Here is a 72,089-nt window from a genome sequence, read left to right on the forward strand (position 1 = left end):
CAGGATGAAGCATTGTTTTGCATCCCTAAGAGTGAAGGGGTATTTCATTGGTGCTACATGGGTGTCTCCATGCAACCACTCATGCTTTTTGATGCAAAGCCCTAACTACTAACAATAGTAACAGGGTTTTGCGTCAATAATTAATTCCGCTTGAAAGCAGACAATAAAAGGAGAGATATTTTCATATCTCCTTACTTTTCCGACTTTGTATGTGTGGTGCACTGTACAGAACACATACAAGGTAGGAAAAGTTTAAAAGTTGTCTAGGCATTGTATTTTGTACTGGAAAAGAACCCTTCCAGTACAGAACCTATACTAGACTCACACACACACCCTTGCACTATGGTGCAAAGGTGTGTGTGCATCACTCAGCAGCAACATTCTGCAGGAGAGGGGAGGAGTGTTCCATATCTTGGTAGATATGACGCTCTCCTGCTCCATTCCAGCCACGCAATGCATTGAAGCATTTTCAGCTGCTGTCCTGCATTGGGTGGCACTAACTAATATCTAGCCCCCACGTCTCAAAACTGCAGAAACATTTGAGCCAATACTTCTCATTTCTTTGAGTTAAATGGCCACAACTGAGCGAACAAAGTTTGCTGAAAATCTGACTTATTTTTGAAATTGTTACCTCAGCTATGCCAGGTCATATTTTCCATTCACACTGTCTTGAGTTTATGAGGTTGTGTTTTTGTTTTCGCTTTAGATGGGTCATTTCAGTTAAAATGTAATGGGTCTTCTGCAGTGCATGGTAGGGGGGAGGAAGGGGGGAGGAAGGGAGGGACGAAAAAAACACACTCAACAGAAGACCGCCAGCCACATGCCTCTCTTCCGTCCTCTTCTTTCTATCTCTGATCTGGCAGCAGGAAGCACCCGGGATCCCAGGCTCCCATAAGCCAATCACAATGCTGCAATGCAGTATTGTGATTTGTCTGAGCACATTCAGTCAGCACTTAGACAGTGAATGGGAGGCAGGGCATGTCCTCACCAGGCTGTGCATTACAGCCTGGTGAGGAAGATGCAAAGTGCACATGACTGTGTGCTCACTTAGGGGGTGCAAACCACCCCTCCTCTGCTCTAGCCAGCCACGCCCAAGAGCCACTCACTGCAATAGGAAAACTGAAATGATAATAGTGATACATTATTATCATTTTAGTTTTCTATTTGAGCACTGGGACGATGCTCCTCTGCCTGTGGAGAGGCCACCACTGATCTTCTGTTGCCTTTTACTCTCATCATGCTACGTTTAAATAAACCACAGCAAAAAAGGTTCACTAGGGCTGAATTCCAAGTATTGACTGAACAAGTTATCACTGTATTTATTGCCATTTTGGACGCTTTGTATCAAACATATGCCAACTTGTCAAGTCACTAAGGCGGCAATGAGTGGCAGACAGTGACTGTAGAGGCGTTGTTTTCTTGATCTGTTAAGTTTTTGAAAAAGTGGTGAAAAGACGTTTAATGCAAAGTGTGTAACACTGTGTCTAAACATTCTTAGTTCTACATTGCAACTAGCACTGGACCTCACCTGCTTTAATAATGCAGCCTTTGGGAGAGCTAAGGCACACTGTCATGAATGAGGCCTTTATGCCAGCGCTTGGATAAGTGTCAGATCAGTGCTGCAGCAGAAAAGCACACGGTAAGTAGAATCATTCTTTTTTGTCTTGAATGTGGATTTTGTACATGGAACTGTCATTCTGGGTCATATTACAGATGGAGGAAAGATTCTGCAGAGCTTAAATGAACGTGATAGAGCTTTTACCAGGTTCAAGGGTCAGCAAGTGAATATTGCTGTTTCCACTAGTTGTCCATCTGCAAAGGTAACGCCTGCTGTAGTTACGGTTGGGGCTATCATTGGAGCGGCAGGTGCAGTTGCACCAGAACGAAGAGCCCTTAGAGCTCTATTGAACCTTGATAATTGCTGAATATAATTAACCCAGAAATAGTCAATGGAGTCATTTTACTTGCAAGCACCAGGGTCCAGAGCATCCTCAATTACAACTGTCAATAGGGCATATCACGGAAACTATTAAGAGAGGGGCTCCTGCTAGACAAACTAGATGTAAACCTTGAAAAAGAGGTCTAACAAGGGCACAGGGATCCTTTCAAAGTAACTGCCATTAGGAAGTACCCTAGGAAAATTCAAGAATGATGATTTTACCTGTCAAGTGAGGACTGACATTGGTAAGCGGATAGTGCGGAGACAATGGGAATCAGGCACTAGGATAAACAACCCACAGAGAAAAGAAGCTAAGGTCCAGATGAAATTCCCCGCAATGCTAAAGATTATGTGTAGGAAAAAGGTGACTAACATCCATGACCCAGGGAAGGTGGATGTTCTCTTACCTCAGGTGGAGGGGACCATGGCTGCTGCACCTTCGGAATTAGGGAATATGGGGAGAAGAGAAACTGATTTCAAGTGTTATATTCTGGGCCAGTTTGATTTAAGACAGTGTAATTGGAGTTCTGCACATCCTTCCACTGGGGGGTGAGGGTTCTCAAATGGTGTAATACATTGCCGAAGGATAGATGGAAAGTCAGTAAGCTGCAGCATTTCTACTATGGTGAGAGGTCTAGCTCGTTTTTGGTGTGGAAAGCTAAGGTAGAAAGAGCCAGGAACATGATACAGGGTTTGAAAGATTTGGAGACGGGGGTATTTTTAAAGACCAATGTAGACATTTGAGCAGAAGCTTGGAGGTACATGAGCAGTCTCTATAAAGAAAATCTACAGCCCGGAAAGGAGTTAATAGAGGCAGGGTTAAGAGAAGTAGATCTTCCAAAAATAACAAGGGTGCGAGCAGATTTATTAGGGTTGGAGATCACTGAGGAGGAGATAATGGCTCAGTGTAGGAAAATGATCATCAGGAAAAGCTGCGGGCCCAGATGGTCTTCCAGCAGTTTTATATAAAATATTTATAAAGAAGCAAATTCCCTTTTTAAATGAGTTGTTTAATCCAATATATATATAAAGAGGGAAGAAGTATGTGCATCATATTCAGAGGCAACTGTAGTCCTAGATAAGGACCCTGCTAAAATAGAATCCTATAGATCAATATCCTTAGTGAATGCGGATTATAAGATCGTTTCTGGCATATTGGCCTTGAGGGTGGTTTTCTTGGTTATTATCCATACTAATCAGAGAGGATTTATCCCGGTCGGCAGTTAAACCAGTTTACGCATCTGATGATGGGGGCCATAAACATGGCAGAAGCTCAAAAATCTCCTCTACCGGTAGTAGCTGTGGATGCCGCTAAAGCCTTTGTCCACTGCGAGTATCTTTGGGAAGCCTTAAGAGCTTTGAATTTCCTCCAAATATATTAAGCTCATACACAATTTGTATAGGTACCCCACAGCAAGAGTGTTGGTAAATGGAGAGCTCTTAGATTGAGTTCAAATACCTAGAGGCACAAGACAGAGTTGGCCCCCTATCTCCCCTTCTTTTTAATATTTATATTGAGCCCCTGGCACACCAGATTAGAGCAGATACCACTATAACCCCTTTCAAGCCAGCTGGATTGGAGGTTAAATTCTTCTTATATGCGGATGATATGGTAATATGTACAACAAATCCACAGTCTGCAATACCTATTTTGATGGCGAGGACTGAGCAATTTGGCTTTAGGGTTAACATGGATAAAACTGAAGTCATGGATTGGAACCACGGAATGATCTGTCAGGGGGCGAAATCCAAAATGAGGTACTTGGAAATTTGAATAACTCAGAAACTAGAAGCTAACCTGCTGGTCAATTGCCAAAATTCGAGCAAAGACATTATGAGACTCTGAGCAAGATGGTCTAACTTTCCACTTAACATCTATGGTAGAGTCAACCTCATTAAAATGATTATGCTCCCAAAATCACATTTCTTTTCAACTCTATACCTATTACTTTCCCGAGAGAAGGCATTGTTAAGTTGCAGGGTAAAATTGGGAGCTTTATTTGGGTCGCTAAGTGCTCTAGGATCGCCTGGAAACAATTGAGGAGAAAGCTGGGGTGGGGATTTGGCTCTTTCTGACCTTCTGACATATTGCTATGCTTTCGACAGTAAGGACTTTCGTATTTTGGCCAATGAACCGGATAGATCCTCTATGGGTAGATTATATGAGGCAATGCTTAGTGCACTGGGGAAGAGTCACTTTTTGTTCAAATACGGAGACCCGAAATACTTTAAAAAAGTCAGGTTGAAAGTTTTGAAAATAGCATTAAGAACATGGGTATATTTCCAAAAGAGGTTCAGTATATCATATTGTACGTCTTCCGCACCAATCTTGGACTCCCCGGCATTGGATGCCTGAAGTGTAAGTCCCTAATGGTGGATGATATACATATGTTTATGCAATGCCTGATGATCACCCCCTTTTGGATCTCTGTTTGCAACTTTATCTACGAGGTGACAGGATACCAAATAGAGGTAAGCCCTTAACTTATATTTTTTGGGCTTAACCCTGATGCAGGTTTTTAGGAAAGCACTCTTATAACAACATTTGTTTTGTATATGGTTTTGCTTGCAAGACGAGGATTATGTAGTCTCTGGAAATCTGCTAATGTCCCACTTTTTACTGACTGTGCTAACAACATCATGCATATAAGTCAGATGGTTAAAGCTAGCAACCGCCAAAGAATGGAGAGGGTCTGGGTATGTTACGCAAACTGGCAACAAGCTAACAGGTCCAATGATTAAGCCATGTTTGCTGGACTCCTCCGCTTTCTCCTCTCTCTCTTTTTTTTTTAGGTGAGATCACTGCGGAACAGCAATATCTCTGCATGGGCAGACCACCCTCTCCTTTTAGGAGATGACAGCTGCACCAGCAAGAAAGTGATGGTGGGATGAGGACAAAAAAAAAGTATGCAAGTATTTGTAAATCTCCACTCAGAACTGGAAAATATCAAAAAAGTTGAGAGTTGCATCTAGGTGTAGGAGTAACTGTACATGTGAGTAAGTATACACATGTAAATGTACCTTTGTAAATTGGAAACAATGTTTTCTTGATTTTTATGGTACCAGACACAATTCAATGAAAAGAGATCCTTTGCAAAATTATACAAGCTGGTTCTATAAAACCAAGTGGCTCTGGCAGCACAACATTGGTGAAACTGTGATTATGCCTTGGCTTTTATGCAGCAGGACTAGGGTCAAAAGATACAGGGGCATATTACCAACAACTAGCGATAACTATCGCTATGTTGGTTTAGCGGCGATATTTTTATCGCCAAGCTGCGGGGATTTTTATCGCTTAGGAGCCTTGCTATTATCACGGTTTATCTCCTAAGCGATAAAAATCGGCCAAAATGCATGAATATCGCTGTAAAGTCAGCAGATATTCATGCACTACCGAGCTAATGCTCTTAGCCATGTTATCCACCTACCATTGGATAACATGGCTAAGAACTGCTTAGGGGCAGGTGTTAGCTTTTGGAGATATTCGCGCTTAGCGCAAATATCTCCAAAAGTTGGTAATAGGAGATAGTGATGTTAGCGACTGTTTCCAGTCGCTAACATCTTGGCACGCCCACTTTGCATGTCATTAGTGATAAATATCACTGACATGCAAAGCGGGGCCCAAGATGGTCGCTATCTCCATACTGTTTTTTCACTGACACTGTTGTCTGAAATTGATCCTAATAATGCTTTTTTTTCGATAAACGAATGCTTGTAAAAACCCTGTTTTTGATAGGCAATGAAGTTCTGTGGGAATACGTAGGTTGTGTTGGTATTATGCAGGATAATATGAATGCACCCCTATGGCAAGTTACATTTTTAAAATGGCTCCCAGAAATTTGAATAATAATATGGCCAGATGTCTTGCACTAAAAACATATTGCTTTCTGTTGGGGGCATGGCTTGACCTCCCTCAAGATGACGGCTTAAACTTGGTGCTCTGTAATCCCCTGTTCTCCTGGGGAATTTTTTGGTGGTAGCATCAAGTTTCGCAGATGTTTTTTGCAGGTATATAGCTGCTGAATACCTCTGGAGTGGTGCAGCAGACTTTATTTATATAATGTGAGCCGTTACAAGCTTTTTTTCTTTTTGTTCATTCTGCTCGCCTCTCGTTATGCTTCTGCCATTTTCTATGAGGCATGCATTAAATCTCCTCAGCTCTCCACATTCAAATCTTTCAAAAGTTTTCTATTTGGTTCCTAACTATTGAATGTATCGGCAGCATCTGAGTTCTGTTTATAACATTATGTCCCCATTAAGGTTATTCTTTCTTTAAACAGCCACCCCCTCATGCAAATATAATGGCAAGGCGATCAAGAATTGATCTGTGATATTTTCACAAGCAAGCAGGGAATAACCCTCTTCCATATTGTGCTGGTGACTTTCATGTCTTCATTTTATACTTAACTGGATTGTCGGCATATGTCAGATTACAGTGGTTTTTCATGATTCCTCATTAGTTCATTATTCTCATATCACTATGCCTTTTTTCTGCAGAACCAAACCTTTACTCCAATACAATAGACTTTCTCATAAGTTAACATGGCGGATGTTGTGTGATCAAAATCTAACAATATGTCTTGAATATCTAAATCTAGTGGTTATGAATGTTTCTGTATGCCAGCAACACCATCCCCGAACGGGTGTGCCTCTGGTGGCTTATCCATCTGGGTCAACTTATCGTAAACTGTTAAAGCTCAGGCCCTGTAAACATCCAGACAGGATTTTCAAGAAATTATTGTTAAGGAGAACACCACTTTCGGTCTTTATTTGAGAAACTTCTATAATAAAGATTTTATGAAATCCTGAACAACAAGTTACCCATTTTGTTTCAAATTATTGTTTCCATCAAAACACAACATTAGGGGGCAAGGGGTAGACTTAATTCTTGCAGGTAATGTTAATGCTAAATTGGGGCACTGTGCCATGAAGGAGGACCAAGACTGTTTCCTGGGCAACATCGAACAAAGAGGTATAGAATTATGGGGCTATGTAACTTTTATTAACTGGAGAACCACCTTGGAATATCACCTCAGTAATTGACTATATCTTTATTTCTAGCACCCTGATGAATTTTTTAGATCACAAAGCTGTAGCAGCTTCAAATGTTAGTGATCACAATCCCATAGAAGTAGTTCTAGCACTGCACCTAATGAAGATAAAGATTGTAGTGGTTGTGATTAGTAGACCTCACCCTTCCTCTAATGGTCTCAGGCTGGTTTGGAGACTTCAATCCCACTCAATTTCTCAAAATATTAATAAAAGATAATAAGGAGGTGTTTTGGTGCTGCCTGGAGGAGGGAGGATTTCAGTTGCTTGTTTATTTTGTTGACCTGTCAAATCATATTACAAAAGTTTTCTCCACTCCAACTTGGAATAATTGCGTCACACCCAGATGGTTTAATAATGACTGCTCTACTGCTAATAGGCAGTTACGTAAGGCTCTCACCACGAGCCCCAGAGATCCTGTAGACGTGGCTGCCCTACGTAGGCTGTGTAAAGCAGCTGTCACAAAACGTTGGTCTGAGTTACTGAGCACCATTATCGCTGAATGTTTTTAACAACCATGCACATCATTGTTCTGTGCCTAGTTCATGTTCTACGTCAATCATTATAGCAATATTTGAAAAAGGCCTGTTAGTTGTTACCTCCTATCTCACATATTTATACTGAAGTCAAAATTAGCATGAGAGTTATTAATACCAGGATCTATGATTTGGCCACATAAAAATCTATTTAACACAATTACCAATATGGTTTGAGGAAATTTAGTTATTGGCAAATACACTTTTCCCAAATGCTGCCCACTCCATCTTGCTTTTTGGACCTGTCTACGGCATTGAACTGTGCAAACCGCTCACAGTTATGATTCTTTGTTTTAGCTATGGGGATGCATTTTCTAGCAACCGACTATAAGTATATGGCAGTAAGAATCTGATAATGGGTAAATAGAAAATCTTCTAGTCAGGTTGACATTTCAGTGTTGTAAGGCAAGCTTGTGTTTTAGGACCTCTCCTATTAATACTTAATATATAAAGGTTGTGTCCTTTTTATGTAATATCAGGCGTGAGGGCCTTAGGGTTGAGTGGGCTCGCCCCACCCTGCTTTATGTTTAAAGGTTTCTAGAGCAATCAGGACTCTTTTTAATGTCTCTCACTTCCCAAGGGGGAATCAACTCTTAAAGCTTTTACAAATCTATAGAACTAGGGGGCATATTATCAAGGGGGTTTATCTCCGCTTTTTTGGCTTTAAAAGCCAAGAAAGCGGAGATAAAATTATCTCCCTATTACCTAGCTGTCGCTAACACCAGTTAGCGACAGCTAGTAGGAGATAGCGACCATCTTGGGCCCCACTTTGCATGTCAGTGATATTTATCACTAATGACATGCAAAGTGGGCGTGCCAAGATGTTAGCGACTGGAAACAGTCGCTAACATCGCTATCTCCTATTACCAACTTTTGGAGATATTCGCGCTAAGCGATAATATCTCCAAAAGCTAACACCTGCCCTGAGCAGTTCTTAGCCATGTTATCCAATGGGAGGTGGATAACATGGCTAAGAGCATTAGCTCGCTAATGCATGAATATCGCAGACTTTTCAGAGATATTCATGCATTGCGGCCGGTTTTTATCGCATTTGCGATAAACCTTGGTAATACCAAGGTTTATCTGCGATAAAAATCGCCGCAGCTCGGCAATAATTTTTTCACGCTAACCAAGCAATAGCGATGATTATCGCTATTGCTTGGTAATATGCCACTCAATGTGTACCTGTGGCAGCGTATGGAGATGATATCTGGTGGATTGCTAACTGCGCTATATCCAGGTAGAGGAAAACCACTTTTGTAGGAAGTTTCTGACAGTTTCTACAACTACCTCACATTTTACTTGTCATGAGGTCACGAGGAGCTGAGTTGCACAGAGGATTTTATTAAAGCTAAACCATTACTTTAGTAGATTTATGTATGACAAACCAAGGAAGTGGCATTGAATCAAGCCATCGTCAAATGTTGTTTAGCATGTGATAAGGGCCTTAGAATTCATTGGTTAGCATACATAAAGAACTATTTTATGAGTTAGAGCAGCCCCATCATTCTGAAGAGCTCAGATATACCAGGAAGAATGAGAGAATGTATGTGTTTATACTGACTGCTAAAATGTGTGCATGCACAAAGGTCCATGTTGGAATGCAACAAAAAAACTCTGTTTTAGCATTCTTGTGCCTGGGGCCCATGTACACTCCAGGTCAATATTTGATTAACACAGGAGGTCATTGGGAAAGATTCCTACTGTTCTGTTACAGGGCAAGCATAGTTATTCATGTATGTTGCTTCCCACTGGGGCCCTTAAAATATTTTACTGCCTGTCCCTGTCTGTTAGACCTGTTATCCTTAGGATGGTCTTTCCCCCAACCTTTTGCCTCTCATTTTCGCTGATTCTTCTTGTTGTCCTTAATATTCTGAACACTTTAACACTGCTAACCAGTGCTAAAGTGAATTTGCTTCCTACCTAAACATTAAGACATTGCTGTACACCTGAGTGGCATATTTGTTGTACTGGTAAGTCCCTTGTAAAGTGGTATACCATTTACCCCCATATACCCAGAGCCTGCACTTCAAATGCTACTGGTGGGCTGCTGCACTGATTATACCACCCACAGAAGTAGCCTTTCAAACCTGCCTCAGGCCTGCCACTGCAGTGCATGTGCATGCAGTTTACTGCCACTTCATTTGGCATTTAAAAGTACTTGCCAGACATTAAACTCCCCTTTTATGAAATGTAAGCCACCCCTAAGGTAGTTCTTAAGTGACCCTAAGGGCAGGGTTAAATGTGTGCAAAAGGTAGGACATGTACTTTTATGTTTTGTGTGTCCTGTTAGTGACAAACAGCCTATTGCATTTTTTACTACTGTGCTGCCAGCATAGGCCAGCATTGCAATTCCTTAATATGTTTTTAAACTGTAATTCCTGATCAGAGAGGAGTAGCCTATTCAAGTTTCCAATGTTTGAAAAGGCAATCATAAATCCTCCTTACTGCTGAAGTTGGATTTAACATTACTGTTTTAGAAATGCCACTTTTAGAAAGTCGATAGTTTTCTGTACTTACTGTTCTTTTTTCCTGACAGTCTGTCTCCAATACACGTCTGGGTTGGGTGACAGCTACACTTTGTGCATTCCCTCTAAACATTCTCTCTAAACAGCCACAAACACTGGAAGGTGAGGCTCATCTGCATTCTGAACACTCATCTACATTCATCTGCATTCAAATGGCATTCTAGGCAGTGAGCAATGGAAGTGGATGACACACTTCAAAAAGTAGTATCTTGTCCACACACAAAGCAATGATCTACCGTCCATGGTTAGCCTGTCAGACAAAACTTGGGTTGAAAGGGGTCTACCCTGCTGCCTGCTGCTCATTGACTCTGCTGGAAGGAGAGTTGAACTCTTCCTTCCCTTCAAGTGATTTCAAGGGCTTACTGGCTTGCATCCTGTTTTCTGAAGTCTCAGTGACACAAAAGACTTCCTACAGATGAGCTGCTCGATGAGGATGGATTGCATTCACTAAACAGAGTTCGACGAGGACACACAACCACCTTTGAGTATTGACGACAATGCAGTAAGCTTTCAATGTCCATGCTTGCTCAAGCCAAGGTATTTGTTCAGCTGGACATGTCTGGGTCCTGTAGCCAGCCTTCGCTCCACCGCAGATGGCATGGAAAATGGATTTGTACTGGTCAAGTACTACCTCAATTAACCCTTTCACTGCAATGTCACTTTAAATCACTATTTGTGGTTTATTCTTTAAATATTCATACCTTGACTTTTACAATTTGTGTTATTTTGGAGTCTTTTGTGGTCTAGTCATTGTGTTGCTGTGTGTTTGGTTGTTGAACAAATACTTTAAACATTGCCTCTTTAAATAAGTTTGACTGTTGTGTCAAGCTACCAAAGGGTGAGCATGGGTTATCCTTTAGTGTGCGTCTAGCTTACCCTGACTGCAATGGTGGTTTCTGTCTGGTGTAGGTGAAGCCTCAGCCAACCAGGCATCGTATTTCTAACTACGTCCAGGCAATAGTGTGTACACTTTTTCTTCTTTGTATATTCTATTTAATGTGCACCCAAACAATTTTTAATTCTGCTTATCCCCTTAGCGTGTGAAACTATTTATAGGATGCCTGTAACTCATGGCCTCCCGCATTTAGATGTCGATTCTAATACACCCTTGTTGCATTGTGATGACATAAACGGGGATGTGACTGATGCTTCTACAGGTGGGGAGGGTTCAACATTAAAGATCTTAAGCTGGAACCATCCTTGCCTGGCTTTGAAACTACAACTTGAGGGTTAGCAGATGTTCATAAGTAATTATGATGTCTTAATGCAAGAAACGTGGGCAGTAACTGAAATTATCTTTGATGGGTTTATGTTCTTCAGTCATCTTGCCACTCCTTCTCCTATGGGCTGCACCAAAGGGTGCGGGCCTACTTGGTTTAAGGTTAGTATTGGATGTAAAATTGCCCTTATTGTGACAGAGATAGTTGGGGTAGAGTCTTTTGATCTCTGCTGGGGAACCAAGATTAGGATTCTAATGTTGAAATTCTACAATAATAACTTCTCATCTAAGGGTAATTCACACTTTTAGAGATTGTTTTCCCTACTTGACTCCCTAGCAGAGAAAGAGTCTTATATAAGGAGATCTTTTAAACTCCTCCTGGTAAGTGACTTTAATGTCAAGCTAGAAATGATACCTTCTTTATCGTCCTTTCTTTTTGATCCCTCTAGTGAGGAACTACACCCTGCAATGATGGATGCAAGGGGTCACCATCTGTACTCTTGCTTGACATCTTCAGACCTAGAAAGTATGATACCGAACTGTAATTTACTAACAATTCCAACATTTATTGGAAGAGGCAATGGGACTATGATTGGTTATGCCTTTTATTATAGGCGGAGAGGTTATCACTTCAATCTATGGTCACCATAATCCCTTATTCTTACAAATTACATTCCTATGTAATGTTGGGTCTAATCAGGTGTTATTCGCTAAAGATGATGGGCGTAGATTGGTCTGGCACTCTGCTGACATGAAGTTAATTATGAATCAGGTAGTTAGCGGATATATTGATTTAGTGATGGCCTGCCTTTCGGCAGCAGGCGGTCTTAATTCTGCTTTCCATAGCTCTATTGAATTGATGACTTGTATAAAAGCTATGTTGACAAGACCTCCCAGGAGAGTACCCCTTTGTGGTTCGACAAGGACTTTAGAGCGGTGAATAATGCCTTGCGACAAGCTCTGAAGCAAACCCACAGGGACCCGGGTACAATACTGGCCTGTGGCAAGGCATATACCCTTGTCTTGAAAAAAAGAAAACTGTCCTAAAGAATGAGAAGTGGGAAGCCATTGTAGTGGCCTGTCAAAATAAAGACTCTCAGGATTTTTAGAATGCTGTGAGGGCAGGCCTAGCATGTGGGTTTCCATCAGACAAAGTCACCGTCCTTATTGCCCACGATACTTGGATTGCCCATTTCCCAGGCATTTACGACTCTAATGCTTCAATTAAAGTAGAGGTGCAGGCAGGTCTCCCTGTGAGTGAGAGTTTCCGAATTTCATTTCTGAGACAGAAGTATTTAAAGCCATCTGTAATAGTCCTTACAAAAAGGCCCTGGTCTGGATGGGATCCCATTAGATGGATTTAAAGAAGACCCTGGCTTCTGGTTCCCTGTTATTACTAGTCTTCTTGACTCTCTTTGCCGGGCGGGGGTCCCGCCATCCTGGCCCTCGTCTGGAGTGGCTCCCATTTTTAAAAAAAAAGGAAACTTCCTTCCTTGACCCAAGGGGTTATCATCCTATATTGTTACTGGACTCAACTACTAAAATTATTGGTAGAGTCACTTTGGAGCGGTTAATTTCCTGGTTGGAAGACAATAATATTCTTTCTCAGGTGCAGTATGGTTCAGGAAGGGCCTAGGCACAATCAAACAGTGCCTTACCTTACATCTACTTGTGGCTAACTAAACATATGCAAAGAACACCTCTATCCAGCTTGCATTTATGGATCTATCAAGTGCATTTGATTGTGTAAATAGATCCAAGCTCTGGGATATTCTTAAGTCCATGTGCCTTGAGAAGTGTTTGATTACCCCTTTACTACTCCTGTAGTAAAATATCTTTGGCAAAGTCAGATTTGGGGTAAATGGTGAGTGCACTCCCTCTTTCAAATACAACCATGGAGTGCACCAATCTTGCATTCTCGCCACCATTTTATTATTACTCTATAATAATGATTTAGAGAGAACCTTAGTGTCCACTGGGACAAACTTACCATGTGTCAATCAAAAAACGGTCGGGCCTTACTTTACGTGGACGATGCAGTACTTCTGACCATAGAGGCAAATGGCTTGAAGAGGCTGCTGTTAGCCAGCTTTGTAGAGTTTATGAACAGGCTTGTACTGGAGACCAACTTCTCAAAGACATTCATAATGGTATGTGGCCAATTAATATCAAAGCTCATATTGGACAGGGTGAGCTCTTTTCCAAGTAGAGGCTTGGACTTGGATGAGATTTATACTTGCTCCCTTTGTCTTAACAGCAGGTTGTCCCACTTCCTACGAGTGGTGGGAGCCCCTTTTTATCATGAAGTTTGAAATAAACAGTTGCACCGATTTTGGAAATTTATAAAAGGAAATGATTGCCGACCGTCACTAATGGTATGGGCGTCTGGGGTAGCCAAGATGTTGGGGCTATCCAGATAAAAGAAAATAGATTCTGTCCCCACTTTTTGAGGCCCTCCCCATCGACACCCCATTTTCCCTACATCTGGAATTAGGCCTAGATTACGTTAAGGGCCACATAAATGCTGCCCTACTGGAATTATGGCAAACAAACTAAGCTGAAATTAATTGGGCAATTGTTAGGGACTGACATTCTTGTCACTTTGGGCTGAATATCCCTTGGTTCAAGTATATTAGGGAAACAACCTCAGCTCTGAGTTGTGACTATGTGATTGAAAAACCTGAATCACTTACAAAAAAAGGTGAAACTTGGGTTAAGGATTGATTCATTAGGCACAGGCAGGCATGTAGGGAGGCCACCGAGGTTATGAAGCCCACTCTAGCAGAACATTGTCTGATCCCGACAACTTCTGGGATTGCATCATATTTGTTCTTTGTTCAAAATATCAACAAACAAATAACTCTGACACAGTTCAGTTTAGGATCTATCTGCTTAAAGTTGTGCTTACCACAAGGGCAATTTTCCTCTACCTATAAGTGTTCCTGCCCATGTGATGAAAATCACCTCAAACACTGTTGCACTTTGTCTTTTTTGTAAATATTATATTTCTTATACTAGGCATTATTTATTGCCATTGTTGCACAACTACAAGTTCACTGAGTGCAGGGCACCATTACTCTTTTTGCAACAGCTTAATGACCTTGACACTTGCTTTGCTGTTTCCTTTTTCTTAAACTGTATTTTAGGTCAGAGATGGGGTATGCTGTTCTAAATTAATTATTTGCCATATAGCAAAGTATTTCTGTGGCCTTGTTTTAACTGCTATTTTTTTACGGTCTGTTTTTACTTGATTTTTGAATTACTTTTAACATTTGTGTTTTACTTAGCTTTTAACCATGTCTACAAAAAATACCAATATTACACATTATACACTATAAAAAAACAACACAAACACTCAAATTTGCAACTGTATTGCATTTAGGAGATCTGGCATTCTACAGTGATGATTTTCGATCTGTTGTTGGTGTACATTTGTTCTATATTGCATTTTGTTGATATGTTCTACACTATGTTACTGTAAAAGTGTGCTATTTTGTCATTGTGCGATATTGTGGTGCTGTACGTATTGTGCATTTTCTTCTGTTGTGTTATTCTGCTGTTTAAGCATATTACTTTGTTTTATGTGTTGTGATGTTTTCTTGTTTTGTGCAGGATTGTATCCAGCCAAAAGCAACAAATTTCTTCACAAGACTTAAATAGTTGAAGATTTGGAGCAGCACTATTTTACTACCTTACAACAAATGTGTTGCTTTTGGATGGAAAATTGGATGTGTTTGTTGACATCTCTAATGTAAAACAACAAATGATAAGGCAGTACCACACACAAAGCAACATTATAACAACATTTTAAAATAACAGATCACAACACAACAAAGGAATAAAAAGTAACTCAACATAACGTCCACAGTATAAGCCAACATCATCACATTGCAATAATGCAACACAAAAAAAGAAACACATCATTATCACTGACAACCTCCAGAAACCTTCCTTCATAATGTGGTTATAGAAAGTGTTTGCAATGAGCACTGTATAATTCACCTCTAAATATATGATCCGGCCCATGCTTTTAAATTAACATTTCCAGTGCTCACTCAACATGATATAGCTCAGAATTTCAATAGTTTTTAGACAAGAGATGTCAGCATGTTTGTGACTGACACCTGACTAGGGACAAGTCAGTATAACCCAGACACTCCACCGGACACATATTTGCTGAATTATTGCCTACTCAAGTGTGGAGAGCAATAATTACCAATTGATCACTGCAACACTCCCTGGTCAAAATTATCAATGAATGACATTCTCTAGGGTAATTTCTGCTCAGCTGTTTCCTATTTCACTGTATTTTTTTTGCTTGAATCATTCAGTTGGTAGTTTGATTAGAACATATAAAAAACTAAAATATTGTACCTCTTTCAGAACTGTTTCTATAGTGCTTTCCCTAACACTTGTTTCAGGTAATATTTTGCAATAACTCTGATAATGAAATCACACTTTACTGTATTTTTCTGTCACATTTCTATGTTTCACAAGGTGTTTTATTTGTGTTATTTCAACGACTTGCTGTAATTTTGAACCACAGTAAATTTTGTAAATATTCCAAGTCACTTAATATAGAGCATTTCACAGAAATAAAATGGAACTGAAATTGCATTTCAAAAGCTTACACTCTAGCACATGGGAACCCACAAACATTTTCTCAGGAGCCAAAATATTTGGAGTGTGGTGTGACCAAGAGCTGCATTGATGCCAGCATCATTATGGTTGTGGGAGGGAGATATAGGTCGGTGTAGGGGAAGTGAAGCATCTAGTGGCTGCACTGAAATGCACAATGTGGAACCAGCAGACATCTGATGAATTCCAGCTTCTCCACTTGGCCAACGTGTGTGACCCTAGGCAATTGTTTTATTTAGGCTGTGATGAGAGCAGAAGAGATGTATTGGTTTTGCTGTATCCACTTATGGGCTGGCAGAGCACCTCCAGGCCATTTGCAAGGGTCTAGGTCTGGGGTGGCACCACTTGGCATGGTTGGACTCACAGATGTGAGAGTCCACATACTGGGTTTAAGACTGTTGAAGACTTCTGTCCCTGAGACTTTAGTTAGGAGGCCTGCCAACTAGACTTTGGAGTCATTTTGGAGTCCTGGACTCAACTAATGCAGGTCCACTCCTCACCCAGGCAAGAGGGCAGTCGGCAGCAGGTCAGCGCAGCAAGGCAGAGGTCTAGCAGGGAAGCAATCCAGCAGTGTCAGTTCTTTTAACAGAACAGCAGTCATTCTTCCTAGAAGAGTAGCCACAATCCTAAAAGTGCACTGAACAGGTGACACACCTAAGCTTTCTATTGTGTTTGGCTATCTGCGAGGATTACACAAAGCCCAACACTCAGCTACACAGTCATGTGATCAAAAAGCAGGCTGCAGACAATAAATGACTAAGGTAGGAAAATGTCAGTTTTCTAAAAGAGGTACAAAAAGGGGTGGTGATAGACGGAGCATCTGAATCAATCAAACACTCACACCCAGTCAAAAGATCTGGGTTTAATCCATCACCGTTCTTTAGCCCACTCTGCCACCCCAGTTCAGACATGGCTATATGCAAATCAGTCTGACCCTGTGCCTCATGGGAACAGTCCAGCCCGATCTGCCAAGCCATGTCTTCCATGGACAGGAAACAAGCTTGCGAGGACCAGTTTCTGGCATTCCAGCAATCTTCAGCCCGGCTTGCCTAAATCCAGTGGCAAAGTGAGCAAGGGACTCACGTCTGAGCATACCCTGCCACACTTATGGCGGCCAAAAGCGGTACAAAAGGGGGTGGTGGTGGACGGAGCATCTGAATCAATCAAACACTCACACCCAGTCAACAGATCTGAGTTTAATACATCACCGTTCTTTAGCCCACTCTGCCACCCCAGTTCAGACATGGATATATGCAAATCAGTCTGACCCTGTGCCTCAAGGGAACAGTCCAGCCCGAACTGCCAAGCCATGTCTTCCCTGGACCGAAACAAGCTTCCGAGGACCGGTTTCTGGCATTCCAGCCATCTTCAGCCCAGCTTGCCTGAATCCAGTGGCAAAGTGAGCAAGGGACTCACATCTGAGCATACCCTGCCACACTTATGGCGGCCAAAAGCGGTACAAAAGGGGGTGGTGATGGACGGAGCATCTGAATCAATCAAACACTCACACCCAGTCAAATGATCTGGGTTTAATCCATCACAGTTCTTTAGCCCACTCTGCCTCCCCAGTTCAGACATGGCTATATTCAAATCAGTCTGACCCTGTGCCTCATGGGAACAGTCCAGCCCAAATTGCCAAGCCATGACTTCCTTGGACCGGAAACAAGCTTCCGAGGACCGGTTTCTGGCTTTCCAGCCGTCTTTAGCCCTGCTTGCCTGAATCCAGTGGCAAAGTGAGCAAGGGACTCACGTCTGAGCATACCCTGCCACACTTATGGCGGCCAAAAGCGGTACAAAAGGGGGTGGTGGTGGACGGAGCATCTGAATCAATCAAACACTCACACCCAGTCAACAGATCTGAGTTTAATCCATCACCGTTCTTTAGCCCACTCTGCCACCCCAGTTCAGACATGGCTATATTAAAATCAGTCTGACCCTGTGCCTCATGGGAACAGTCCAGCCCAAACTGCCAAGCCATGACTTCCCTGGACCGGAAACAACCTTCCGAGGACCTGTTTCTGGCATTCCAGCCGTCTTCAGCCCGGCTTGCCTGAATCTAGTGGCAAAGTGGGCAAGGGACTTACGTCTGAGCATACTACCCTGCCACACTTATGGTACCCCCTTTTGTACCAGATTTCTAAAAGAGGCATTTTCAAAATTGTAATTTAAAATCCGACTTTACCATAAGAGAGGACTTTTCATTACAGTTCCAAAGACACCAAACATGAACTGATTACCTGCTCCAATGTGGAAATGATCACTTATCAAATGTAATAAGGTATCTCCAATATTAGCTTATGGGAGTGGGGAGGCCTTGCAGGAATTAAAAACAACGTTAAGACTTTTTCACTACCAGGACATGTAATACTTGAAAGTACATGGCCATGTTTTTAAATTCACAGCACCCTGCCCTCTAAGCTGTCCAGGGTCAACTCTAGGTGTGACTTCCATGCATTATAAAGGAAAGTTTGGGCATGACAAAAAGGTTTATTTTGCCAGGTTGAAATGGCAGTTTAACACTGCACACGCAGGCTGAAATTGTCATGATTCCTTCTTTTAAGCCATGACCTTTAATCTTGGTTCAAAGAAAAAACCCACCCTTTTCCCATGCACGAGCACTACCAGTGTGAAATGTGTTTAAAATGTTAAGTATGTATGCTAAAATTATGTTGTTCTACATTTCCGAAGTGTTTGTGCACTCATATTTCTTTTTTCATTGAAAACCGTGGCTTTGGTAATTATTTCCACCGTGATTGTGCAAGCGCTGCTTTGGAAAGGGCTGCCAGTCTTATGATCTCAACATTAAAGCCGCTTTGAGTGTTTTCACTCGCAGCGGCTTTAACGTGGCGTGCACACGTTATCTCCTGGGTGCGGTCTACTATTTAAACCACACCCAGGCTTCCAGAAACTGCTTTGCCTTTGTTTGCTGCAGAGGAGAGGTCGCGTCAGGGGTCGGCTCGCCGAACTTGCCTGATTGAAATCCCGACTTCGTGGAGCTTCCTCTTGATATCTTCTAAAATCGGAAGGAACCTGAGAACAAAAGACAATATTGAGATAAGTGCTTAATTAGAAAAGTAAGGCGCCCATCGCAAGAGAGTTAAAGACTATCTTTGGAACACTTTTGGAACACTCTGCTTTCTCACAAGGAAAGGGAAAGTTCGATTGGAAACTAGTAGCATTTGGAAAAGATACCTTTTCCGACATTTTAAATCTTGGCGCAAGAGTTGAATTATCAATGCAAGACAATACATTGTAATGTTAATGTTTATTTTTTGTTTATTTTCCTAACTGCCTAAGACTAAAGGTAATTTATAGGTTGTAGTGTAGGAAGTGTTTTCTTTCTCTTCATGTATTACAACAGGTTTGAGACACAGGAGAACTCACAGAATCCTCATGTTATCACCTATTTTGAAAACATTTGCAAGTAAGTCCAATTAACGAAGGGGAATACATCTGAGGTCATTAAGGATATTTTCTAAAGGATTATTTCTTCATTTTCTAGAATATAATACAGGATATCAAGACCCTAAACTCCCATCTAAGAACACCTGGCCAGATCATCTGACGACTACACCACAGCGCAAGATAAAGAAATACTGGACTTAGGCCTGAACAACTCTGATCGCAGGTAGGAGCAACTTTTGCTACTTAAAATCATCGCCTTTTCAAGGAGAGTAAGAATTGTTAAGAAAGGAGGGACGTAAGGATCAGATTTAACAAATCCTTCCCACTTGTTGTTCACAGGTCGACAGCAAGATAAACCCTACACACCAACGTCCAGTACCGGCCCTCCTCCCAAATTCCTAGTCTTATTCTTAGCTGTAATATTTGAGTCAGCAAAGTTTATTGTTAGTTAATTGGGAAGGTGGTCAATTGCGTCTCTGCGAAATCTACTACGTCATCTTCAATTTCCACTGCAGTTAAGGTAAGAGACGACGTAGTGTGAACTTGACAGAAGGCAAAGCCCACGAGTATTATTTCGCCCAGACGCAATGGACCAAGTTACCTTACAAGATATAGCTGCAGTACTGAAAGATCTAAGAGATGAAAATGCATCTATTCATAGAGACATGACAGCTTTACAAACAGCTTTCCAACAAAAAACAATTCTAAAACCTGCGACCTTTTTAGGTTCAACTTCAGAGTCTGGAGCTCAGTCTCAGATTCAAGTTGTTACGCCAATTCCTCCACCTTTAGCTCAACCATAGAGGTTTTACGGAGATGTCAACAAGTTCTACATTTTTATGCAACAGTGTCATTTACACTTCTTAGCAAAAAAATCTGCCTTTCCTGATGATTCTTCCAAGGTGGCTTTTATGTTATCTTATTTTGGAGGTGGTGCTGCTCTTTGGTCTGTTCCCTTGATGGAAAACGATGATCCTATTTTATATCATTTTAAGAATTTCGAACGAGCTTTAAAAAAATTATTTTCTAAACAAGTCTTCGTTCAATCTGCTGATAACGAGTTGCTTAACCTAAAACAAGGGTCTTCTGATTTGCTTCACTACATTTCTCAGTTTAACCGTTTGGTTTTAGAAGCAAGATGGCCTTACGATAAGAGAGTCTCAATTTTTTATAGAGGTTTAATGGACGAATTAAAAGACATGGTTACTCAAATTTTGGAACCACCCGACGACATAAAGGATTTTATAGACTTAGTGGTTAAATTGAATCACCGTTTAGGTGAAAGGAAAAGCGAGAAAGGAAAGAGTGATCACAAGTTTCTGTTTGTAAAAGAGCGAAGTTCTTCTTCCCAAGAATCAGCCCCTAAATTAGATCCTGTAGAACCTATGCAGATAGGTTTTATTAGAGGGCCTTTATCAAAGGAAGAAAAAGATAAGAGACGTAAGATGAATCAATGTCTTTATTGTGGTAAGACAGGACATTTTGTTAGAGATTGTCCTGCGCGACCCAATAAAGGAAAGTCTAAAGCTTCTGATGTGGCCTTAATCCAAGAGCATTCGGAAAACTAGAAAACTCGATGAAGGTTGAGGTCAGTTCATCGAGTGCAATTCCCAGTTTGGCCTCTACTGTTCCCCCTATGGGATGTAAACATTTCTGTATTTTAGTGGATTTAAAGAGTTTACTACCTTCTTCACAATCTAAAAAAGTTGAAGCAGTAATTGATTCAGGTGCTACAGGCAATTTTATTGACACTCATTACTTTTCACAACTAGGTTTTAAATCCATTCAAAAAGATCATCCTGAAATAGTAAGAGCAGTAGATGGTAAAGAACTGACTTCAGGACCTATCAACAGACAATCTGAGTTATTGGAGATGGACTGTTCACCAATGCATAGAGAAAAGATTCATTTTGACATTATAGATGCCCCCCAATTCAAATTAATTGTAGGTATTCCTTGGCTAATTCAACACAATCCGATAATTGATTGGGTTTCTAAGACAATTACATTTAATTCCACTCTTTGCTCCAATCAATGTTTTCTTTTAAAAAAGACTAAGGATATGATTCAGGGTTTTGACTTTTGTTCTGACTCTACCAGTGTTTTGGCTTTGGAGGGGTCCCTTCCATTTACTCAGACCTTTTTGACGTGTTTTACAAAAAAAAGGCCAATACCCTTCCACCACACAGGGATTTCGACTGTCGAATAGATTTAGTTCCCGGTGCTACTCTACCCTGTAGCAGAATATACGCCCTAACTGAAAAAGAAAACATGCATCTTAGAGATTATCTTGACGAATATCTTGCAAATGGTTTCATTAGACATTCTAGAACACCTGTGTCATCTTCTCTTTTTTTATTCCGAAAAAAGGAGGTGAATTGCGCTTGTGTATAGATTATAGAGCCTTGAATAATGTAACTATTAAAAACAGATACCCATTGGCTTTGATTCCTACTTTGTTGGATCAGGTCAAAAAAGCAACCATTTACACCAAATTGGATTTACGCGGAGCTTATCATCTTGTAAGAGTCCGAGAGGGCGATGAATGGAAGACAGCTTTTCGCACAAAATTTGGCCTTTTTGAATATCAGGTCATGCCTTTCGGACTCTGCAATGCTCCAGCTGCATTCCAATTTTTTATAAATGATGTATTACATGAATTCATCGACGTTTGCTGTGTAGTTTACATCGATGACATTTTGATTTTTTCTAACTCTGAAGAGGAACATGTACAGCAAGTTCGTGCCATTCTTAAAAACTGCTGTCAAATTCACTTTTTGTCAAATTGGAAAAAAGTCAATTTCATGTCTCTAAAGTAGAATTCCTTGGTTATGTCATCAGTCCAAAGGGAATAGAGATGGACCCAAAAAAGGTTGAGGCAGTAGATTCCTGGACCAGTCCCACAACAGTAAAACAGGTACAAAGCTTTTTAGGCTTTGCAAATTTTTATCGCCGCTTTATTCAAAGCTTTTCCCAAATAATCACTCCCATCACAAAATTACTTCGAAAGGGAGTAACATTTATTTGGTCTGATCAGGCTGAAAAAGCCTTCCAGGACTTAAAGAAAAGATTCACTTCAGCTCCAATTCTGAGTCATCCTGATCCCAATCAACCTTTCATTGTAGAAGCAGATGCTTCTCAGTTCGCCTTAGGAGGAATCTTATCCCAAAGGGATAAAAATACAGGTAAAATACATCCTATTGCCTTTTATTCCAGGAAATTGTCTGAAGCAGAATTGAACTATGAAATAGCCGACAAAGAGCTATTGGCAATAAAAGCAGTTTTCGAAGAATGGCGCCATTACTTGCTAGGGGCTCGTCATCCAGTAACAATTTATACAGATCATAGAAACCTTCAAGCGTTAAAATCTGTAAAGGCGTTATCTGCTAGACAATTGAGATGGTCTATGTTTTTCAATGACTATAATGTTGTAATCACATACCGACCCGGAAAAGAAAATGTAAAAGATGATGCTTTATCCAGAATGGGTTACAATTCTCCTGAATCTCCAGTAGGAAGTCAACCCATTTTACCTATGTCTCGATTTCAAGCCTGTTTAACCACTTGTGATATAATTGTTGAAATCCAGAAAGAATTCGAAAGGAAAGGTTTGGATCATTGGAAAAAAGAACTTCCCTTTTTGCAAGAAAGAGAAGATTTGATTTTCATGCATGATTTAATTTTTGTACCTACAGTTTCAATTAGAAAGGATATGCTTCATTTTCATCATGACACTTCTCTTTCTGCTCATCCTAGCATAATTAAAACGTATGAGTTAATTAAGAGAACCTTTTGGTGGCCATCTATGTTTAAAGATGTTCAGATTTTTGTGGAAACCTGTAGTGTTTGCATTCAAAATAAACCTTCTCATCAAGCACCAAGTGGTTTATTAACTCCACTTCCTATTCCACCTCATCCGTGGCACACAATCTCCTTAGATTTTATAGTTGAACTTCCTGAAACCAAGAAAGGCTATTCTACTATTTTAACAATAGTGGACCAGTTTTCTCGTATGGCTCATTTTATTCCCCTTAAGAAGTTACCAACAGCAATGGAATTAGCACAACTTTTAATGATAAATATAATTCGTTTACACGGAATTCCTTCAGTGGTAATCTCTGATAGAGGATCTCAATTTATTTCTCATGTATGGCAAAGTTTGAGTTCTCTGTTAAATATGGAAATACGGTTATCTTCAAGCTATCATAGTCAAACGGATGGTTTAACTGAACGTACCAATCAGGCAATAGAACAATTTATTCGCTGTATGTTAACATCTTAAGAAGGAGATTGGTCAGAATTATTGAGTCGATTGGAATTTGCTTACAACAATGTAGATCATACTTCTTTAGGAATGTCCCCATTCTTTTGTAATTTTGGTTATCATCCTAAAGGTTTCCCTAGTGAAAAAAAGAAAGTATGCTCAGTGCCGACAATTTCAGATTATGTTTCCAAATTGTCCTCTATTCAAGAACAGGCCGCTTTCAATCTGGCACAAGCTAAAGAAGATCAAAAGAAATCTGCAGACAAGCATAGGACAAAACAACCGGACTATGTTCCTGGAGACAAAGTATGGTTAAGTACAAAGAATCTACGATTTAAAGGCTGGCGTAAATTCAACCCTAAATGTATTGGTCCATTTTCTATTGAAAAGATTGTAAATCCTGTCTGCGTGAAATTAACTCTTCCCAAAAGGTACCAAATTCATCCTGTGTTTCATGTATCTTTAGTTAAACCTTTTAACCCTCAAACTCGTTTCATCAAACCACCTTCATCTGTTGTAATTAATGGGAACCCAGAATATGAGGTAAAATCAATCTTGGATTCAAAAAGAGTTTGAGGGAAATTTTTCTATCTAGTTGATTGGAAAGGTTTTGGTCCCGAAGAAAGATCGTGGGAACCTTTGGAACACTTAAAGAATGCTCCTAGACTAGTAAGATCATTTCATGTAAAACACCCGGACAAACCAAAACCTATTTCACCGGTTTTGGGGGGGATCTTGAGGAGGGAGTGCTGTCATGATTCCCTCTTTTAAGCCATGACCTTTAATCTTGGTTCTTAGAAAAAACCCACCCCTTTCCCGTGCACCAGCACTACCAGTGTGAAATGTGTTTAAAATGTTAAGTATGTATGCTGAAATTATGTTGTTCTACATTTCCGAAGTGTTTGTGCACTCATATTTATTTTTTCATTGAAAACCGTGGCTTTGGTAATTATTTCCGACGTGATTGTGCAAGCGCTGCTTTGGAAAGGGCTGGCAGTCTTATGATCTCAACATTTAAGTCGCTTTGAGTGTTTTCACTCGCAGCGGCTTTAACGTGGCGTGCGCACGTTATCTCCTGGGTGCGGTCTACTATTTAAACCGCACCCAGGCTTCCAGAAACTGCTTTGCCTTCGTTTGCTGCAGAGGAGAGGTCGTGTCTGGGGTCGGCTCGCCGAACTTGCCTGATTGAAGTCCCGACTTCGTGGAGCTTCCTCTGGATATCTTCTGAAATCGGAAGGAACCAGAGAACAAAAGACAATATTGAGATAAGTGCTTAGTTAGAAAAGTAAGGCGCCCATCGCAAGAGAGTTAAAGACTATTTTTGGAACACTTTTGGAACACTCTGCTTTCACACACGGAAAGGGAAAATTCGATTGGAAACTAGTAGCTTTTGGAAAAGAAACCTTTCAGGACATTTTAAATCTTGGCGCAAGAGTTGAATTATCATTGCAAGACAATACATTGTAATGTTAATGTTTATTTTTTGTTTATTTTCTTAACTGCTTAAGACTAGTGGTAATTTATAGGTTGTAGTGTGGGAAGTGTTTTCTTTCTCTTCATGTATTACAACAGGTTTGAGACACAGGAGAACTCACAGAATCCTCATGTTATCACCTATTTTGAAAACATTTGCATAAGTCCAATTAACGAAGGGAAATACATCTGAGGTCATTAAGGATATTTTCTAAAGGATTATTTCTTCATTTTCTAGAATATAATACAGGAAATCAAGACCCTAAACTCCCATCTAAGAACACCTGACCAGATTATCTCACGACTACACCACAGCGCAAGATAAAGAAATACTGGACTTAGGACTGAACAACTCTGATCGCAGGTAGGAGCAACTTTTGCTACTTAAAATCATCGCCTTTTCAAGGAGAGTTAGAGTTGTTAAGAAAGGAGGGACGTAAGGATCAGATTTAACAAATCCTTCCCACTTGTTGTTTGCAGGTCGACAGCAAGATAAACCCTACACACCAACATCCAGTACAGGCCCTCCTCCTAAATTCCTAGTCTTATTCTTAGCTGTTATATTTGAGTCAGCAAAGTTTATTGTTAGTTAATTGGGAAGTTGGTCAATTGCGTCTCTGCGAAATCTACTACGTCATCTTTAATTTCCACTTCAGTTAAGGTAAGAGACGACGTAGTGTGAACTTGACACAATGGCAGGTCTGAGACATGTTTAAAGGACTACTTAAGTGGGTGGCACATTCGTTGTTTGAGGCCCTCTAGTAGCATTTAATTTACAGGCCCTGTGTGCATATAGTTCTACTTTGCTAGAGCCTCACAAGTAAATTCTACTGCATCCACAGCACTAGGGAAAGCTACAACCTGACCTGAGTTCTTGTTGGAAGTCTGTGTACTGTACTCAGGGTGTTTCCAGAAGCACAATGTGACGGACTCATGCTAGAACCGCAGCAGCAGTGGCCAGATACCAGGAACAGCTAATCGAGTGGAGCAGAGGACATTAACATGGCCAACAAGAAAGCCACTGCCGTCAGACTCACTCCCAGACATGGGCGGTGACTCTGGTGTCTGGGGGCATTGGCATCAATGTCTTTACACCATTTTTGCCCCCCCACCCTTGCTTATCTTTGACTCTCCTTCATCCCGCTCCTGCTCCAGTGCCAGCTCCAGTTCTGGCCCTCGGCTCCCATGTCCCTCCCCAACTCCATCCTCAATGAGCCAGGCAATGGCAAGTAACATCAGTGCTGATATTGACACTGATCCAGGTTGGCTCCAGTGGGGGCTGGAACAACTTGGGAATGTGGAGGTGGAGGGAAGAGCTGAAAAAGATGTGTCATCCATACAAGCTTAGCAGGGATAACTGGGGACAACCATCAATCGCAATTCCCCCAAAACACCATACTCCATACGTCATATCCCATACGCAGGGAGGAGTGAACAATAAAAAATAAATTAAAAGGGGCCTTGGCAACCCAGAAAAGACTGACAAGGTTTGTGTATGTAGTGGGCGTAGCAGGATGTAGCCAGCTGCTGCATAGAGTTTGCCTTGAGGGGCTTGTGGAGGTGGCCTAGTTAGGTGCCAGGTGCAGCTTGTGGACTCTTCTCACAGTGCATCTTACGCACTGTATTGTGTACTGTGAATTCTACTCCACTGCCATCTTAAATGCGCATACATGAGTAAAAACGGGAGTTCTGACATTGGCCTATGAGTTGGAGCCAATGCAAGGAACACACAGGCGCGGCCTCTGCATCTCAAAAGCAATAGAGTAAAAACTATTCCTAGGAAAAAGCAAGCTTTTGCAGAAAGTTGGAAGATAGCCCATAAAATATTTTTACAAAGAAGAGCAATGGTAAAAGGCAGCAAGCGGATCAAGCAGATGCCACAGAGCAGAGATCAAACAAGCAGGCCCACAACCCAAGAAGATGGTCTTGTCATCGACCTTTCAATGGACTGCAAATCAGCAAAGATCTCTGAATGAACAAACAGTGAATGTGAATGTCCATCTGCATTGACCAATGGAAACATGGGAATGTTAACTGAGCAAAAGCCTCTGGACTGGGTTATTTCAAGCCACTCAAGTGATAAGAAATCACCACCATCAAAGGATAACATAGAGGCAGCGACTCCTACAACAATTATAAACACAATAAAGGCAAATAATGAGTCTACAGGAAAAAAGAAACAGGCAGGGGCTGAGACATAAGACACAAGACACTCACTGAATACTTTCCAGCTGTAGCCAAGGGGACAATCATCTCTAAGACAAGTGATTCCCCCCTAGCTCAAAACAGACAACACCCAAAGAGGACATGGGTACAAAGGAAACAAATGAGATTCAACTTACAAATGTGGCAATATAAAAGAACTTATTAGGAAGCCAGAAGACCGCAATCTCTCAAACAATTACAACCCCTTTGAGCCAACAATCCCTAGTCAAATTTCCAGTGAAGTGACTCTGACCAGGAGTGGGAGTAGCAGTGTCCAGCAGGAGCTAAAAGCCCCCAAAAAAGACAAACCAACAGCAAGAAGTAAAAAAGTCAATAATGGTTTAGGCGGAAGTACGCACACATGACATCAATGGTTGTCAGCTGGGCACTGCTAACTCTACACCCTTTAGCCAAGGCCATATTGAAAAAAGAACAATTGATGGACAGAATGCAGCACAATGTCATACATTCAAATGCTAATCAGTCCTGACCCTGTGCCGAATGTGAACATTCGCCAGGCCAGTTCCTCCCTGGACTGGAAACAAGACTGATTTGCATGTGGCCAGGTCTAAACTGAGGTGGCATGGTGAGCAAAAGAATGATGGATTTTACCCGGATCTCTTGACTGGGGGTGAATGTTGTGATTTGTTCTGCATTCCGTCCATCAAATGTGTGTCTTTTGCAGGCGAAATTGAAGACTCGCACCTGTTACAACAAGGACTGGAAACAAGGAAACACCAGCAAGACTTCTGTCCAGAATTGCTCCACAGAATACGATCGATGCTTACAATGTTCCACCTCCAAACGTCACAACGCCTCTGGTAGAAAAACACAGAGGGGTTGAGCCATTAGGCAAGGGATAGATAGAACCAGGAAGGGAAAGGGAAGGGCCAGCTGGGAAGGGATTACCTGTAACGACAAAAACAAACTACTTAGATACACGTACATAAACACATGGCTACTCTCATTATATCTCGCTAAATGAACTCAGTATACCTTGAGATTAACTGTCCACTGCTTTTGTGATCATACGTCTCCTCTATCGCCTTCTGGCACCTGACTGGACTATTGAACATAAAAGATATGTCAGGTACAGCACTCTTCCCCAAACACATAAATCATCCAACAACTACATCCATGTAAGTGTCATACCAGGACAACAGGTGAGAGACGGTATAACATGATACCGAATAAGAAGCAGTACTCTACTGTAGAAGATAAGGCAAATATGATTCTCAAGGATAAAGCAAACAATGATTCCTTTTCTGTCAGAAACGGCGGTGTGTGGGAAGCAAGAACCACAACACTCCGCTCTGCACTAGAACCCAAAAGAATTAATATTCAAAGGACCCTTTCCCGCAGGGTTAGAAAAGTTCATAACAACAGAGTCAATGGATTATTGCATCAAAGTTATTCCTCAGAGTTCCGCTGTGCATGCACCCTCTGAGTTCAATACGGTGACGCGTAGTTTCGACCACCACCGCGCCCCGCACATAGAAATACCCCACAAGTCTTCCCTCAGCTGGAAACAATTGTGTGCTAAGGTAATCTTCCTCTTTACAAGTTCTCCTCCGTAGTTAGCTTCACTCGGGGGAGGCTTTGCAACGGTAACGCGTGGCGAGATACTACCGCGCTCCGCTCTAATATTTGATAGAAGGAACGCGCGGCGGAGCAAGACGCTACCGCCCGCAAACAAGGAGTCCAAAAGGACAGATCCTACCTGGATCTGTTTCACGCTGATGCGAACACCGGCTTCCTTCTCTCCAGACTCTTCACTGAACAGCCGCGGCATGCAGCGGCTTCCGACCTCTACAGACGACAATCTGAATTACACGCAACAGGAAGATTGTGAATGCCGCATAAGTACTTCCCCTACCGGGGATTCTGGGAGTTGTAGTCCCACTATGATTATAGTGTCATTTGTTCAGTTTCTTTGCACGCTCCCTTGTTAATGTGCACAGACCATGCAGGCGCAAGGTCCTGAAACCCTGACATTATGTCCTCCCTCCTAGCGCCTCCTAGGGCCAGGTCGCTGTGGGAACCTACGATGGAAGGAACGGATGGCTTCAGGGGCGCGAAGATTCTGCACAGGCTCCCAGGAGTCATCCTCCGCCGAATATCCTTTCCAGGAAACCAGATACCACAGAACCCCCCTCCTGTATTTGGAATCTTTGATACTCCGCACCACTTATTCATGACCACCATCACAAAGCACAGGTGGAGGCCTTCTGGCACCAAGGGCAGGTTTTAACAGATTACAATGGAACACAGGATGTATCCTCAAGGTTCCTGGCAGCTTCAGCTTGTAGGCCACAGGATTGATTTGTTTCAAGATAACGTAGGGACCAATGTATCTGGGGTGAAAGATGCTGCGTAATTTGAACCGGATGTTCCTAGTGGACAGCCACACCTTATCTCCAACCTCGTAGGAAGGACCTGCCCTCCGATGCTTGTCCTCGTTCTTTTTATACTCGATCTTAGCCTTCTGTAATTCTGCCCTGATCTTTTTGTGTACAGCCTGTATGTTCCGTATCTGTCCCAACACTGCGGGCTGATCAGCTACCCCCTCTGGAATGCTGATAGGAAGTATTCGGGCGTCAAAACCATACGTGGCGCAGAATGGTGATACCCCCAGTGAACTGTGCCAGGCGTTGTTGTTCGCCACCTCGGCCATCCACAACAGGGAGACCCACGAGTCCTGGGCTTCGGCAGCATAACATCTCAGGTATTTCTTCAGGGTTTGATTGAGCCTTTCCGTCTGCCCATCTGTCTGGGGGTGGAAACTAGTGGAAAGAGAAGACTGGATCTGCATGGCCTGGCACCAGGCCTTCCAGAATCTGGCGATGAATTGCGGGCCCCTATCTGAGATTATGACTTTGGGCACCCCATGCAAACGGATGATGTTGCTCAACAACAGTTGTGCTGTCTGACTAGCGGTGGGGAGGTTCGTGCACGGAATGAAGTGTCCCATTTTAGTGAGATAGTCTATCACCACCAGGATTGCTGTTTTACCTTGATCCGGAGGAAGACCTGTGATGAAATCAAGGCTGATAGTTTGCCAAGGCCTTTTTGGTGTGGGCAGAGGCATCAGCAGCCCTTTCTTTTTCCTGTCTCGTTCTTTGCACGGGCGCACTCCTCACATGCCCCAACCCATGTGCTTACATCACCCTTGACGGACTCCCACCAGAAATGTCGTTGTAGCAACTGTGTTGTTTTGTTCACGCCCGAGTGTCCTGCCAGCAAAGTGTTATGACACCACTCAAAAGCCTTTTTCCTCAGGTCAGTATTGGGTAGGTACAATTTGCCATTCTGCATAGGTAGTCCTTGTTTTAAAATGCGGCCGCTTCCTAGTGTAGCCCACATCACCCATGCATCCGGAGTCTTTGCTTGGCGGACCAAATCCAAAAAGGTGTTGGCATGAACAACACAAATCACCTTCCCTGGATCTATAATCGACTCCAGGTCCTTTACACCCGGTAGGATGCCAGCTTGATTCTGCCTAGAGAGGGTATCAGCTTTTCTGTTCTCTACCCCTGGTCTGTAGGTAATGATGAAATCGTATTCCGAAAAGAATAACATCCACCTCATCTGTCTTTGTGTGAGGTTCCGGGCAGTTTTCATATATTGAAGGTTCCTATGATCAGAGAACACAGTGATCGGGAATGCAGCCCCCCAGAGATGTTGACGCCATTCCTGAAAAGCTTTCTTTATTGCTAGCAGCTCTTTCTCGGCTATAGTATAGTTCGTTTCTGCCATACTCAATTTCTTGGACATGTAGGCTACTGGATGCAGTTGCCCTGAGGTTTGGTTCCTCTGAGATAGGATGGCCCCTATTGCAACGTCTGACGCATCCGCCTCCACTATGAATGGATGTACAGGTTTAGGATGGGCCAAGATCAGGGCAGTGGTAAAAGCCCGCTTCAGGTACACAAAGGCTCTGTCGGCTTCGTTAGACCAAAGAAAAGACACACCTTTTCTGAGTAGTTTAGACAGGGGAGATGCTACCTGGGAGAACTGAGCAATGAACCTGCGATAATAGTTCGCAAATCCCAGAAAGCTCTGAACGTCTTTGACGCTGGATGGAACTGGCCAATCCTGGACTGCCTGAACCTTTCTCTCTGACATCTGCAGTCCAGAGGGGCTCAATATAACTCCCAGGAATTCGACCTAATCACACTGAATTCGCATTTGCTCAGCTTACAAAACAGTTTGTTCTCACCCAACCTCTGTAGTACCTGGGACACATGGTGCCTGTGTATCTCTGCCCTGTCTGAGTAAATGAGTATGTCGTCTATGTAGACGACCGCACATACATCCACAAACTCCTTCAAGACATCGTTAAGGAAGTACCGGAACGCCGCTGGGGCGTTACACAACCCAACCGGCATGACGGTATATTCATATAATCCATAACGAGTCTTGAAGGCAGTCTTCCACTCGTCTCCCTCTCTAACACGCACCAAATGGTACGCGCCCCTCAGGTCCAGACGGGTATAGATTTGGGCATCCCTTACTTGATCCAGTAGGACCGAAATGAGGGGTAACGGGTATTTATTCCGTACCGTGTTTTTGTTTAGCACTCTGTAGTCTACACAGGCTCTCAAGTCTCCATTGGCTTTTTTAATGAAAAACAGAGGAGAGGCTGCGGGAGATCTGGAGGGTCTGGTAAACCCGATAGCAACATAATGATCCAGGTATTCTTTTAAATGCGCTGTCTCAGGTACAGAAAGTGCATACACACGACAGGAAGGTAATGAGGCCCCCTCCACCAGATCTATGCGACAATCATAGATCCGATGTGGGGGCAGTTGTTCTGCTTGCGTTTCACTAAAAACATCCAGGAAACGCCAATACTCAGAGGGAAGAATCACATTTTTTTCCGCTGCAGTAGCCACCACTACTGGGAGAAGTAAGGCGGCGGCCTGTGATGACCTATCAGTGTTCAGATGCCCTTTGCATTCCTCTGACAAGAACCGTACCTCTTTAGTTTTCCAATTGATCATCGGGTTGTGGTAGCTTAGCCAAGGCATACCCAGAATGACCTGGTATTGCGGTGACTCTATTATATTGAGTGTTAGTTCCTCACTATGCAATCCCTCTTTTCCCTTGAAAGACAACACTACCACATCTGTCTGTTCCGTTATGAGTCCGGATATCAAAGGTTTCCCGTCTACAGCAAGGACCTCCTCTGGGGTTTCTCTCGTTACTCTGTCTAAAGCCAGTGTGGATACTAAACTGCTATCAATGAAGTTTCCTGTGGCCCCTGAATCAATCATGACTTTGACTCGATGTATCTGTAGTTGACTCTCTAGAATCATGGGGAGAACGATATGTGTCTCCGAATCCTGCAGTGCCAGAACAGTCAGAGAAGGTATCTTTAATGGCTGAGATGCCTTGGATGGTTCCAAAGATTTCTCAGCCTCTGTTTCGGATGTACTCACAACCGAAACGGCTATTCTTTTACTCCTGTTCCATGCTCCCGAGGTTTTGGGCTTGGTAGGGCACTCTTTTACCTAATGCCCCTTTTTCCCGCAGTATAAGCACAACCCCAATGCTCTACGGTTCTCCTTTTCTTCTTTAGATAAAGGTGCTCGTACTGCTCCTATTTCCATGGGTTCTGCGCTACCTTCAGAAGAAGACAACGCCTTTCGAGGATTAGCCTCAGACCCAAAAGACACCCTGTCCCACCTTCTTCTTTCTCCACCTCTCTCGCTTAACCTACCATCCAACCTCAGGGTTAGATTAATCATATCAGTGCATGCAACAGGTTGAGGGTCTATCTGAGCAATGACATCTTTTAACCCATCTCTCAATCCTTGGTAAAGGAGCGACATCCTCTTCTCCTCTGGCCAAGACGTCTCTGCCACTAACCTGTTAAAATCTGTCAAATATGACAACAGATCCCTCCTACCCTGTCTAAGAGTGAGCAGTTCTCTGTCCGCACTGAACGTAGTAGCGCGCCTGTCGAACACTCTTTCGAACTCCGCACGGAACGCAGACCAATCAGACAATATAGCATCATTATTCCGTACCAGGGGCACCGCCCAATTGGCTGCGTCCCCGATCAAGTAAGATATGGCAAAAGCAACCCTGGAGTGATGGTTTGGAAACGAGGCCGGTTTGCAAGAGAAATGCAACATTATCTGAGTCAAAAAGACCAGAGTTTTATTTGGATCTCCTGAGTACCTCTCAGGACTAGCCAAAGGAATGGGTGGTGGGACAGTAACCTGCACCTGTGAAGTGGACGCATCGAAGGGATTTCTACTTAACCTATTCACCTTTTCTCTCAAATTAGCGGCCTCAGTTTTAGAGGCAGCCAATTCCTGCTGGACCAACAACAGGGCCTGTAAAACATCATCAAGCGAAGCCATTGTAAACACGATCGGATCGGGTGAAGCAGTATTTCGTGGGCGTGTAATTCTGTCCAGAATTGCTCCACAGAATACGATTGATGCTTACAATGTTCCACCTCCAAACGTCACAACGCCTCTGGTAGAAAAACACAGAGGGGTTGAGCCATTAGGCGAGGGATAAATAGATTCAGGAAGGGAAAGGGAAGGTCCAGCTGGGAAGGGATTACCTGTAACGACAAAAACAAACTACTTAGATACACGTACATAAACACATGGCTACTCTCATTATATCTCGCTAAATGAACTCAGTATACCTTGAGATTAACTGTCCACTGCTTTTGTGATCATACGTCTCCTCTATCGCCTTCTGGCACCTGACTGGCCTATTGAACATAAAAGATACGTCAGGTACAGCACTCTTCCCCAAACACATAAATCATCCAACAACTACATCCATGTAAGTGTCATACCAGGACAACAGGCGAGAGTCGGTATAACAGGATACCGAATAAGAAGCAGCACTCTACTGTAGAAGATAAGGCAAATATGATTCTCAAGGATAAAGCAAACAATGATTCCTTTTCTGTCAGAAACGGCGGTGTGTGGGAAGCAAGAACCACAACACTCCGCTCTGCACTAGAACCCAAAAGAATTAATATTCAAAGGACCCTTTCCCGCAGGGTTAGAAAAGTTCATAACAACAGAGTCAATGGATTATTGCATCAAAGTTATTCCTCAGAGTTCCGCTGTGCATGCACCCTCTGAGTTCAATACGGTGACGCGTAGTTTCGACCACCACCGTGCCCCGCACATAGAAATACCCCACAAGTCTTCCCTCAGCTGGAAACAATTGTGTGCTAAGGTAATCTTCCTCTTTACAAGTTCTCCTCCGTAGTTAGCTTCACTCGGGGGAGGCTTTGGAACGGTAACGCGTGGCGAGATACCACCGCGCTCCGCTCTATTATTTGACAGAAGGAACGCGCGGCGGAGCAAGACGCTACCGCCCGCAAACAAGGAGTCCAAAAGGACAGATCCTACCTGGATCTGTTTCACGCTGATGCGAACACCGGCTTCCTTCTCTCCAGACTCTTCACTGAACAGCCGCGGCATGCAGCGGCTTCCGACCTCTACAGACGACAATCTGAATTACACGCAACAGGAAGCGTGTGAATGCCGCATAAGTACTTCCCCTACCGGGGATTTTGGGAGTTGTAGTCCCACTATGATTATAGTGTCATTTGTTCAGTTTCTATGCACGCTCCCTTGTTAATGTGCACAGACCATGCAGGCGCAAGGTCCTGAGACCCTGACAACTTCAGCTCAAGTCCAAATTCCTTGATCTTCAGGCCCGACAAAACATATGGCAATCCCCTACAAGACTGTTCAATTCTCAGTTTGGAGCTCACCAAAGAGCAAGACAAATTGCTTTCCTCCAAACAATGACTCTTACAGCAACAATCAATGTCCTCACCTGGCAATTGCATAAACTGGAAATCCAAATGGACACAATCCAAGCAATAGCCTTAGCGATTGTAAAAACCACAGCCAAACTCGACAGCATAGAAAGAGGGCTTAAAGTCAGGGAGTGCCAATAATTGTATATTCTAGACAAACTAACAACACTACCTGAAATCCTGTTATCACTGATAAAGTAACCTTAACTCTCCAGGTCAGTGAAACGAGACTACAAGATCAGTCACAAAAGGTCTAGTCTCATTAGAAGGCCAAGTAGGACACTCAAAAAGCCAGTGGGCAAAGAAGAGAATGAGATGGCTGGAGATACCTCTGACTCCAGTCAACGTCACCAAAACACACCCACTATCAAAATAGTATGTGACACTACTAGATCAAGTTACAAAAAAGTCCCAGGGGCCACAAAGGTGGCGGACTTGTCAATCCCTGAGTTACCAAATTCAATAAGAGGTGTCAAATTGCAACCAAACGTTCAACGAGGAAGGGAAGAAGAAAAACCAATAAACTCTGCCTCAGAATTCAAATCAGTAAAAAAGTCCAGAGGCCCCAAAGGCGGCCGACTTGCAACCATTGAGTTGTCTATGACCCAGGAAATTTTAAGTTTCTGCATTCAAGGAAACTATTGCAAGTAAACTGTCAAGACGTGCGAAAAAAATATTTAAAAAACAGCAGAACTGCCAAAAGATTACACAAATTAGAAAGAGCAGAGTCTATAACCAAGCCAACTACGAAGCAGGATGTGTTAGGAAATATGAAGTCATATCCAATCTTCAGAAAGACAAACCATTTGTAGAAGGGAACATAAAGGGAATTACCATATCCTTACCAGCCACAACCGCAGTGGTAAATCCAACGGTGCCTGATCTGTTCTGGAACCAAAAAGGCTCTTCACATGAGCAGGAAGATGGACACATAGATGTACATGTACATCAAACCCACCATGAAGAGCTTGCAAAGGGAGAATTGCAAATATCAACAGAAACAGAAATGTTCCCCTCATGACCCACTTAATGAGAAGTTTTACAAAAAAAGGACATACTGGCAGGCTGCTTGGGAAATTACATCAAATTCAGCTCATAAAAGCAACATACAGAAGATCATATTTCAGCGATTGTATAAATCAAAGTGTATGCATGATACGGGCAAATCTACTGAGGCTCTTCCAACCTTCCAACATATATCTTAATTGAGAGGAATAACAAGTGAAGACATGGTCAGTATACAATTTGTACCCAAAGAGAGAAATAACAGCCAAGACGACACCATAGTGACATGGAAGAATCATTTCACTTCAGAAGCAGTCCTACAGGAAAAAGAAAGCTTTGAAAATTGGGGCATAGAAATAGATGAGCTAAAGCAAAAAAAATATCTTCACATGCTATTTTAACCCTTTCTGTTCTCCGGTCGGACAGCGGCCGATGGGAGCACTCCCTCCCTGGTGCTGTGAACAACGGTTGGTGGACGCAGCTCCGCCCACCCTTTAGAACGCCCGCATCACGGCAGAATTGCAGCCGTGGTTAAGGCGTTAACCAACAAACACTCTTAAAAGTTCAGAGAATTGCAAAGACAATTTGCACATTGTATTGAGAGGAGCAACAAAGACACGATCATTTCAGAACTACAACTTGAGTATATCGGTAAGACCCCAGGAAGGAATGACTGAAAACAGAACAGTAACACACAAAACATTTCAAAAACTCTATTGAGGGAGCAACATGACTGATTAAGTCGTGAGACAGTTGGGCTTATATTAATGATCGTTATGTTGTGAACAGCTCCAGTGGGTCTGCGATCAGTACATTTCTAGCCTGTAAGCAATAACCTATATTTGAAGAATTCTTAGAATGTAGATTTTCATCTTCAACCAGGAATTTGTATATAAGATTTCATTATGGAATCTTACAATTGAGGTCCTTTATAAAATTAGTGCTCTAATCAAGATCTCAAAAACTGTCCTGCATGTGGCTTGAAGATGAGAAACATTTTTTTTTGTAAAAAGTATGATTCCACACACCGCAAATGGATAGTTCCAATCGGCCACAATATGGCCACTCATAGTTACCTGGCAGCCGTTGGGATTTTTAAAAGTGACACGTCGCTAAACGTAGTATTTGCTGTTAGCCAATTTTTACAAGCAGTGTGGTTTATTAATTTGATAAGCACTTTTTTTAAAATATTGTTGCACACTTTGTTCTTTTGCACTATGCACTGTCACTTTATGCATTTGTTGTACAGCCTTTAACGCAATATACCTGTGGACATTATTAGCAAAATGTATTGGAAGTTTATTCAAGATACGTTATTAATGAAACATAAGGCAAAGAAATACAATTAGCCTATAACTATTTGTTTTTATTGCTTGTATTTGAAAATAACATATATTTCACAATATTGTTTCTTAGTATTTGCTGTACGTTTCACATTTGTTTAAGAATTTTATTAAATTTTTACTTCTTGGAGGAATGTTTCCCATTTAAAAAAATGATTTAGTGAGTTTTTTATGAGGTACCGAATAGTCGTATTTTTAACAAGGTCATTATGATGATGTTACATTTTGGTGTACTTAAATTTTTATAAGGACTCTCATGTATCATCTTTTTTCCTGACACCAGGGAGGCAGCAACAAAACTGTGCAACAGCCAACAAATAAGGGGCTTGGACATTGGAATCCAAAGAACCAACAAAGTCAACCAATCGGGTATTACACTTATATCCTCAAACATTGCCTGTATCCAGAGAGCACTCAAGCACAAATCGGCAAGGAAAATATTGCAAGAAGGGGATATCGTATGCAAGAAACCATATAAGAAACATGGACAAAAAGGCCATACATTTGGCGGGTTTTGCAGGCGTTCATAAACCAGCAACCAGACACCAATGATATGGTAGACCATCTGTCGGAATGTCGATTTACATAAAACAAAAGAACTCACAACAATAACAATAAATATAGACTTGGAAATGCTGCAGTCACTCACAGTGGGAGAAAAAGAGGACAAGCAAGGAAGATCTTCACTGCTAATAATAAACATCTATCTCAATGTCCAGGGTCAGGCAAAATAAGAACAACAAGATCACCACAATAGATAACATTCTATGAATATATCCATCATTTGGCAAGGTGATCATGTGTGACTTCAATCTTCACTACTTAGGTGCAGAGAAAAGTCGAACAACGCATTTAACAAGCTCACAAAAACTTCCTATAAAATTATTACTTCACGTCTGCTATGGCATTAAATAAAAGCCAATACTCAAATTTACCAGAAATGCTTACATACAAAAACTGCACAACAATTGATTACATATTCCTGCGCAACTATCTTAGTCAAACATAACTTGCTTTGCACTGACTATGCATGAAACAAGGAATCATGTAATCCTATAAGTGGATTTAAGTATGCATAGCAAACAACGAAAACAAGTTACCACTCTGGCCCATTCCAGAAGCATTGAGGAGTACTCATTAATTAGGAGGATAGGATGGAATGAGCAAAAGAATGCCATATTAACATCATGGAAACAAGAACAGGAACGTAAAAATAATTGCTTTGGCATTGAGGACATCAATGAGAATTGGGGAACATGGATTTTGGACTTGAAAACATCCCTTTTGGGAAGAGCAAAGAACATCTCCAAAGCAAATAATCAATTTGCAATGCAAACTTGGCAAGATAACAAAACATTATGGGAACTAACCTGGATTCTAAAATGGGCAAAAAGGAACCATCAGAACACTGGCACACAAGTCACTGAGCATAAGTGTAGAGAACTCAATGTGGGATGTAAGCATATGATATGAAACTTAAAACAGAAGAACCTTGAGGAAGAATGGATTAAGAGCCATGAGTTATCAAAGAATTACAAACATTAGCAGTTCTGGCAATACATTGCTCGATTTGAAAATGGCAAAGTGGATCGACACAACTCTGTCCCCAATGAAGTATGTCTAAGTCATATAGCTATAATTTACGTAGAGAAGAAAGGGTCTCCCGGCAGGCGAATACAAAGGAATGCCCAGTCGAGGATACAAATGGCGAGGGTGGGCCTAGAACAGTGGCAGGAGGCAAAGTTCAAGACAGCCCTGTCATTCAGAAGATAAGAAAAAAGATAAGAAAAGGCATGGCCCCAGTCCCAATGGGAGGAATGTTTGGAGAAGACCTAGCATATTGGGGAGGAGGCCTATCTATCTTATTCCCTGAATGTAGACTGCAAGCGAATGTTCAGGAACCATGGCGCTGTTCCCTTTTACAACCTATATTTAAGAAAGAAGACAACACAGAACGAAAAAACAATAGATTTATTGCACGTCTGGACATCAAAGGGAAAGCTTATGCTAGCACCCTATTGGCAGAGCTGAATAGTTGGATCGAAGACAAAGAAATTCTCTCCCCATATCAAACTGGGATCAGCAAAGGAGGGTCAACAATTGACAACATAGTAGCTGTTTCTTACTTGAGCCAGCAAGCAAACATCAAAATAAAAACAACAGTCTTTGCTTGCTTTGTCGATTACTCTGCAGCATTCAATGGGGTTTCTCGACACAAGCTTTGGAATAAGCTTAGAAAATGGAAAAATTCCAGTAGGCCTCCTGAATGCAATCATCTCCCTATACATTAAAACCTGTATAAAAGTAAAATTAGTAGACAATACAATCGCAAAAAAGTGTTTCACTGACCACAGCCTAAAACAGAGCAGAGTTCTTGCCCTGAATCTCTTTTATTTATATACAGCATGTTTAGGGAAGACACTTCAAAACGAAAACCTCGCAATTCCCAAAATAGGCCCCAACAAGTTTCAAATATTGCAATATACAGGTGACCTGATAGTGATTGACCATACCAAAATTGCCAGACCAAGTGTTTCGGCCTCTTTTTGCATATACATTTTCCATGGGTTGTTTGCCCCTTCATAGATGGACTTCAGCATGTTTTCCTGCTTCCAGGGGGTGCTTTCAAAACTTGGTCATAGTATTTTGCCTGCGTTCCCAGGCATTCATGGTTTTGTTGCGCCAGGCCGACCTCCAAGTGAATCAGGCTGAAGCGGGTGTACCTTGGTAACTTAAATAAGCACTTATACACCTGACATTGTGATTTCTCTAATATGCTATCCATTTTGGCATATTCAACTTTAAATTCTGTGTTGGAGTATGGTAAAGATGTAAGATATGGCTGATCTTAAATACACCAGAGCACTGTTCACGACATTCTGTCTAAGAGCTGCTTTCTTTTCCTTCAATTTTATTATAAAGAACCAATATTGATTTTCTCTCATGGCATGAGTCTAATTCTTCACCCCAAATGATGAATATGTCATAAAATGCTTGGTATATCATTCTACAAATTATGTTGCTCATAGAGGGTTTCCGAAGGCAAACTTGAGTGCAACAAGGATAAAGGATGATTCTGGAGAGCAGTGGCAGCATTGGAAAATTAAAGGCTGAGTTGGCATTGTTCATGGAAGGTTAATGGGTAAAAGTGTTAATAAAACTGAAATCGAAAGTAAGTTGGCATTGCCTGTGTGGGAACCAGATTACTGCAGATCACAGGTCAAAGTCCTGTGTTAACTCACTGAGCTACCATGGGAGGAGGGTCGAGTTTTGTTGACAGAACCGGTAGTTTAATTTTAATTCAAAATTGATTTAGTTCAGATCTTTATAAAAATACGAATCAAATGGTAGATTGTTTTTGTTTAATTTAACAAAGCAAATTTCTTCTGGTGGTTGTGTGAAAAATGTTTAAAGAACTCCTTTGAGGTATGACTATAGTAGCAGAGAGTTGGAAGCCAGGAGGCAGCTAACTGAAGCTTTTAGCCAACATATGCAGAGCTCACAAGCAATCCTAGGCAAGATCTACTAACACTGGTAGCAAAATATTGATTGCAATTTCCGACCAGTATTTTTGAGGGTATTGTATTTTGTGAAATGCCCTCCATACGAATAGGTGTGTTCACAAGATACTACATTATAGTGGGTTAATGTGACCTACCTCATGATTAATAATGAGGGAGGTCACACATTTCAACCCACTATGCTTCCATCTCAGGGCTGGTGGCCTACTGGGGTCAGCAGTGCCCTCATGTCTGTCATTACTTTTCAATAAAGGAATATTTTTAGTTTTTTTAATGGGTGTCATTTTCCTAAAAGAAACTGGACAACATTTCATTTAAAAGAAAAGTTTTTTTTGTTTTTTTGTTTTGTTTGTAGTATCATTGACCAATGCCTTCTCCTAAACAAATTTTTTTCTACATTTAGCCCCCTTCTATTTTGTGAATGGGTTGCCACCTCCTTTGAGGGTTTGGTACAATATCAAATATTCTGTGACCGGATTTCGGTTGCAAAACATTAATACATAACATACTGATTTTATATTTGGAAGGAGAACCTAACAGGTGCCCTTCCAAATGCTGAATCTGTATACTTTCTAAATACATTTAGTGATTCAGAAACACTTTCCAGAAACACTAAATAATTTTTTGCATAAAAAAGGGTTTTCGCGTTTACAAACTCTCTGATTTACCATTTCAGAGGGTTTGCGAATTATATAACTAGTGGGGGAGAATATATTGCTGTTTATAATGCTCCTTTGCTTGTGATATACTTGGGTATGTAGAAAGCATTAAACCTGATAAAATGGGATTTTTAGTTCTGTCAACTTAAACACTTCTTTTTGTCTAGACTGTGATTCCAACCTCAGTCTAAATGTGGTCATGCCAGCGCAGATCTGTCAGACTGTACCATATGACTGAATAGTTCAGATGGAAGCACCAAGGAAACATCATGATGGTGTGCCCTCCTTTCCCATACATGCTAAAATCTGCCTTTAGGGGATATTTCAGTTGATCTCCCAGCTTGAAAAAATGATGGGGTCAGGAAGAGGCCTGATGTGCCATTGATACCACTTTGCAGTCACAGTTGTGCAACGGTTTGTGTGCTTGCCTCTCACAATCAGTATTGCTGCTGCAGAAGCAGTGATTTCAAGTGCAAAAAGTGCAACTGTCTGACCTCAAGGCGACTAGGCAGGCAAGCCCCTTAATAAAGTTCTGGTGCTCTAAAACAAGTACAGTTCCTGAATCCTGACAGATGTCTGTTCATATAAAGTATAATACCTTCTGTGTATTTTCCCTAATAAAACTCTGATACTGCACCTGAATGCAACAGAGGAACATTTTTCTTTCTCCCATAGTAATCGAACTGGTGCCCCTTTAGGACTTCAAAAAAGACATTTAAGGGAACTCTGTGAGGACAAATCCTGATATGTATTTAAAAATAAAGCAGATGAGGCATTTCAGCAACACCTCTCTCTTCTCCACTCTCTCACTCCTACTGGAAACCAGAGGTATCATCACGTAGGCCCTATTCACAAGCAGTTTGGACTACTACAACATACTCTACACTGGCATTCCAATCCATCTTCTTCACAGATTCAAACCATCCTTAACACCGCTGCCAGAATTATCCTCAACCTCCTGCACCTAACCCACCCTACACTACTACTCAGAGAGTTCCACTGGCTACCCATACAGAAGCGCTGCAAGTTCAAACTTCTCACACATGCGTTCAAGTCACTACACAACAAAGGACCTGCATATTTCAATCATTGGCTTCACTTCCACCAGCCCGCCACACAACTTAGCTCAGCATCACTCTCACTCGCACACACACCGAATCCGCAGAAGCAGAATGGGAGGTCGATCATTCTCCTACCAAGCCGCCAAATTCTGGAATCACCTCCACCAACACATCTGGGCCTCCTCTTCCTCACTTCCTGAATTCCCAAGAAGCTGAAGACTTGGTTTTAAATTAGTCCTCTTCTAAGACCATAGAGATTTCCTGTACTCCGGTCCAGCCTCACCCCATGCCTACTCTCACTTACTCGGTGCCTGGATACCCCCATGGGTGTCAAACAGAGCTCTACATATCCACCTTACAATTACAATACTGTCACGCTATACACATGAATCACTTTCTAATCTATTGTAAACATATGTTCATTGTTGAGCAATGATTTACTTGCACTCATCTTTGCTGCAACCTTCCTTATCTCCTACTTACCCTCACATTATGTCCTATTTCCCAATTGTATACAGCCTTGGGGCCTACATTGCACATACTTTGAAGCAGTGCTTTATTTGTAAAATAAGGGGCAGTGCCCAATGGGTTTCACAGATACTTACTACTGGTGCTCATGAATGTCTGGATTATCCAGTATCCTGCTTTCTTTCTTTGATCCTTTTTTTTGTGTTTCTCTTCCTCCATCTTTTCCTGTTTTGTGTTTTTCTCTCTCTTGCTTTGGGTTTGATTAGGAAAAGTAAGTGCACTTTTTTTTAGATTTTTGCAAATTCTAGGGACGTGAACAGAAAACATTACCTAGAAGAACACACTGAGCATAGACAGGTGGCCGGGTTTCACTGCTAATTGTATTACATTATAGCTATATTGTGCATTATATTTTATTTATCTACTTGCATTTCAGTTGCAATGTGTACTATAAATGCATTTACATATTGTTAGGTTGTTTTAAAGTTATTACACTACTGCTATGACCTGAAGCTGACATATTTCTAGCAGTTTTTACAAATGTGTTGTACTGTAACTGGAAAAGTGCAACTCCACCTGACCTGAGAAGGGCCATTGGAGCTCATTTTCTTTTACCTGAAGTAAACTCTACATGGATTATTAAAGCCAACTTTCTGTCACAGACTGTGAGCACAGTGTCCTGCTTAGTAAGGACCCCTACCACTCTGAAATCTATGATAAATGCTGGATCATGCAACTGCGTGAACCAAAGAAAAAGCTGTTGACATGGCTATCACATGTACGAAAGTCAGCCAAAGACGTTGAAAGATTGACTGGACAGTCACCATGAAGAGATGCTAGTTCATTCGTTTAGCCTTTCGTGAACTGATATGTTTAAATGAATTCTTAAGTGGTTTCTTATAGTTGAGATTGGATACAAACTATTTTCTTGCCAATAATTTATCTAGGAAACTTTCAGACGTATGTTAGACCAAAGGTCATGTTTAACCCCTTTCCTGCTGATGACGGAACCGCTCCGTCATCAGCTGCGGTGGCGCTGTGCTGATGACGGAGCGGTTCCGTCATGGCCCTCTCGGAGCGCCTGCGTGGCGCGAATTCCGCGCCTGCGCTGAGCGTTCCGTTGAGCGGGGCGGGCCATGACGGAACCGCTCCGTCATAAGCACAGCGCCACCGACGCTGGTGACGGAGCGGTTCCGTCACCAGCATGCGGCCGCCCCCTTAGCACTGCGGCGGAATAGCCGCCGCAGTGAAGGGGTTAAAGTTTGGAGGACAGGTTACTCTGTCACAAACATGGGGGATGTTCCATCTGCTCTGCTTCAGAGCTATGGCAATTGTAATAGAGCAGATGGGATATCAGTCACGTTTTGACAGACTTCTCTGCAACCAGACTCTAAATAAGGCCCTGAGTAATTCTGGCATACATATAGTAACAAGTGTAATAAGAAATGGCAACAAAAGGCTTCCTCTGAACTTGAAAAGATAGTGTTTACCCTGAAATTCACCAACATTTAAAGACAACAGCTGAGGTGAAGGAGGGAGTGGAGTTAAAGGGCAGGTAAGATGGAGGCAAGATTACAAGTTTGAAAAGAGGCCTCAATGACGTCATCGGATGCCGCTTGCACATGAACCACCGTTTTAAACAGAAGCTGATTCAGCTCTCAGAAATAAAGCATAGCAGCTCAAGGCTTGTTTCTTCTGGCAGGTGTCACACTTCCATTTCACAACGTACCTGGGGCGGACTGGTTCGTCAAACACTAATGCTACCTAGCTGCCAGCTAAGAAACAGTGCAGGGGCCTATACCTGACACCTTATGCAGAGATCAGTCTGCGTTAGTGGGTTTTATCAATTGGTGGCATGCGTCACGTGACCACGTGCTCACCTACAATGAACTTAAAGAAGCCTGATATAGATTTGTATCGTAAATGAAAATCCTCTGATTTGTAGAAAAAAAACATGCTACATCCGGTGAAGAATCAACATAGCAGGATTTCCACTATCCTCCTTTCCCGATGACAGAATGAGTTCTCCTGCATTACCACTTCCTCTACAATTCGGTGGATTTTCCACAATTAACCAACACTTAACCAGGCCCTAAATGACTACAGCATAGCTTTTGCTTCGTGTCATGGGAGTAGAAGATCAACAATGCCCCATTATCCACTTTTAACAAGATTCTCTAATTTGCAACAAATACTTTAGTCGAAATAAATATGCGTGACATGTGCATCTAACCAACCAAACACCGTGGCAGAATTAAGCGAAAAGTTTATTGTTTTCAATCAACCTGGAAAACAAAATGTATCTGAAATGGCAACTGGTTCTCTAATCATGGAAGGTGTCTGAAGGCACCCATTTAATGAGATCTATTTTGCTGGAAATTAAAGTAAAACGACTGGGTTTTTTTTTGCTTTCCCAGCAAACAGCATTCAGTAGCAAAATATTAAATGATAAACACAGATTGCTTGAAATCAGACGGGCCATTTTCAGAAAAGCATTTTAGCTCATCATGATATGTAGCACCTTATTTAAATTAGGAGGTGTTAATTCGTAGCTTGAATAATATATTAATATAATATGTAAAGTGAATGGCATTGTTAATCACAGTCGCGCCTGGAACGACTTTGCCTCTGTGCACGGAATGTTAATTTTGCAAAACATTAATTTCAAAGATTTTGCAGCGGTGCTTTTGTAATTAAATATTAATGTCACATGTTATTGCAGTAGCATGTTTATGAAAGCCGGCAACACTTCAAGTCAACTCATTTGTTTTTATATTTATTCTTGTTCATCTGCAATACCTTCCATTTCACAATTTGAAAGTGAGGGCCATTTTGAATTGCCAATATACCCACATTTTTCATTGTAAGCGTTTTTTTTAACATCCAAGTGATTAAATATTTAATTCTGTGTTTTTAGCTGGTGTAATTCTTCTGGAAATTCCTATATCCTTAACGCTCCAAGAGGTGCATACTATATGCTATCTTCAATGTTGGCTCAAATGAAAAAAAAAAGGTTGTGACGAATGCTTAAGAAATAAACATCTTCCAGAAAGTTAGAATCCTTGATGGAGAAGAGAGGGAAAGTGTGTAAACGAAAATAGGCACTTGGCAGCTATTGATATTTGAGTGTCTTTTATCATGATTATTGTAGTTATTTTGTGTTTGTTTCTTCTTCAAGCACTTAATATGCTTTACCTCTGTTAATTGCAATTTGCATCCTTGTAGATTTTCATAAAAAATTTTTTGTTACACAAGAGATTATCGCCTTATGACATCATGCACTTTATGATATTATCCGCGGTGACAAATATAAATAAAGCCCAAACCTTTATCTTATGATATGTGATCTAAGGCAACGAAAGAGTAGATAACTGAAGGGTTCATGCTAGAAAAAGGTATTCTATTGTCAAGTGACTAGGAAGGCAGCGACATCTTAATTAATATTCACAACAACCTAATCCAAGTGTGTTCATACTGACTACATCCTACTTGTGCATGGTGTAGGTAATCACATTTTCTGGTTCTGTGATGCGGCAATCTGTGTTACCAATTGCAGAGCAAAATGGCCATCTGAAGGGAATTGGAAACTCCTACTGCATTAATATTTGTGAGGCAGGCGACTGCTTGTGTCTCCGTGAATGGCTGCGCATGCAGGGCGAGGGCCGGTGAGAAACAGCAGAATAGCATGTCTACACATGTATTCACTGGAAGGTGACATTATTTTAGAAGCATCTCCCGTCCTTCAATCAGGTACTTTTTTTTCTAAAAATGAATCTTGCCATTCAGTCAATGGCCTTAATGTCAAGGACAGACCTCTTGGGACTCACAGTCAGAGTCAACTTATCAAGTGGGAAAGATCTGCCACTCTTCTTCTGCTACCTCTACAATATTGGTGAAAAGAGCAAAAAAGAGCCCAAGGGGCAGAGAGGATACCCTGGTACCTTGGAGGAGATAAAACAGGCGATAAGAAAAAACGTCTAGGAGAATGCAATGGCCAATGGTGATAAAGAAGGGTCTGGCAAGAGGATGAAGAAAAAACTCTTAGCAAATTTCCAGGGCAAGCAATTACTCAGATTAAGGATTAGTGTGACCTCGCCAAAGACTTCCTTTCATACTGTGGGCAATGCTAACACTTGAAAGATGAGTCAATATCACAAGAGGTACTAGAAAATCATGGGAAGATACATTCAAACGAGGGAGGATAGGTGTAATATTCCCATGGTAAAGCCAACCTGGTATTATTCAAAATATATATAATGGAACAGATTTGGAGTTCTGGACTGTTTACATGGAAATCCATACGTGGCGCTGTGGTGGTCTGCAGTACTTCTATGATTTATGGAGCTCAGCTTGCTTTTTGTCCGAGGTTGGGCTGCTACAGCTTGGAGCAGAAACCGATAGCAACACGATCCACACCACACTATTTCAAACTGATTTCATAAAGACATAGCAATAATTAGTGGAAAGATTTACAAATAGCATGCATCTGCTCTAAGAAATGTTTGAAGAGAGGAACAGCTTTTGAGAGGCACTGTTGTTGGCTTTGCCTATGTTTAGTAAGTTTACAAGCATAGGCAAAACCCGTACAGGCAGCGAAAAGGCATTTGCAAAAGGAAACACATTGGCTTAGCTATCGCTTCTTTCCTCAACTTCAATATCATCTCTGCCCCATGAGCTCTGTTTTGCTCTTACCAAACACGCTAACTCGTTGGTTGTTCTTCTCACTGCTCCCTCTGGCTCCTCCAATTTCTCCCTGCACCTGTCTCCTCACTGCTGCTCATCAACAGCACTCACTTGCTCCCTCCCGTCCATCCCAGTCCTTAATTGCTCCACCATCCCTCTCTGTCGCAATATTTGGTAAGTGAAAATTGTTCTCCTCTTTAGGAGTGTCTGGTAGCTGCATGTTCCTTCAAGTCATTCATGTATGTATAAGAACCTTCACAATCCTTCTATTTATTTGTATTTACTGCTCAAATAAGGAAATGCACCATCCCAGAAGGGCACATTGAAAAGCCAAAATGGTCACCCCATAGTGAGGTATGTGCGCATGCATAGCGATTCATGTGCACATATTCATTATCAAGTTAGGGCCACATTTATAACATTGTATCCAGTTAATGCTAATCTTCTGCAACAAGCATTGATCATCAGGTTGGCTGGCAGCATTAAAAAACACTACTAATTGGGGTTGTCAATGTGTGGTAAGATTTGCACTTAAATTATTAATTTCATGCATAAACCTTTTTGTAGGCAAAAAGTCTCTCAAATTGAGGCCAAAACTGTTCATGATTTCGAGTAAATGACTGTTTCACATCGTTTTCTGAGCTAGATTTACTATCAATACATCTTTTTTGAGATACTATTTGAATACATTTCTTATCCCAAAAATATTGTGCAATTTTCAGTTTTACTAAATGTGAATTTCTCAAACATCATAAAACTTGCAAACATATCAGAATGATTTCACAATTGATGTAAAATTGTTGACCAACCATATTATAGACATCTTTGCTCCTATTGAAATATGGAAGTAAGATTGTTTTGAATAGTCAGCAAACTATTAATATATCAATTGAGTACTTGTCCCTTTTCTGTTTATAATAAGTCCGTTGTTTTATGGAGTGGTTTGTTAAATTCTTGTAATTTTGGAAAAATTACACAAAATTGCATGGAATATAATTCTGACATTCAAAGCTACATTTTAGTGCGAAATGCATATTCAGATGCAAGGACACATTTGATGCTAGAAACAAAGTTGAAACAAGCACAGCTGATATGGACAACAGCCACTCGCATTCCATAACACATTGTTCCCATCATGCTACCCAATTGTTTACCCTAACAGGCTTATCATTATACGACGTGGCATAATGGCCTAATTTAGGGAATTTAAGCATAAAAAGTGTAACATGAAATGCTGAGAATAATGTGAGATTACAGCTGCGTAATGAAATTTTTTTTCGGGCCTAATTTTACCTATGATTATTTACTGCTAATTTCAGGTTCAAACTTTTTGTGGTCGAAATGTTATAAAAAAAATCCTCCAAAAACACAGTTTACCCGGTAAAATTTAGTTAGCCAGTTGTTGCGAAGATATAATTAGGAATGCTTCTGTAACATTGAAATACTAATATACCAGCAGAAATACTAATATATCAGCATTTCTTACCTTTATATCATGCCCTTGAGTATGGTGGTGGTCAGGCTTTTAAAAATGTAGTTTGAGAGATAGGTACCTGAACATTCTATTTATTTTCTTTGTTTCCTTCCACTTCCGTACTCGACCTTGTGGTAACTTCTGGATTATCTTGAGGACTAGAGAAGATGTTTTTCCGACCACTACCTCCAGGTTTGTCAACTATTACAGTGGAAGCATTGGGATAGGCGTGGCATAGCACTGGGATAGGAGTTGCAAATCCAGAAGCAAGTTTATATGGCTAAAGTAACGAGGATTTGAGCATGTTACTAAAAAGGGTCAGTAAAACGTAATGGTGCTCACCATTAAAACATCCTGCTTTCCAAGAACATATCACAGAGACCAAAAATACCATTCTTCTCAAGCATTCATTAGATGATGGGAAACCAGGTTTGTCACCATGTTACTTTTATCCAATAGAACACAGTGATTTGTGCCACCGATCAATTGTCTGGTATGAGGGGCCACCCAGAACAGACTGTTCTGACTGGGTACTAAACACTGACCATGGTGTGTGATTCCTGTAAAGGAGGAGATATGGTTCACTCCGATAGGAAGTTAGACACAGAGGTCAGGGGGATTCAGAACAACATTCTTCAAGTCGTGGGTGATGTCAGAATCCCTTTGATTGTTAATCATCGTGAAATGATAGGAAAACATTATCTCAGACCTTACCCTCACAGGCCTCCTATTCATATTCTAGGGACGTGGAAGTAAACGAAACTGAAAGAACATATTGCATTTCTATGCTAGCTGTCATAGGCATTCAGCCTCTAGTGTACTTGAAAATATCCATTGTGTTGATGGGCAGAAATACCTCATGCCCAGGATTCCTGGCAGTTACCAACCACATGTGTGTATGTAAATGGGATCTGGTCTACACCTGCAAATTTTCAATGCCTTGGACCAACATTCCCATACAATTCAATCATATGGAAGTCCCTGAAATATGTTTCTTTGAAAACAGCCCCACAGAAACTTTGAAAAACCTTCTAACTCATGATGCTGCTCACCCAACAGAATATTTCAGAATACAGAAGTTGGTATATTTGGTGATTTCATATGTTTGCAAATGGAAAAAACACTAGATTGTCATCCCTATGTTATTGTTTGCAACTTCAATAGAACCAGCAGGTTTGTCAAAAAATAGAGGATATTAACCAGGCTAGTTGATTTATATCTGAGTCAGTAGCAGTCGGTGGTGGGAGTAGCTGCCGGGCGGTGATGTGGGGAGGGGTAGGGGTAGGGTGGGGGGTAGTAATCTATGAATTACAGAGGATTACAGGTAAGTACACCTATCGTTGCGCCCACTGCGTCGCATTTGGGAATGCAGTGAATGCAACACAATCTTTACCTTATCTTAGTTCCCTTGAACAAACATCCTCGTTACAAAATGACCGAGGGCAAAAATAACCCAGTAGTGAATCAGCACCTCCCAACAATAGAAGAAAATTTGGACGCAATACAAAATGCACCAAATTTCAGGCATACACCCTGAAACTATTAGAAAATGGTTTACAAGCAAGATGTGGCTTATTAGCTTTTGTGATTGAGGCACACACATCAAACAAAACAGAGGTATTTTATTTGTGGTTTACATTCCCAGCAGCAGATGCAAGAGCACAGACATTTCACTCTCACACAGAAGAAGATGCACCATTGGAATATGGCCCATTCAAGGACAATAGAGATTGTACTCACGTACGAGGAACACCAATACTGGTTTAATGGCACCCTACCCCACATAAGAGGAAGAGGAAGGCTTGGCTCATTAGGAAGACCAAGAGCAACATGGCCAATATAAGCAGCCTACACACCTCATCCTGACATTGAAACAATGCCACAAGAAGACTTACACATCCAACACAAAAAAGTAATGAAAATCTACAGAAACTTGACGCAATTCGTCATGAGGACTTTCACAGTCCAACCAGCAACAGTTGCAATAAATAGAACTCAATCTCAGGGTAGAGCAACTAAAATTACTCCACAAACATTAAACGCTGTAATGGGCGAAATGCCCACGAAACGGGAACAAATGCCATTCTGGGTAGCTCAGAAAATAACACAGTTAGAGGCAGTATCCCCGAATATCATCCCATTTGAAAAAAACAGAATGCTAACAAGGTGCTTGCCCATGGGGATAACACCACAATTAGAGGATTGCACCACTTGGGATACAGTCTTTTCTGCCATTTATACCAGGACTCATGGTATTCCTTCATTAGCTGTGATACCGGATGTATAAAGACAAATAGCCTGCTCTGAACCAAGGGATAAAGTTACTAAATAACTATGACCAGGTATCAGCCATATTACTAGCTAATATTAAAGGGGAAGCATTGTAAGTGGCAATTTGCCAACGCCTAAGGGACTTCAGTCTGTTAGATCAACAACAAAAACTGTCCAAATTAATTGAAACTGTGTATGTGGAATTAGGCAGAGACAGTTTGGGTAGGAAAGCTTTAAAACCTCAACGTATGGGCAGTCCTGAAAAGGACACTTCCAATCAGACACCTGCTTCTTCTAAAAAGAAGTGGGATAATAAAAAAGAACAAAACTTTAAAGAAAACAGATCTCAATCCCAGGGTTTATCTTCTCCACAGGAGCACTCAGAAAAGAGGTCTGAATAAAGGTAGGAATAGGGTTAATATTAGGAAACCTGACAGGTATCAGGATACTGATATATGTTCCTCTTGTTCCTGTCAGGGTTCATCGAAAACCTCTGAGAGAGAAGGACGGTCAGAACACAAAGAAGAGCGTACTAAGTCCGGAGACAAGCAGCATGCACAAGACTATACTTCCAAAAAAGAAGAAAAAACAAAATCAAAACCTCAATTTAAAAAGAAGATAGTTGCAGGCTCGAAGATCAGACATGCCCAAAATTCTGAGGACACAACTTCTGAATGGGGAATGGGCTCAGACAATGCTAGACAGTGCGGCAGAAGTAGCAATAGCTCGCCAGAACCTGATGAAATTTCTGGTGACAGCGGACCTGAATGATTACATCACTGTGAGCTTCCCACATAAGTTACCTGAAAGTACACACCAAATGTAGAGGGACAAGCCCAGAAAAGTTAAAGGTCCCTTTCGGGAGAACCTCTCATTTGGTTATGACATCCCATTAGCTGAACAAGATTGGCCACCGGCATTCATTATGGAGTGCTCTAGGGGGAGAAAATATAATTTTTCCATCCTTCTCCAACCTCGTTCCCATTCAGATTAAACACTCATATGCACGGGAGTGGGCAGTTGCCCTAGTTCCAGCATTATACAAAAATCATGCCAGATGGGATGAAAATTCAACCCACCAAGTGATCCCATTAAACGTTTTACCAAATGCACAGAGGCAATATACAATAAGGCAAGAAGCTAAAAAGCAGATCAGGAAGACCATAGAGCAACTTGAATATCAAGGGGTCATTGAAACATGCACCTCACCAATGAACAATCCTGTGTTTCCTATATCAAAACCGGGCAACTCAAAGTCAAACTCATATCGTCTAATTTTAGATTACAGACATATAAACTCATGCACAAAGACATCCGCTGTCCAAAAAGCACACAGTGCTACATTAATGAATACAATTGTGCGGAAAAAATACAAAACAACACTTGATATCCAAAATTGATTTTTCTACCAAAATGTAGCACCTAAAAGCAGGTATTTGACTGCATTTTCAGCGTTAGGGTCCCAGCGAAAATGTTGTCGTCTCCCACAGAGGTATAAGAACAGCCCGGGGGTATTCTCAGCAAGAGTAACTGAATTACTCCAAAATCTTGATGAGGAAGCACTGTCCTATGTGGATGATATTTATCTGAAGTACGATGACTTAGAAAGGCACTTGACCAGAGTGAACACCATAATTAGGGGATTTGCCTCTGAGGGCTACAAATTTAACTTTAAAAAATCAAAAACCACCCACCTCATTGTCCTGTTTTTAGGATATGAGCTGTCAAGTGAAGGAAAAATTCTAGTAGCTAACTTCTTCGAACAGTGTGCGCTGTGCCAACCTCCAAAATCATAAAAAAATGTACAAGCTTACTGTATGCCGATGGCGTCGTGCTAATCAGCTGAACTCCAATCGGGCTTCAACACCTGCTAAATACACTATCAATCAAGCAGCATCCAATGGTCTAACCATCAACCTAGAGAAGTCGAAGGTTATGCAATTCAACCCAAAAAAGAACACAACTGGGTTTCACTGGTATCTGGCAGGTGCACCCATGGAAATTGTGGATGCATATAAGTACCTAGGGGTGATACTTGACGAGAAATGTACTTTTAAACCACAAAAAACACCATAAAATAGAAAGGTAACTCAATAGGGGTGGCTCTAAAATCTCTTAAACTTAAAAATGTTGGCCCAAGCTTTAACCCTCTACTACAGGTTCTAAAATCAAAGTTAATTCCAGCTATCACTTACAGGAGCGAATGCCTCAAGGGAAAAGAATAGGATACTTTGGAGCAAACCGTGTTGAGAACAGCAAGAATAATCTTCAGACTTCCAAATTATGTCTCTCCTGCATAAATCAGGGTGGAGTTTAGTCTCAATCGCTAAAAATAGTTCGAAACGCCGCCTATTTTAAATACTGGTTTAGGATCAGAAGCTCCGATCAAAGCTCTCTGAATTTCCACCTATGGGAAGAGATAAACTCAAGTAAAACCTGCACAGCAAGAGACTACCAGGCAGCATCCATAAATCGTCTGTGCCTGAAGAAGCTCTGAGCAACCTCAGGAGCGCAAAAGAGCTTCAAGTCTTTGGTAAATAAGACAGTGAAAAGGCTGTCAGTAGTAGAGGACAAAAAAGCGCTCAGGGGAAGGTCTCATGGTTGGTGCGTGCTGCAGAGTAATACAAGCCCTGACCCGCAAGACTATCTGTGTGCTGGCTTCAGCAGGAGATTAAAAATAAATATCTCCAGTCTCGAATGGGAATTCTTCCCGTCCTTCCGCACCTTCCACCATGGAAGCGATTCGCAGAAATAACTAAGTGCTGTCTTTGCTGGAAAGCAGAAGAGAGCCTCACGCACCTACTATGCACCTGCCGTGGACTGGACCCTGAACAACATTTTTGTTTTAAATCAATTTTCAACATCAAGAGGATAAGAACCTGCAGACAAGCAGTGAAGGCTTGCTTTGGAGGAGGAGACCTACAGCTGGCATGTCGGTTTGTACAATTCATGCGGGTGGTATAGAAGAAAATGAAGAGATGCGGCGCACCATAAACAGCTTCGAACAAGGGCTCGCCATCCCCCAGAATTGGCACTCTTTTACTGGGAAAACGCCAGACACAAAAAGCTTTCCTTTTAATACATTGAAAATAATCTTTTGCTATCTACTGGGCACTTGACACGCTACCCCATTATAAAATCTGACTACAAGGCTTCTTTACGATGCTACTAATCTTGTCATTTTTAGATATACATGTAATCCATAGGCACTATTTTATTCATGTTTTTATGTTACATGTTTGGGACTAAGGACCGGCCAAAGCTCATCAAATGAATAGATACTCTGTCAGAGCATGGCACAAGCCAGCTGAACAGGAAGCGCTGAGTTTATCTAAACTGTGCAAAACGAAAGAGGATGATAGACGGAGTGTTCACTAACCCTCGGCAAAGCACTACGCTACGCTCGCGTAGTTTGCCAAGTTTGTGCTACTTCACACTACGCAATCTGCGCGTAGCACAGTGCAAACATGCGTAGCATAGTGCAGCGGTCATTTTTTGCTTGCTTGCGGTCCTCAACGTCAAGTTGGCGACTGCGAGCAAGCAAAATGACATAGTGGCAAGACTTTTTCCTCGTTCGTGATCAGCAACATCAAGTTGCCGATCGCGAGTGTGTAAAATAAACCTCCCGGCGAGATTCTCAACGCGGGGAGGCCAGGTTTCTCATTGCAAGTGGTTGCGTATGCTTGCGACCGCTCGCAATGAGAAACTACCAGTCCGCGTTGAGAAAGCTGCCCACTCGAGTAAAAATTTACTCCAGCAGCAGAAAACTACAGCTTGCACTGTGCAAGATGCCATTTTCAATGATTGCACAGAGCCACATGCTTGTCCGCAGTGTGCAATCATTGAAAATGGCATCTTGCACAGTGCAAACAAGGTACTACGCAGTTCGAGTAGTGCTACGCGTAGCTCGGGAAGTGCGAAGTGCACTTCGCGTAGCTACGCGTAGCACTACTTTGCGAACTACTCCCACCCCTAGTGTTAAACATTGCAAGCACTCACCCCCCAGTCAACGGATCTGGGTTTAATCCATCATCATTCTTCAGCTCACTCCGGCACCCCAGTTCAGACATGGCCATATGCAAATCAGTCTGACCCTGTTCCTCATGGGAACAGTCCAGACCAAACTGCCAAGCCATGTCTTCCCTGGACCAGAAACAATCATCCTGGGACCGGTTTCTGGCTAATCCGCCCTCATCAGCCAGGCTAGCTTGAATCCAGTGGCCATCTGTTGGACCCGGTGTTCTCGAATATCCAGGGAATCACAGTTTCTCCCCCCCTGTCCCCTTAGTTGGACAGATCATTTTCTGGTACAAATTGACATTAAGACCCAAGGTAGCCCCAGGATGAAACCCTCTCCATCTCTCTGGAGACGCCCCTGGCATAAACTTGACGGTATCTCATTTGAGGCCAGGCTAAAAAACTCCTGTCCAGACTGCTCTGGTGATATGGAGGAGGCGGATCTAGCCTATAGAGAGTGGATTAATGAGTCCCTAGATTTTTTTATCCCTAAGAAACTATCAAGGCTCAAACGCGAACAATCTCATCCCTGGTACTGTGAGGCGCTTTCAGCCAAAAAGAAACAATGCAAAGTACTTGAGCGCATTTGGAGGCGGTCTTATGACTCCAGTGCTAAGACTAATTTTAGAACTGCAACCAAGGCATATCATAGGCTGATAAAAAAGCCCAAAGCTGGCTATTATGCTGAGCTGATCAACTCCAGCACTAATCGCGCAAAAACCATCTTTGCGCTAGTGAAGGAGATGACTAAGTCACCTAAGGGGAGCAACTCCATAATTGTGTCTGATCTACAATGCGATGAACTTACCTGTTTCTTTGTCAATAAAGTTCAAGGAATTTATAATTTTCTCAACTCTGGTGGTACTCTGATGAGTCCTAAAGCTAACATAGACCCGTTGAACCTTCCCTATTCGATCCATACCCTTCCATCCATTTCACAAATATATATGGAAATCCTGGCTCAAAAAATCAAGTCAAACCAGAGCTATTTAAAGTTTTCCAGGACTCCATCATGACGGGAGGACGGGAGCTGATTAACAGATCTTTCCAGTCAGCTACGATCCCCAAAACTTGGAAACATGCCAAAGTTGTCCCCTTGTTAAAAAAAAACCACTCTGGACCCTTCTAAGCCAGAAAATTTCCGACCTATCTCCTTGCTCCCGTACTTGGCTAAAGTGGCGGAGAGACATGTGAATTCCATCTTGCTAGACTTTCTGGAGACTAATGGGATCTTGGAGGAGTCTCAGAATGGATTCCGTGCTAAACATAGCACCGAATCGGCCTTATTGGCAGTTACGGAACAGCTAAGGGAGACACAGGATATGGGCAACACCGCGGCGGTGGTTCTGCTGGATTTGAGTGCGGCGTTTGACACGGTCTCTCATGGGATCCTTCTTAGGAGACTGTGGGAGATCGGTGTCGGGGACAGAGCCTTGGATTGGTTTGTTAAGCAAGCAATCACAGGGGATTGATTCAGTTAAGGTAATCAGAGGCTGGAATCGAGGTAAATTATATCAAATACGAGTTGCCTCTGACACCATAAATATCACACATAATTTATTTACAATGTCCTATTTATTGACATTTTCTGCATTTATAATTGTGCATTTTCTTCAAAACTATTCAATGGTACACAATCGGGTGTTAGCACATTATTTGTAATCATCTCCTTTGGTAAAACACATTCAACATATATCAAAAAGTTCCTTCCTTACATAAACATTTATCTACACAAAATTTCACAATACTATACAAAAGTGCAAAACAATAAAGAAACTAGTTTTTTAGCTACTATACAAACATCTCCTTCAAACTTGCTAATCTTTCAAGTTCGCTAGAGAAGAGAGGGGTCCTACTTGAAATCAAAGAGAATTTTATAAATAACTTCGGAGTATAAATACTTTTGCCTCAAAGAGTCAATGATTAAAGTCCTGTATGAGGTCGGAGAGTTTCTTTTTAGAGTTTTTGCCGTAGTGTGAGATCCGTCTCTCACTATATGTCCTGTTGCTTCACTAGGTCATTAGGCATACAGTTCTCCTGGGCTGGGTAATAAGCCTACGCGTTTCGACCTACTGTGTAATGACAGGAAAGGATTTAAGGAAAGTTCTTCACCAGGGCTCGCTGTTATTGCTGTAGGACATCATGCTACACCTATGGGGGTGTAAGTGGCATATTTTAGTTCTGTATTAGGAGTCTCATGAACAATAACTAAGCTTGTTCTTAGTGCTGTTAAAATAATAATTTGTGTTAGGGTCACGTACCCATGAGTAGAAATAGAGGTTCTTCTTATCTTATCTTGAAATTGATCACAGGGCTCGGCGTGGTGGCGTTTGTTTGGTTTGTCTGGCGCAATGGAGTCTTATCGTCAGTCGGTCCAGAGTACACTGTGGGGAAGGAGATGGAAAAGGTGAGGGGCATGTTCAATTATCTTTATCCTTCTTATGCGCCATATTTTGTCTAGTGTCTTAAAAGTGGCGTAGTAGGTAAATAGTGCACTGTACTCGGGTTACACGAGTTGCGCCTTATCGTGTTCAGTGCTGGGCTGTTACATCGTAATGGTTTGTTTAGGCAAGGTTCCCCATGTAGAAGCCTCCTCAACTTGTACAGGCCGGCCGGTGGTCATGTCCTACATGTAAGTTTGCTGGGAGCCGTTTTGCTGCTTTTCCTTGCTGACTCCGATGGATTCGGCATGGCATCTCTTTGCTGGACTGTGTCTCCTCGGTATCCTAACAACGCGACCACATGCGTCAGCATCCCGACCCACCGACCAATCAGGAGTCAGCTTCCACACCGAGAAGGCGTTTAACCAATAAGGACGCCGTTCATATACACACGAGCCGTGAAAGAACCAATGACGGACGGGTTTTGCTTTGACCGAGTTACAGCTGAGCTCGGCACCGAGGAGACACAGTCCAGCGAAGAGAAGCCATTCCGAATCCATCGGAGTCAGCAAGGAAAAGCAGCAAAACGGCTCCCAGCAAACTTACAGGTAGGACATGACCACCGGCCGGACTGTACAAGTTGAGGAGGCTTCCACATGGGGAACCTTGCCTAAACAAACCATTACGGTGTAACAGCCCAGCACTGAACACGATAAGGCGCAACTCGTGTTACCCGAGTACAGTGCGCTATTTACCTACTACGCCACTTTTAAGACACTAGACAAAATATGGCGCATAAGAAGGATAAAGGTAATTTAACATCCCCCTCACCTTTTCCGTCTCCTTCCCCACAGTGTACTCTGGACCGATTGACGATAAGACTCCATCGCGCCAGACAAACCAAACAAACGCCACCACGCCGAGCCCTGTGATCAATTTCAAGATAAGATAAGAAGAACCTCTATTTCTACTCATGGGAACGTGACCCTAACACAAATTATTATTTTAACAGCACTAAGAACAAGCTTAGTTATTGTTCATGAGACTCCTAATACAGAACTAAAATATGCCCCTTACACCTCCATAGGTGTAGCATGATGTCCTACAGCAACAACAGCGAGCCCTGATGAAGACCTTTCCTTAAATCCTTTCCTGTCCTTACACAGAAGGTCGAAACGCGTAGGCTTATTACCCAGGCCAGGAGAACTGTATGCCTTATGACCTAGTGAAGCAACAGGACATATAGTGAGAGACGGATCTCACACTACGGCAAAAACTCTAAAAAGGAACTCTCCAACCTCATACAGGACTTTAATCATTGACTCTTTGAGGGAAAAGTATTTATACCCCGAAGTTATTTATAAAATTCTCTTTGATTTCAAGTAGGACCCCTCTCTTCTCTAGCGAACTTGAAAGATTAGCACCTTGGTAGGAGATGTTTGTATAGGAGCTAAAAAACTAGTTTCTTTACTGTTTTGCACTTTTGTATAGTATTGTGAAATTTTGTGTAGATAAATGTTTATGTAAGGAAGGAACTTTTTGATATATGTTGAATGTGTTTTTCCAAAGGAGATGATTACAAATAATGTGCTAACACCCGATTGTGTACCATTGAATAGTTTTGAAGAAAATGCACAATTATAAACGCAGACAATGTCAATAAATCGGACATTGTAAATAAATTATGTGTGATATTTATGGTGTCAGAGGAAACTTGTATGTGATATAATTGGATTGGTTTGTGTCATTTCTATCCGACCGCTCCTCCCAGGTTCATGCCCCCCCCGTACTCATCCAGCAGTTTTCCCTTAGGCTGCGGTGTCCCCCAGGGCTCCGCTCTCAGCCCCTCGTTGTTTAACGTATACGTCCGCCCCTTGGCCGTACAGGCCAGGGAACGTAACATCAAATAATTTCCTACACAGACGATACGCAATTAATTTTTACTTTTTCTAATGACACCGTGGGTGACCGAGCCAAATTCCAGGAAGACATCTTGGCCATCTCTAGTTGGCTTACAGAGAATTGCCTCCAGTTGAACTCATCTCAAACTGATGTTCTCCTTATCGGAAGTGACACTCAGAAGTGGGATGAGCAGTGGTGGCCCCCTACATTGGGCCCGCCTCCTATTCCTAAGAAAGAAGTGAAAAATCTAGGCGTTATTGTGGATGTTTCACTTACTCTTGAATCCCATGCCAAAAGAGTGTCTGGCACTTGTTATGGCCGCCTCCGATCCCTTAAACCCATCCTAGGGTTTTTTTAACCTCCCATACATCAGACAATTGTCCAGGCTATGGTTTTGTCCCACCTGGGCTATTGCAATGTTCTCATGCTTGGTTATAATTTGACAGTCACCAACAGGCTGCAAAGGGCTCAGAATGCCGCTGCTCGCACTCTGTTCGGATTGTCAAAACGTTGCCATACCTCCCAAGTTCTACGCAGGCTGCATTGGCTGCCCGTCAAACAACGCATACACTTCAAAACCCTCTGCTTAATTCATAAAATACTTTATCGCCTTGGCCCCCAAATTTTACAGGGCCTATGTTCCTTCTACATTCCAGCGCGGGCTCTCCGCTCTGCGGACCTCTCTCTGGCATGTAATATCAAGATTCGGAGGTGTAGAGCAGGTGGCCGGTCCTTCCGGTATCTCGCCCCAAAACTTTGGAATTCTATTCCCCTAAACATACGCACTATCTCCAACCATCTTCTCTTCCGAAAACACATCAAAACCTGGTTGTTTTCTTCTGTTTAGGATTTCCTGGTGATCTGGCACCTACACTTCGATTTGGCCATATTATAATTAGGTATGTCCGCAAGCGCTGGGACGCCCTGTTGCTGGGGGAGCCATGCGCGATATAAATAAACATAACATAACAAAGTGAGCAAGGGGCCCACGTCTGAGCAACTTAGGGTGAAAAAAGCAAAACCAAAGGGGATGATGGACAGAGTGTTAAACATTGCAGGCACTCACCCCCAGTCAACTGATCTGGGTTTACTCCATCATCATTCTTTAGCTCCCCAGTTCATACATGGCCATATGCAAATCAATCTGACCCTGTGCCTCATGGGAACAGTCCAGCCAGAATTGCTAAGCCATGTCTTCCCTCGACCGGAACAAGCATCCTGGGACCAGTTTCTGGCTAATCAGCCGTCATCAGCCAGGCTAGCTTGAATCCAGTGGCAAAGTGAGCAAGGGACCCACGTCTGTGCATACCGACCAAATTTAGGGTGAACAAAGCAAAACCTGAGGGGATGATGGACGGAGTGTTGAACATTGCAAGCTCTCACCCCAGTCAACTGAACTGGGTTTAAACCATCATCATTCTTTAGCTCACTCTGCCACCCCAGTTCAGACATGGTCATATGCAAATCAGTCTGACCCTTTGCCTCATGGGAACAGTCCCGCCACGGAAAAGAGGTGGCGACTGGGAGTTATTCCTCAGACAGCAGGAAGCCAAATGGATAAGCAGATGCAGAACGGTGCAGTTGGGTTTAAATACTGATAATGAGTTACATTATTTTCGATGACACACTTGTGTATAAATGACTGGGGTGTAGTGTAGTCGCGTTCTGTAGGTTTATTCATACAGGTCTCACAGAATGATTAGAATGTTGCGCATATGTTCTATTTCATGTCTGGATACGTCTGTGGAACTTTAGCTAGTAATAAAATGATCATATTAAGTAATTGGAGGTTTTTTCACGGTGAGTAATCGAGGATTGACGCAAGTATTACTCTTATTAGTACTATAATCTTGGGTCGTATTGATTGATGAGACAATAGTGTGAGGAGCTGGGTTGAGCCCGTGGAAAGTTGTAGTTCTGGCACTAGTACAGGGATTGTCAGCACAGCTATTTTCTATGAAACTGCATATAATCATGCAGCGATAATTAGGGAGTAAATAGTATTAATGGTTTATGCCTGTGCCTGTATATATACCAGTACACAATCTTTATTCGGTGAATGCATGTGAGAAATGAGTGTGGATTGATTGATCAAAATGGCTCGCCATTATCAGCATAATGGTCGGACGTTTAGACGTTTTGGATTCGAAAAGCAAACAGATTTTAGCTTTAAATGTTATACACATGGTACATCGTTGGTTCATACTGATAGGAAGCGCTGAAGTAACAGTGGGAGAATTTAGTCTAAGAGATTGGCCTTCACTGTGGCACTTCCTTAATGGGGAGGCTATGAGACAACAAGCGGTTAAGCAGATAGGGGACTGCGATTTTGGATAATAGTGTGGTGATTGGCTAAAGGCTACACAGGAAACAAACTGGTTCAACCTTTCCTCTGTTTGGAAGAAAAATGGATAGATTACTGTGATTGGTTCAGTTTACACACAGGAAACAAACTGGTTTAACCTTTCCTCCGTTTGGAAGAAAAATGGATAGATTACTGTGATTGGTTCAGTTCACACAGGAAATATATTGGTTTCATTTTGTCTCCGCACTTCAAGTAGGCGGAGAGTAGTTGAGGACCAGAGAGGGAACCGCTTGGCTTGGAATAGGAGTGTAGTGATTGGCTAAGCCAACACAGGAAATACAATTGCTTAACTTTTTATTGGACGCCAGGTAATAAGGCTTCCTGGACGGATTTTATTGGTTATCAAGGCTGGCGGACCCAAGAGAAGACTGCGGTTGCTCTGCGAGGTGAGAATGATTGCCACCACTGATTGGACAGCCTTGTATTTAAAAGGAGCTCCAGTGACAGAGACCAGTGCACATTGGATTTGGAAATGCCCAGTGTCGCCGGTCTGGATCACGCTTGGGAGAATGCCCGTTTGGAATGAGGTATGGGAAGTGAGGACTAGTACAGGATTATACTTAGTCTGGGTGGACAATTTTAGTGTATTGATGATTGCCGTTTTTGCATTTTTACAGGCACAGAAGAATATTGGCTTTTTTGAGGTAAATGGCAATGAGGGTGATTGTGGAACTTTGCGGATAAGCTGCATATGACTGACAGATCGTTTTTTTGAATACAGGAGATGTTTTGATAATCGTGATTTGAATTAAGTGCTAGGGGAATTTTACTCTATACTTGTCTGAGTAGAGGTAAGCGAGATGCTTGAGTATTATGATATATTGTGAGATGGCTAACTAGGCCAGTACTTGTTTTTAATTTTAGCAGAAGTATTTAGGTTTGTTCTTTTCACTCACAGATTCTATGTTGAAAAGATAGAACTATTTTGTGTATCCAGGCTTGATAAGGGTTTACATTATCGAAATGAAGGTGAGACCTAGGTTTTTTCTGATTTACATTTCAGTAATCACAGTGGTCTGCTAGAGTTCACAATGCAGAGTATTAACAGATTTGGAATGTATAGAATGGTTGCAATGGGTTTTTTTGGTTGAGTGAAACGGCCCACATGGTTTGGCTTGAGACCTGGGGGCATAGAACGGTTATGAGGGGGAACTTGTGTCAAATAGTATTGGAATATTTGAGATGTTAAATTAAGATCAGTATTTACCCCTTACGTTTAAATTTCTTTGCAGAATTTATTGAACTGTTGAACATAAAACTGCCCTCCTTTCCACTGGGTCCAGTGTATCTTTTTGAGGTAGGCCCTACAGTAAAGGATGCCCTTTTGAAAAGTAGTGTTTAATAGTAGTTGCGCCATGTGGTAGACCCATGATAGTAGAGTTGGGGACTGAGAGACTGTACAGTACAGTGATACAGATCTGCATTGATTCTACTCTTATACAGTTATTGTTCTTGGAGGTAGGCCACCGTGATTCTCTTTTTAGATATTTCTAGGTGAACATGAGCTCTGATATCAATACATTTATTATCAGAGGTAAAGATGTGTTTTCAAGTTAAGGATTTTAGATTTGATATCTGAATAGCATGTCAAATATGCAGGTATGTATGGATGTGATATCATTAATTCTGGCTGAGCTAGCAATGATTATGTTCTGTTGAAATTACATGTTATCATGTTTGTATGATTCTGTGTTTTTGAACTTTTGTTTCTGTGGCCCTGATGATGTCCGTTGCCGGATGAAACACGTTGGCTGTATTGTGATCTGCATACTTTATGCTTTTGGATTAATTCGGAACCTTTCATTTTGATGAAACGCTGTCATCATCATTTGATGAACTTGACTTCAATAAAGAACTTTGGGAATCAACAATTTTGAACCTGCGAAAATTTTTGAATAACACAACTCTCCTTCAGCTGTAATAGTGACTTTCTGGATTGTTTGGGGTCCTAATGGTAGATCCCTTGTGGTTGAGCGTACGGACTTTGTGAATTGGTGGTCAATTACTAATATACACATTTATTTCTCTGTGCTTATCCTTTCACCTATACCGTTTTTCTTATATTGCTTAATTTCGATATATTCGGTCCAACTGAACTTATAAAGATTCCTCATGTATTTAAAATTTCATTGAGTGATATCATTACCTCCAGTGCATTTTCTGATGCCTGTGACTCTGAACCTGTTAATAACATGTTGTCTGATTTAGAGAAAACTAGTGCTTTTCTGAACACTGAAATTCTAGAAGGTACTTCAGACTACGATACTTTGTACTGTTACCAACATAATGGTCATCATTTCTTGCACAAATCTATGACACCAAGAAATGTGTTTGAGCACCATTAGTGGGAATATTGTCATACACCACCCAAAAGTAGTTAGCAAACCTTTTCACAGAAATGTTTATATTTTTCAGGGTTTAACACCACTGACCAACCTCATATTATTGTAAGGTTACACCGACATAAGCACTGAAAATTATGTTGACGAACACCAAACAGATTTACTCTGCTTCCTTTATTTCCCAATTGTCTGAACAGGGTTTTGACCTATGGAAGGACACAATAGACTTAAAGTCAGTCTGGGCCTCTAGGGACTTGCATGTCCAGGGAACAGAAGCACTATGTAGATCATGCTTCATTCCACAGCAGATTATATTTCTAAATGACACTGTGCAACAGACATCCTGTCAAAGATTAGCCAAGGACAAGGACCTGAACACACCTCGGTTTCCAACACCATCACAGATGGAGGCGTGGACAAATTCAACTTCACAGGAAGAGGGAACAGTTGATGACATTTTACAGTACAATTGATCAGACCCTAATTGGAAAGAATGGTTGGTTTGGCTCGTAGAAACAAACAGATGTCAGAAAAAATTCTGGGGTATCACCAATGGGTTCAATATCCATAGGCCAGACCCATGCTATGTACAAAGAGAACATCTAGGGGTAGTGACATCCTACAGTGTTGGGAAGTTGTGCCTTGATTTGCTAGAAACCTCAACACTCACAGAAGTGAAACATCACTTATCCTTACTCACACAAGACATGGATCTTAGGGATTTTTTACTAGGCCCCAGGAAACCTCGTCAGAAACGTTTCTTATATGCTGGTATTTATGCTGTCTATAATGAAATTTGGAAAAATAACCCAACAAGAGACCGCAGAGAGAATACGGGAAATAGACCGCATTAACTTAGAAAAAGCATTAGCTGTAGTGGATAATGGGTTAACAACTTTGACCTCCAGGATATATTCCCTAGGCAACATTGTATCTTCTGGGATAGACATAATGGAACAAGATTTGGCCATATTACAACACAGGGAATCTCAGTTACGTTCTATTATGTTATTAAGCTGGACGCTGCAATCTTTGCATGCAGGCTATGTGCCTCGCCATTTTATCAACAGTACGTCTCTGTTTCCTGAATATAATCTAACAGATAAACTGGTAGAAATGGCACAAAGGGAAGCTAAATATACAATGCTTCGTATTGAAAAACTGGATAGACTAATATTTAAGGTAATATATGTGTAATCCATGGCCACATAACTCTACCGGTGACTACTTTTCAGTTTCAATATTGCCTTGAGCAAATGCTGGCAGGCAAACTTGAAAAAATGGGTAAGGAATACATAAAGGAATCCTTGGAATTACCATACAGATTTCGATGCCAGAGTGGGGATCGAAAAGTGTTTCTAAGCCACCCAAACTGCGAACAATGATTTAAGCGGGTCTCTCATGTGCGAGGACTTTCACTGCACGGAGCATGCAATGGTTCGGTAGCAAATTTGTCCTGCCACATGAAAGGGACTCCAGCGGCTGTGATTACTATGGAATTCAAGCTTCTCTCAAATGGGAGTTACTTGATGCTGAACAGTCAAGTTTGCTGTGGGATGCTTCCAGGCATTACCTATCTGGTTACTGTGAAGTCCAGGGTTAGTTGCTGCATTGTTTCCCCCAATGAATACAGTCAGGGAGGTGCGGTTATGGCTTTCTTTGAATGTTTCCTTTATACAATTTGATACTTTAGGCAGACTGAAAGCGATGCTTTTACAGCAAACTATACCCTTAATCTCTGCCCGAGAGACTTTTGATCTTCAAATTGCACGGACCTCGACTGAGATACAGGCACGTATACGTACAAACTGCCCCTTTAATTTTGTAGAAATGATGGGTTGTATCTTTAATATGTCTGATATGAGTGGTATTGTACACCTATTTAAGACCTTAGAGTCAGGATTTCTATGCACCTTTCAGACAATCCTTGGAGTTGTTCCAAATTTTATACACTCTGTATTGGTAAGCATTTTTGCAGATCTTCCGCTGATCCTGCTCTCTATAGCTGGAATCCTGATTGTCATTATTCTGCAACACAAAGGGTGGCCCTATCACCAACAAGGTGGCAAAAGCGTTCCTGGAGCATAAATACCGTGAGCGCATGGTACAACATCTGGGCACACCTCACCTACGGGAATTGAGAGCCTCTTGGTTCCTATTGTTTAGACCAGTCTGGATGGACTGCATCTTATCTGTTCTTCGATGCCTGTTTTGCTGTGAAGAATGCGTGTTGGTTCTCTGTCTGACACTTGCATCGGACCCGCCGATGGACTTGAATACCAGGATGGAATCTTTGAGGTCCCATGGTCGGCAATGTTCCTAACATATTGCTATATTGCATTCCTCGAGAACCAGCAGGTGCCTTTTACTAAAATGGGGTTGAGCATCAGCTCTTCCACAAAAACTCATGTAATGACTACAGCACCAGCTGTATCTACTCCAGTTATTTGCAGTTCTTTTTTGTAAAGTTTAAGTTTAATCATCAAATATCAATAAAATACAAGAAAGAACAGCATGTACCTTAAAGTACAATATATAAAAGAAATAATTTATCAAAAACATTCTATTGGTAAATGGGATAGGAAAAGGTGAGGGAAAGGAAAAGAAAAAACGGGGGGGGCAAGGGAAAAGGAAAAGAAATATACTATTATAACCTTAACACCATTATAATCTTTAAGGAGAAATAACACATGGAATACATTTCTGTATGCATAGAAAACAATTTGAGAGATTTAAGGCACTTATTATAATAAGGGGAAAAAAGCATCTAAAGGATTATTAATGTGGACATATTAAAATGAAGAAAGAGTAGACAACAAGCATTTCAAGGATGTTTCCGAACCTCGTCAGGAGAATGTACTGATGGGTTGTTATGTGAGGCAATGTATGTTAAGTATGTGGATATAGAGAGCCACAAAAACTCCCTTTTAATGGACATAGAGATGGGGGAAATTTAACTGGTATCAAGTCTATGATGAAAACAAACTGCATTTCACCAAGCTCTAAACGTGACTTTATCTGCTTGTCTCCAATTAGAGGTTATTAAGTGAAGTGCAATTGCCAATAATAAATCTACTGCTTTAAAATTAGCAGGAGATTGGGGCGAGTGAGGTGATAAAGAGCCTAGAAAAACTTTGGAAGGGGAGAAAGGAATGTTTGTATTAAAAAATGTATTAATCTGGGACCAAACTAATTGCCAAAAATGTTGCAAGGGGGTACAGTCAAAAAGCATGTGCATACAATCAGAATTAGTGCAAGCACAGGACCAACAAGTAGTAGTAGAGTTAGTAGAGAAGGAGGCTAATTTTGCAGGAATAAATAAAAGCTGATGATAAACAAATTACAGGGTTTGAGAAGTATTAGCAGCTCTGAGCCACAACTTGTCCCAAAGTGGGTTGTCCAATATTCCGTAAGATCCTTTTCCCAAGCCAATTCAACTTTTGTTTTGTTTCTATCCGAAGAAGTAGATAAGCATTTGTAAAGTGATGAAGCTGAGGAGGAAATAGATATTAAGGGAAATAGCATGGAACACTTTGAAGACGGAGAACCCGTTGGTGGTAGAGTATCCAGGTAATGGGAGAGGGAGGGATATAAGAGATCACATTGAGTATTACAGGTAGATGGTAAAGAAAATTGTGTTTGAAGATCCGAAAAGGATGAAGGAATATTATTAAGCAAAAGTTGTGAAATTCAACGTATTCCCCTAACTCTCCAGGATTTCCAATAAACAGTATGCTTCTTGATACGTAGAAGCTTGTTGTGCCAAATGGGTTGTTGATCTAATGAGGAATATGAAGGAACGGAAGACGATAAAAGTGGTGCGAGGATGTTACGAGTGTGAGAGATGATTGGAGTTTGAAAAGAAGAAATGTTATTAGTAAAGGCTAAAGATTTCTTAAAACTAAAGGGAGATAAAAAATAGTTTTTTTTAGTTAACCAGACTGAAGGGTATGCATATTGATCGAGAGAGAGCCAATGGGAAGATTGCTTTAAAGATAAAGTATAGTGATGTTTTTTGTAAATCCGGAGACTTAAGTCCACCAGAAGTCTTGTCCACCTTCAGAGTTGATAAAGCTGTTCGGGAGGTTTATTTTTCGAAAGAAATTTTGTTAAAAGAGAGTCTATTTTTTTAAACTAAAATTCAGGACTATGTACAGGAATAATGAAAATAATACATAGAACTAGAAGAGAAAGCATCATCTTAATGGAATCTAGCCATCCCCACCAAGAGAGAAAAAGCGGGTGCCAGCGGTCAGTAGAATCAGATAAAGTTTTGGATACATGGGCAAAGTTTAATTTTAGTGTTTCGGGACTGTTAGAAGAAAACCACAGGCCCAGATATTTTATCTTGGAAGTATTCCAAGAAAAAACAGTAGAAATGAAGTCTTGTTTAAGGCAAAGTGCATTTAGGGGAAGAACTTCACATTTTTCTGAGTTGAGACGATAACCGGGTAATTGAGAAAATATATCAACCTGTTTCATAAAGGCAGGAATGGACGTAGAAGGATTGGCGCAGTATGAAAGAATATCGTCCGCATAAACAGACATTTTAACATGAGAAGTATCAAGTCAAAACCAGTAATTTGAGCATCCTGCCTAATTTTAGTTCAAAGGGTTCTAATGCTATTATAAATAAAAGAGGAGAAAGGGGGCATCTTTAACAAACTCCCCTAAGAGGCAGAAAGTAATCCAAGGTTTTTCTATTAACAAAAATAGAAGCTGTAACCTGAATACAATAATGATATGAGAGACATTAATTTAGGGGAAACCCTATCCATTTTAGCACCTGAAACAAGAAATCCCATCCAATTCTATCAAATGCTTTTTCAGCGTCCAATGTCATAGCTGCAATAGGATAGCAAGAGAGGAAGCTTTACTAAGAATGTTAAAAAAGACTCAGAAGATAGACGGCCTTTTACAAAACCCGATTGTTCGGGCCAATGAGATTAGGTAAAATTAGATCAATACGAAGAGCAACAATTTTTGCAAATATCTTATAGTCAAGGTTGACTAAGGAGATTTGGTGATAGGTTTTGCAAAGTGAAGGGTCTTTGCTATCCTTTGGTATTAAACAGATCATGGCTTCCTGAAACGTACCAGAGGAGGCGCTAGCTGAAATAAATGAGTTAAAGAGTAATAGAAGACGTGGAAGAAGAAAGTTAGCAAAATGTGCATAATATTCAATAGTAAATCCCTCAGGACCTGGAGCCTTTCCCCTTTTTAAAAGAGAAACTACATGAGTAATCTCAGAGAGCGTGATATCCGTTTCTAAAGATGCAAAATCAGTATCCTGGCTTGGGGGTTGATCAACAGATTGAAAATAAGTAGAGAGATTGGTTGAAGTCGGTTGATGCTCGGGAGTATATAGAGATTTATAGAAAGAAACAAACTTGTTTAAAATGTCATTGTCTTTGTGTAAGTAAATACCAGCAGAATTCCATATAGACTCGATCTTGGTCCGATCTCGTCTTATTTTCAAGTAATTTGCTAATAATTTCCCCATTTTATTTTGACATCCTAATAACGGGCAATGCTCTTTAAAAGATATGAAGAAGTGGCTTCAGTGGAAAAATAATTGAATTTGAAGTTTGCAGCAATTCGTTTTTTTAATGAAGATTCAGAATTAGACTGACAATAAGTATACTCCAGTTGTTTGATCTCAGCAAGTAATTGAGTATTTTTAGCTTCAAGGAATTTCTTCTTCTGGGAAACAACATTCATGATAAAACCCCTGGCCGTAGCTTTAAAGGAGTCCCAGATCATTAACAGGAGTAGAATCCGGAGTAGAATTGATGGAAAAGAATTCGGAGATAAAGAGGTGAATTGGCTTGAGAAGTTAGAATCAGATAGTAAGGAATTATTGAAACACCATCTACGTAAATGAGGAGTGAAGGGCAACAAATCAAAATCAACAGAAACTGGAGCATGATCTGAGATTAGGATAGATCCACTTTCGGAATGGGAAACCTGTTGAGACAAGGATTTACTAAAGAAGAGATAATCTATTCGAGATTGTGAGTGATGAGAGGGGGGAAAAAAACTATATTCTCGTGTCAGGGTTGCCAAGTCTACAAATGTCGACTTAGGATTTACGTCTTATAGCAGAAGTAAATTGGGAATGCATCTTAGTATTAGAACATTTAACTGAAGAACGCCTGTCCAATATGGGGTCAAAAACCTGATTGCAATCACCACCAAAATAATATATTCATCATCAAACAGATGGAGCTTCTCAGAGATTTGAGTCCAAAAAAATATTATCAACCTTAACTGGGGCATAAATGTTGAAAAGGACCAAAGGTATTTGATTTAAGAGAAGTTTGACTGTAGTCCAACGGCCTTCCAAATCACATTCTTGATGGGTGACTGATACCTGGTACTTTTTATGACATAGAATAGCGACCCCATTTTTCTTACCTATGGCTTGAGAAGAGAAAACATTACCAACCCAACATCTTTTCAATTTAGAGGCTTCAATATCAGATAAATATGTTTCTTGAATTACTGCTATGTCGGTATGAATCTTAGCTAAATGGGATAATACCCGTTGTCTTTTGGTAGGGTTATTTAATCCTTTAACATTCCATGTAACTACTCTAAATGTAACCAAACAAAGTTAATTTTAACAATTATCATGCACACAATAAATATATTAAGTTTATATCTGATAGAAAATAGAGCAAAACTGTAACCAGTTAAATTGAACTTTAACAATTATTATGCAGAGAATAAGAACAATAAATTCAGTACTGGAAGAAAGATAGAAAATAGAGCATTAAGAAATGAGATATAGGAAAATCCAGTTTGAAAAGAGAAGGAAAGGAGAAGTAAAAGAAAAATCTCCAAAAATGAGAAGAAAAAGGAGAAGGTAATGAGGAAAAGAAAGATAAAGAGGGCAAGAAAAAAGGATATGAAGGAAGGAAACACTGAACAGGAGTGCAAGACAAATCAAAGAACAATTGATGATGCATAAAAATGTCAAAAAGACATACGACAACAAGACATTGAGAATTAGGGAGGCAGCACACCAGACGGAGGACTCCAAGAGGGCGCAGCAAGGGTGGGACAGCCTCCAGGCATACGACGGAGAAGTCATAAAACAAAGGATCACAAGACTGCACCTGATAAAAAGAAAAGGAAAACATTAGGAGGGTTCTCAAAACTTATTCAGATGCAACAGGAAAGGTAGATAAATGCAATTAACTGCACATATTAATGGGACATTCAAGACAATTATAAACGGGGGCTATCCATGGAGTCATCTCTGCAGGTGTTCGGGAATTGTTGAAGAAGTGCAGGATCTTCATAATTAGTCATTTTATTGTTATAAGTTACGAAGAGCAGGTCTCATGTTCAAAAACTGTTTACGACGGTCTGTGGTAGCTTTGGCGTAATTATGTGCGAGAAAGAGATTAGAACCGTACCAGGTAAGTTTCCCCTTCTATTTGGCAGCTTGTATTACTTTGATCAGATCTGTGTACTGGAAATAAAAAATAATACCTCTAGGTTTTGTTGACTTTGATGAAAAGGTGGA

The sequence above is a fragment of the Lissotriton vulgaris genome, chromosome 2_1, assembly GCF_964263255.1.
Source record: "Lissotriton vulgaris chromosome 2_1, aLisVul1.2, whole genome shotgun sequence".
NCBI lineage: Eukaryota > Metazoa > Chordata > Amphibia > Caudata > Salamandridae > Lissotriton > Lissotriton vulgaris.